General features: G+C 38.1%; 2 protein-coding genes and 2 long non-coding RNA genes across 4 annotated transcripts; 2 read left to right on the forward strand and 2 right to left on the reverse strand.

Moving 5' to 3' along the window:
* Positions 1 to 2,701: 2,701 nt before the first annotated feature.
* Positions 2,702 to 4,423, forward strand: LOC110777152 (uncharacterized). Its single transcript, XM_021981765.2, has one exon. The coding sequence runs from the start codon at positions 2,702 to 2,704 to the stop codon at positions 4,421 to 4,423; it is 1,722 nt and encodes a 573-aa protein (XP_021837457.2).
* An 18,596-nt stretch (positions 4,424 to 23,019) lies between these two features.
* Positions 23,020 to 26,612, forward strand: LOC130463898 (uncharacterized). The gene is made up of 3 exons (XR_008924114.1): positions 23,020 to 23,385; positions 23,488 to 23,608; positions 25,912 to 26,612. It is a non-coding gene; the product is annotated as an uncharacterized lncRNA (long non-coding RNA).
* Positions 26,613 to 26,741: 129 nt separating this feature from the next.
* LOC110777153 (putative cysteine-rich receptor-like protein kinase 9) lies at positions 26,742 to 28,494 on the reverse strand. Its single transcript, XM_056831937.1, has 2 exons — positions 27,705 to 28,494; positions 26,742 to 27,127 (listed from the first exon to the last, which is right to left on the reverse strand). Exons 1-2 carry the CDS (start codon positions 28,492 to 28,494, stop codon positions 26,742 to 26,744), a joined length of 1,176 nt encoding a protein of 391 aa, XP_056687915.1.
* Positions 28,495 to 43,293: 14,799 nt separating this feature from the next.
* On the reverse strand, positions 43,294 to 46,942 carry LOC130463899 (uncharacterized). The gene is made up of 3 exons (XR_008924115.1): positions 46,504 to 46,942; positions 45,377 to 45,803; positions 43,294 to 43,442 (listed from the first exon to the last, which is right to left on the reverse strand). It is a non-coding gene; the product is annotated as an uncharacterized lncRNA (long non-coding RNA).
* Between the last annotated feature and the right edge of the window lie 25,147 nt (positions 46,943 to 72,089).

Here is a 72,089-nt window from a genome sequence, read left to right on the forward strand (position 1 = left end):
GTGGGTATCACAAAGGGATTATTTGTTATTTCTTCAATGAAATTTTTATGTGCAAGGTGGTTTAGTAGCAACCATCTAGATTTACTTGCATCGAATAGTGGGGTGAGAAGGCCCGAAAGTGGCGCCAACTCTTCCCCTAGGTGGCGCCTAAGTGTGTGTTCTTGTTGTGAGTAGGTTCGTTGTAGAACCAGTACCTTAGTAATGTCGTGTCCAACCAATAATGAAGTTAGCCTTTTTATTTATTCAGGAGAAGGGATATGGCTAACCAAGAGATTTCTGAAGTGGTTAGACAACTAGCTGAGGTAGTTCGTGACCTAGCTCAAACCAGAGCAAACCCAACGCATGACCCGGCTGGGGAAATGTTTAAGAAAATAGCTCAAAGCAAGCCTCCACTCTATAGCAGAGAGATTAAACCAAGTGTGTTGGAGAACTGGTTGAGAGAGTTTGATAAACTCATTGTAGCTGTGAATTGCCCCGAAAACCTTAGGGTGAATAGTGTTGTGTACTACCTGAGAGGTGAAGCTGATCTGTGGTGGCAACGATGTGAAAATACCCTTAGAGCCACACCTAACTTTGGATGGGAAGCATTCAAAACTGCACTAAGGAACGAGTTTTACCCACCCTACCTGAAGACGCAAAAGGCGCAAGAGTTCATTGAACTCAAAATGGGAGGTCTGTCTGTGACGGAATACTATTCTAAGTTTATAGAGTTGTCTAGGTTTGCACCTGAAGTGGTGGCAACGGAAGATCTCAGGGCTCAAAGATTTGAGAATGGTTTGACCATGGACTTACAGCTGTTGTTGTCTGGAGAGACCTTTACCTCATTAGACACCCTGTACGGAAAAGCTGCTCACCTATATGGGCTACAGCAAAGGAAGAATGGTAGTGCTGAAAAGAGAAAGGATGGTGGAAGCTCGAATCAAGGAAATAACCATCAGAATCAGGGGAATTTTAAGAAGCACAAAGGAAATGGGAATATCCAGTTTAGGGCTAACAATGGTGGTAATCGCAACAACCAAGGTGGTGGAAATCAGTCTGGAAGGAATGGAGTACGGACCTACGAATGTAGGCGCTGTAACATGAATCACCCTGGAAAGGATTGTGATGGGAACTTAGTGACTTGTAGATTCTGTCAGAAGTTAGGCCATAGGGAGTATGAATGCTATTCTAAGAATGGAAAGCCTAATCAAGGTAACCACCAAGGCAATAACCGGTATAATCAGAACCGGAATGGGGGAAATGGAGGTGGAAATCAAAGGAACTACCAAGGTGGTAACAATGGCAATAGCAATGGCAATCACCAGAACCATGGAAAGCCTGGAGGGAACCAACAGCAGAATGGGAATCGAAACAACAATGGTGTTGGTCCCTGAGTTTTGATGATGACAAGCTTAAATGGTGCTTACGTTTTACATCCTAGAATTGGCAGATCGGAATAAGTTGATTACCTTAAGCTAGTACAAATGCAAGTGAGGAAGCTTCGAAGGAAGGAATTCAAGTCAAACATCTCCTGGACGCAGCATCAAATAAATGTAACAAGACAAGAAGATTCAAGTATGGAAGAAAGGTCTAAGCTTCTATAAAGGCTTAGGGAGAGTTGATTAAATACGCAAAGGTATAAGACTATTATCTCGATCATACTGCTAAGTCTGGGAACAGTGGTTTTAAAGAGTCATCACCTAAGTTCTTAGAGTTAGCATAATTCACTAGGTTTAAGACCAAATGATTATCCGTATTAAAAGAAGTTTTAATATGATTAAATTAATTCGGTAATAATTAAAGATAATCTTTGGAAAGAGTTTGAGGAGGATTAAAATCTTTAGGTATATGGTAAGTAGAATCCGAATAGGTGTAAAACCTGTTTAAAGATTAAATAGTTTCCTAATGGAATTCTATCTTTAAGAGAGTCCTAATTTGATTAGAATTGGGAGTCTAAGATTCTAGGGTAAATCACAGAATCACTATAAATATACCAAAAGATCATCTCGTACTTTTTTATCACACTCATAAGCATCAACCGGAGCTTTCAAGTATCACCTTTAAAGTCTTTATTTTTAAGAGTCTGTTCCTGTTCCCAGTTAGAGCAGTATTGGTTGGTAGGTCTTGTATCTTCGTATTTGCTTTAGTGTTATTTATTCTGTACTTCATTAAAGTTGAATTGATGTATGTTAAGCTTGAGTCAGGCTTACTAGAGCAAGAGTGAAAGATCTCAAGAGAGATCTGTGAGTTGGAACAATTGAGGGATTGTTTCATAGGGAGAAGGAAACAACGTGGGGTTGTTCCTAGTCATCTGTAATCTGAGGTGATTTACAGATTGTGGCCCGAGTAGATTAGGCTTGTAAAGAAACTGAGTTCTTTTGCCTAATTAGTAGAAGTGTTTAAGTCCCCAAAGGGGCCGTGGTTTTTTCCTCTCTATTGGGCTTAGAGAGTTTTCCACGCTAAATTGTGCTTGCTCTATTTTGCTGTTTCTGTTCCTTAGCGCGTATTATTTATAAAACTGCAAAAAATCAATTCACCCCCCCTCTTGTGGAACTCCACGAAACTAACAATTGGTATCAGAGCCAGAACCCTTTACTGCAGGTAACTCTGACGGGAAAAACGATTCTGGAACAATGAATACTACGGAGAAACTGGAAGAGGGGTACTCTACCCAAAGACCACCCATGTTTAGTGAAAGTACTACTCCTACTGGAGGAATAGGATGGAAATTTTCATCAAGGCTGAAAACTACCAAGTTTGGAGAGTCATTGAAATCGGAGACTTCCAAGTCACCAAATTGACCACCTCTGGAGAAACTGTTCCTAAACCGATAACAGAATTTGACAAAGCAGACTACGAGAAACTTGAGCTTAATGCCATGGCTATAAAGATCCTTCACTGTGGGCTCGGTCCAAACGAGCATAATCGAGTTATGGGTTGCAAAAATGCAAAACAAATTTGGGATCTGCTCCAAGTTACCCATGAAGGAACAAACGAAGTCAAAAGATCAAAAATTGATCTCCTGATGCACCAATATGAATTATTCTCAATGAAGACTTATGAATCAATTCAGGACATGATAACTCGATTCACAAATATCATCAATGAACTGAATTCTCTGGGAAAAATCATAACTCCTGAGGAACAAGTAAGAAAGGTACTAAGAAATCTTCCTCAAGACCCTTGGATGGCCAAGGTTACTTCCCTACAGGAAACTAAGGACTTTACAAAGTTCAACCTGGAACAACTGGCTGGATCTCTCTTAACCCATGAGCTACAACTGAATGCTAGAACCTCTAAGAACCCAAGGAACAAAGCACTGGCTCTAAAAACTGAAAATGATGAAAACTCAGAGGAAGATGAGGAAACTGCTTTATTTGCCAGAAGGTTCAGAAGATTGTCTAGGAACTACAAAGAGGGAGATCATCGAGGCAAACCAAATAGAAAATTCTCCAAAACTGATAGTGGATGTCACAAGTGTGGGAACTTGGAACACCGTATTAGGGACTGCCCACTATGGGAACAGGAAAAAGGAAAAGGAAAAGAAACTCCCAAAGAAAGATTCCGAGACAACAGAAACTCCTTTTCAAAGAGTGACGTAAGGAAAGCTATGATTGCTGCATGGGGTGACTCTTCCTCAGATGAAGAAGAGGAACAACCAAATGAGGAAATTGCTCACCTGTGTCTTGTAGCTGATCATGAAGAAGATGGTTCAGATTCTGAGTCAGACAAATTCCAGGCAAGTCTTTTTCAAATTAAAAGCAAACTTGATTCTATGTCTAAATTAGAACTATTTGACTTACTTTCTTGCCTCACTTGCGATTATGAGGATCTCTTAAAAGAAAAACTAGATTCTGAAAAAGAGCATAAGTCTACCATTAAGAAACTCACTGAAGAATTAGAATGGACAAAAATCACCAACATAGATATTGACAACCGTTTCTTCAGCCTGTTTGATCAAAACCTTCAAATAAAAGAAACCTATGAGGCCTTGCAAAACGAGAATTCTTGGCTAAAACAAGAACTGATTGATCTAGAAATTTCTAAGACTAAAACTCTCTATAAAAAGGAGCTAGAAAAAACTCAACTAGATCTAGTCAAGGTCCACCAAGAAAAAACCTACCTAGAGGGGGAATTAGCTAAAAAGACCAGACACAGAATAGAAGGAACACCAAAATGGATAGAGGAAGCCAGAACCAAACGCACCGAAGGGTTGGGTTTCAACCACAAAAAACATCACCATAGAAAAACCAGAGTAGATCTTTACAGTGATATTGTTTGCACCTTTTGTGGTCTAATTGGTCATTATAGAGTCTCATGTCCTAAAAACCAAAGGGGCTTGGAAAAGAATATAAATCTCGTCAAGACTAAATGGGTAAAGAAAAGCGATTTGATTCCAAGCAAGGAACCCAAGCTATGCTGGGTTCCTAAAAACTCTAACTAAACTCATTATGCAGGTCGAAGTGAGGGGGAACAACACATGGTACCTAGACAGTGGTTGTCCCAAGCACATGACAGGAGATAGAAACAGATTTCACTCACTCACGACCTATGAAGGTGGAACTGTGACCTTTGGCGATAATAAGAAAGGTAACATTATTGGCATTGGTAAGGTCGGTAAGTCAAAGTCTCACTCCATCGATAATGTATTTTTGGTTGAAGGTCTAGGACATAGTCTGTTAAGCATTTCTCAATTCTGTGACAAAGGAAATTATGCAAAGTTCTCTTCGAATAAATGTAAAATTAGCAACAGTAACACTGAAGCAGTAATCTTAGAGGGACAAAGAAAAGGGAACACATATGTGGTTAACCTTAACTCTGTTCCTCACTCCAATCTGACCTGTCTCAGTGTTATTGAAGATGATCCATTGTTATGGCACAAAAGATTTGGTCATGCTAGTTTTTCTCTAATGAACAAGCTATGTTCGAAAAATCTAGTCACAGGTCTTCCGAATAAAAAGTTTGCAAAACTGTCAGCTTGTGACGCCTGTATCAAAGGAAAGCAAGTAAGAACATCTTTCAAATCCAAGGGAGTAATCAGCACAACAAGACCACTGGAACTGATCCACATGGATTTATGTGGACAAATGAGAACTCAAAGCAGGAGTGGAAAGAAGTATGTGCTAGTAATCGTGGATGACTTCTCAAAATACACATAGGTAATCTTCCTAGCCAACAAGGAAGAAACATTTGAAGAATTCTTGGCCTTCGCCTCTAGAGTCCAACGACAAAGCAATCATAAGCTGGTCCGCATCAGATCAGATCATGGTACAGAATTCCAAAACAAAATATTTGACGATCTATGTAAAAACTCAGGAATAGATCATAATTTCTCTGCTCCTAGAACACCTCAACAAAACGGAGTGGTAGAAAGAAAGAACCGAACTCTTAAAGATATGACAAGGACGATGCTGATTGCTAGTGGACTCCCCAAAAGTTTATGGGCTGAAGCTCTAAATACCGCATGCTACATACTTAATCGAGTACTAATTAGAGCCATCAAAAATAAAACCCCACATGAACTGTACAAAGGAAGAAAACCCTCAATAACACATATAAGAATCTTTGGATGTAAATGTTTCGTCCACAACAATGGAAAGGATCAATTGGGAAAATTTGATGCACGAAGTGATGAAACCTTATTCCTAGGATATGCCACAAACAGCAAAGCATATCGAGTATTCAACAAGAGGACCATGTGCATGGAAGAATGCATTCATATTATATTTGATGAAACTGACTCCCAAAACTTTGCTACAGGTACAGCCACTGATGGAAACTTTGAACTGGGACTTACAAGAGAAACAGAAGACGAAGAAATAAGAAAAACTTCTCAAATAGAAGAACAAGCTCAGAATGATGAAACACCTGAAGGTGAAACAACTGAAGTGGAACAGATACAAGCTGATGATCATACAGAGCAAAATGGACAAGAGGAGCAGCCTACTGAAGAAGTCACTACACCATTCCAACCAAGACCTTGGAAACATCAAAGCTCACATCCACTTAACCAAATAATTAGTGATCTTGGACGAGGAACAACAACGAGATCACAACTTAAAAACTTTTGTGCTTTCTATGCCTATTTATCCATGATTGACCCTAAAAATTATCAAGAGGCACTAACTGACTCTGATTGGATCATTGCCATGCAGGAGGAACTAAATGAATTCGAAAGGAATAAGGTATGGCACCTTGAGCCCACACCTCTGAACAATCGAGTAATAGGATTAAAGTGGGTATTCCGAAACAAACAAGACAAACATGCAACTATAACCAGGAACAAAGCCAGATTGGTTGTCAAAGGGTACAACCAACAAGAAGGGATAGACTTCGAAGAAAATTTTGCTCCAGTAGCTAGAATGGAAGCAATACGCATACTCATAGCATTTTCCTCATACATGGGTTTCAAACTCTATCAAATGGATGTAAAGTGTGCGTTCCTAAACGGATATCTTAAAGAAGAAGTTTACGTGGAACAACCACCTGGATTTGAAGATCCAAAATATCCCTCACATGTGTATAAGTTAGACAAGGCATTGTATGGACTAAAACAAGCCCCAAGAGCCTGGTATGAACGTCTCTCTCATTTTCTATTAGACAACAAATTCAATCGAGGTAAGGTTGACAGAACCCTGTTTCTTAAATCAAGAGACACAGATATATTAATTGTACAAATATATGTTGATGATATTATATTTGGTGCTACTAATGAGGATCTTTGCAAAGAATTTTCTGACTTAATGCAGCAAGAATTTCAAATGAGCATGATGGGAGAACTAAACTTCTTCCTAGGTCTTCAAATCAAGCAAACGGAACAAGGAATCATGATTCACCAACAGAAATATATCAAGGATCTCATAAAGAAATATGGAATGGAGTCAGCAAAAAGCAATCATACACCCATGGGAACAACCACAAGGCTAGATGAGGATCAAGTAGGTAAAAGCGTAGATCAAACGAGGTACAGAGGTATGATTGGTTCACTACTTTATCTTACAGCAAGCAGGCCAGATATTGCCTTCAGTGTAGGTGTTTGTGCTCGTTTTCAATCTAACCCTAAAGAATCTCATCTTACAGCAGTCAAAAGGATTCTAAGATACTTAAAAGGCACTGACGATTTATGTTTATGGTATCCTAATTATGATCATTTTGACCTCAAAGGGTACACAGATGCTGATTATGCAGGTGATCTAGTTAACAGGAAGAGCACATCAGGAATGGTCCAGTTCCTTGGAGCATGTGCAGTCTCATGGGCATCTAAGAAACAGAACACTGTTGCTCTATCTACAACAAAAGCCGAATATGTTGCAGGTGCATCATGTTGTTCCCAAATGTTATGGATCAAGCAACAACTAAGGGACTTTGGCATGAAACTAAAGTGTGTTCCCATATTATGTGACAACACAAGTGCCATCTGCATATCCAAAGATCCAGTCCATCATTCAAGAGTGAAACACATACACATCAGACATCATTTTCTCAAAGATTATGTTGAAAAGGAGCTGGTAAAACTCGAATTCTGTCCTACTGAGGATCAAGTAGCTGATATCTTGAAACCTTGAATAGGGACAGACACGACAAACTAAGGTTAGAACTTGGTATGATTAAAATTAAGTGATACTCGAGCCAATTTCTTTTCTCTAAACTCACTTGGATGATATTTTTTGTTTACAAAAAAAAAATAAAAAAATATAAAAAAATATAAAAAAATATGTTTTATTCTCTTTACTATTTTAGTTTCTTATCTTTGAATGGACTAACAAATACAATCTTGTTGCAAAACCCAGCTGTGTATTACCACAGTCACGTCTGTGCATCACCAAGGTAATTTGCACTACTTACTAGACTTGTACTTATTTTGCATTTGTGTGGGAAAATAAAAAATGAATGGAAAGCATTTCTAATTCAATGAATCATATGAACCCGGTGCATGCATGACCCTTCACTTTGTTCACTTACACACGCATACCACACTCCAATTCCCAACTCAAAAACCCTTCATATTCCAAATCCTCACCTATAAAATCAATGGGCATCTGATCAAACGTCTCACACTTCCCGGAATTTTGAATTTCAAACCTCTCAGCCTTATCACATCCCTATTTATTTCGTCAACTACCTCCTATTTAATCATGACACTCTATCGTCTCACTTTTCCAAATCCCCAAAACCCTCATTCTCCCTCAATTCCGATTATCACCGCCGTCCCTCTTCAAACTTTACCACCACCACCCACTGACACCATGGCTCCCAAACCTCCAAACAAACAACCAGTTCCGAAATCCGCTACAAAGTTAACAACAAAAAGAAAGTTTCTGGTGAAGAAGGAGCAGCCAGCACTAGTTCAGGGGGAACTCCAATCGCCCATGGAAAAGAAAGTCAAACCTGACGAACCTAGGTATCATTTCTTTCCTAATGATCGCATGCTTCAGGGTTTAAGTGTCGATTTTGCTTGGTGTAAGGAGGTAGGGTTTGTCGAACTTTTGGAATGTCTAGAGTCACAGGGGTGGACTTTCTTGTTTGAGGTTTGTTCAAATACATGCATGTTTTCGGAAGCTATGGGGGAATTTTGTTCGAATTTTACTTATTCAGAGGGTGTCTGTCTTTCTATGGTCAATGGGACAAAAATTAGGTTTACAGCTGAGAAATCGGGTTCTTGGTTTAAAGTTCCGGTTTTAGGGGAAGAAGTCTATTATAAGGGGAAGGGTCAAATTGAACTTGCTAGTACCACAATGAAGGATGTCTATTCGTACTTTGGGGGACCGGGGAAAATACCCAAGGCGCTCAATCATTCCTCTCTCACTCCTTTTCAAAAGGTCTTGTTTAATGTGGTCCGTCGGGGTCTGGTTCCTCGCGCTGACAAAAGGGCCTTAGCTAGCAGACTTGACCTAATCTACATCTACCTCCTTGAAAATCAACATCAAATTAACTTTCCTGCCATTTTTATCGCTCATCTCACCCACTGCATCTCTCAAAACAATTTCATTGGCTATGGGTCTTTATTAACCTTTATAATGCGAAAAGTGGGTGTTGATCTCACCTCTTACACCTCCGAACCACTTAGCCAAGCCCATATTCTGTCTCGAGCCTGTCTCAATGGGATTAGTCTCAAAGTCGTTGATGGTGTTGTGTGTGTGGGAAAGATGGGACCAGGTGACATAGGTCCGCTAGATGATGATGAAGGTGATGAGATAGAGGACGAAGATGGTGTGTCTGAAGAAGAGGGTGAGACTGCATTTCCCTGTATGGTCAAGGGAGCGACCTCTGAGGGTGGGGTTGTTGATTTGGGACCAAGAGAAAAATCCCCCCCTCTGGTTCCTGCAAAATCAAATTCACTTCAGCATTCTCCTGTTTCTCAACCACAAATCAGGTGCAGTCGCCGTATTGCTAGCTCCTCCAAGAATGTGCCTCCATCCGTCTGCATGGTTGATGAGTCGGAATCAGACCACGATGCGGAAACTCAGTCAGCTCCTTCCCAAGATGGTATCCTCACTAAGGTAATGGACAGGTTGGATCATTTGCAGAAGGACAATATCTCCATCCATGCCTCACTCCAGTCCCTGCAGGAGCTTATGGTTCAAGTACAAATGGAAGAACGTCAATTCTTCAATGATCTGACTGAGCGTCTTGCTGACATGATTCAGGAGGTGGAGGTCCATACTGATGCGGATGCTGCAACCGGTCCTGTCTCCCCTCAAGCCTGATCCTGCCCAACCCTTGCTACAAATTATGAACCCCCCTTCCTGTTCCTATAAACAATTTCTCTGTTGGTTTTTGGTGTGTAAACATTGGTAACTTTGTGTTTTGACCTGCTGTGCTGGGTTTATCATGGCTAATCCTATTTAGCGCGCTTTTCCTACGTTCTGATGATTTGTTCCCACTAACTTGCAGGGTTGGTATTTGTCTTGTTTTTATGCTGCTATTGCCTGGTTTTGCTTGCAGGGGTGCGGTCAATCTCGTTGACCGACTTGAGCTGCGATGAGGTTCCCTGTTTGAGAGGACAACATGATTCATACATTCCCTTTTTGCATAATCGTTTTTCGAATTCCCTTTTTGATCATTCCAAAGGGGGAAGAGCTTATAGATTTGGCAACTTGTTTCATTCTGTTTTACTCATACATGGTTCTATCTATGTTTTAATGATCTGACTCTATGATTGGAACTAACCATGTTTTTGCTTTTAAAAAGAATGCTGGATGTCATACAAGTTGAAAGGTTGTCATCATCAAAAAGGGGGAAATTGTTGGTCCCTGAGTTTTGATGATGACAAGCTTAAATGGTGCTTACGTTTTACATCCTAGAATTGGCAGATCAGAATAAGCTGATTACCTTAAGCTAGTACAAATGCAAGTGAGGAAGCTTCGAAGGAAGGAATTCAAGTCAAACATCTCCTGGACGCAGCATCAAATAAATGTAACAAGACAAGAAGATTCAAGTATGGAAGAAAGGTCTAAGCTTCTATGAAGGCTTAGGAAGTAGTTGATTAAATACGCAAAGGTATAAGACTATTATCTCGATCATACTGCTAAGTCTGGGAACAGTGGTTTTAAAGAGTCATCACCTAAGTTCTTAGAGTTAGCATAATTCACTAGGTTTAAGACCAAATGATTATTCGTATTAAAAGAATTTTTAATATGATTAAATTAATTCGGTAATAATTAAAGATAATCTTTGGAAAGAGTTTGAGGAGGATTAAAATCTTTAGGTATATGGTAAGTAGAATCCGAATAGGTGTAAAACCTGTTTAAAGATTAAATAGTTTCCTAATGGAATTCTATCTTTAAGAGAGTCCTAATTTGATTAGAATTGGGAGTCTAGGATTCTAGGGTAAATCACAGAATCACTATAAATATACCAAAAGATCATCTCGTACTTTTTTATCAGACTCATAAGCATCAACCGGAGCTTTCAAGTATCACCTTTAAAGTCTTTATTTTTAAGAGTCTGTTCCTGTTCCCAGTTAGAGCAGTATTGGTTGGTAGGTCTTGTATCTTCGTATTTGGTTTAGTGTTATTTATTCTGTACTTCATTAAAGTTGAATTGATGTATGTTAAGCCTGAGTCAGGCTTACTAGAGCAAAAGTCAAAGATCTCAAGAGAGATCTGTGAGTTGGAACAATTGAGGGATTGTTTCATAGGGAGAAGGGAACAACGTGGGGTTGTTCCTAGTCATCTGTAATATGAGGTGATTTACAGATTGTGGCCCGAGTAGATTAGGCTTGTAAAGAAACTGAGTTGTTTTGCCTAATTAGTAGAAGTGTTTAAGTCCCCAAAGGGGCCGTGGTTTTTTCCTCTCTATTGGGCTTAGAGAGTTTTCCACGCTAAATTGTGCTTGCTCTATTTTGCTGTTTCTGTTCCTTAACGCGTATTATTTATAAAACTGCAAAAAATCAATTCACCCCCCCTCTTGTGGAACTCCACGAAACTAACAAATGGGAACACCAATGGAGGTGGCTATAACAAAGGAGTTGCCCAAGGAAAGTTGAATGTGATATCTAGGCAAGAAGCGGAGACTTCCTCTGACGTCATAACGGGTAATTTTTCTATTAATTTCGTTTCAGTTAAAGTTCTATTTGATTCTGGTGCGACTTATTCTTTTATATCAGTAGATGCTTTGGGGAAATTAGGGTTGAAAGAGCCTGAATCAATTAAAGTACCTATAGTCATACCTACTGGTAGTATAGTGAAGTGTACCAAAATCCATAGAGATGTGCCTATGACCATAGCCAAGACCATATTCTTATCTAACCTAATCGAATTCGAGTTAGGAGAGCTAGATGTAATTCTAGGAATGGATTGGTTGGCGAAGTTCAAAGCCAAAATAGATTGTGAGAAGCAGAAGGTTCACTTTAGGTCTAGCCTAGGCAAAGTAGTGTCATATCGTCGTTTTGGTAAGCCTAAGAACATAGGAATCATCACGGAAATGGAACTCGTGAAGCTAGTCAGTAAAGGGAACCCATCTTTCTTATGTAATGTAAGGAACTTAGAGCATGTGATCAAGGATCAGCCTGAGGATATTACAGTAGTCAATGAATTCCTTGATGTATTTCCAGAAGAGATCCCGGGGATGCCTCCCAATCGACCTATTGATTTTACCATAGATTTAGTGCCTGGAACCGCCCCTATTTCAAAAGCACCTTATAGAATGGCTCCAGCAGAAATGAATGAGTTAAAAGGCCAACTAGAGGATCTATTGGAGAAAGGCTATATTAGGCCAAGTGCATCACCTTGGGGAGCACCAGTGTTGTTTGTGAAGAAAAAAGATGGAAGTATGAGGCTCTGTATAGACTACAGGGAGCTCAATAAGGTCACAATCAAGAACAAATATCCATTACCTAGGATAGAAGACCTATTTGACCAACTAAAAGGAGCAGGAATCTTTTCAAAGATCGATTTGCGTTCGGGTTATCATCAATTGAGAATCACTGACCATGACATACCAAAGATCGCATTCAGAACTAGATACGGACATTATGAGTTCACTATTATGCCTTTTGGGTTAACCAATGCCCCTGCAATATTTATGGACTTAATGAACCGTGTATTCCATGCCTATTTGGACAAGTTCGTAGTGGTTTTCATAGATGACATCCTAGTGTATTCGAAGAGTGAAGAAGATCACGCGGAACACTTGAGATCGGTGTTGAGTACCTTGAGAGATAACCAGTTGTATGCCAAATTCTCAAAGTGTGAGTTTTGGTTGGAAAGAGTTGCATTTTTGGGACACTTTGTATCTAAATAAGGAGTGGAAGTTGACCCTGCTAAGATTAAAGCTGTTAGTGAATGGCCTACACCCAAGAGTGTGACTGACATTCGTAGTTTTCTGGGATTAGCTGGCTACTATAGACGATTAGTTCAAGACTTCTCTAGGATAGCCAAGCCCATGACTACCTTGATGAAGAAGGAACCAAGTTTGAATGGAGTGACCAGTGTGAGGAAGCATTCCAAGCCTTAAAGACGCGATTGACAACCGCGCCAGTGTTAACCTTACCAGATGAGAGTTGTGCATACGATGTGTATAGTGATGCCTCTAAGAATGGTTTGGGGTGTGTATTGATGCAAAACGGGAAAGTTATTGCGTATGCGTCAAGGCAATTGAAGCCATATGAATCCAATTACCCTACCCATGATTTAGAGCTAGCGGCTATAGTATTTGCATTGAAGATATGGAGACACTATCTGTATGGTGTGAAGTGTAGGATATTTACGGACCACAAGAGTTTGAAGTACATCTTCACACAGAAGAATTTGAATATGCGCCAACGAAGGTGGTTGGAGTTAATTAAGGACTATGATTTGGATATCCAGTACCATGAGGGAAAAGCCAATGTAGTTGCGGATGCCTTGAGTAGGAAATCAAATCATAGTGTCAATGCGTTAGTAGTTGCTAACGACCTGTGTAAGGACATGCAGCGTTTGAACCTTGAAATAGTAAGTGGTGAAAGCCTTGTGGGAATAATGAATGCCTTAACCATCCAACCGTCAATATTTGATGAGATTAAAGAGAATCAAGCTGGTGATGTGAAGTTGGAGCGAATCAAGGAAAAGATTTCGCAAGGTAAGGAGGTAGATTTCCGAATCCATGATGGTGGAAGCTTGAGGTACAAAGGCAGGTGGTGCGTGCCTCAAAAGTGTGGAGAACTGAAAGAGAAATTGATGAAAGAAGGGCATAATACGCCATATTCTGTGCACCCAGGGGGTGACAAGTTGTATAAGGATTTGAAAAAGGTCTATTGGTGGACAAGGATGAAGAACGAAGTGGCTGAATTTGTGGCTAGATGTTTGACTTGTCAGAAGGTTAAAATTGAGCATAGGAGACCTCAAGGGAAGGTCCAACCTTTAGAGATTCCAAGCTGGAAATGGGACTGTATTTCAATGGACTTTGTCACTTGTTTACCTAAGTCAAAGACTGGGAATGATACAATTTGGGTTGTGGTATATAGGTTGACCAAGTCAGCAGTGTTTATACCAATGAAGGAAACCTGGAAAATGGAACAACTTGCTAAAGCCTACATTAAGAATGTGGTGAGGTTACATGGAGTTAGTAAGGATATCGTATCAGATAGAGATTCAAGGTTTCTTTCGAATTTCTGGAAAAGTGTGCAGAAGAGCTTTGGTACGACATTGAAAATGAGTACAGCCTTCCACCCAACCACGGATGGCCAAACTGAAAGGACTATCTAAACCCTGGAGGACATGCTTCGGGCATGCGTTATTGATTTCCAAGGAAGTTGGGAAGATAGCCTAGATTTGATTGAGTTTTCCTATAACAATAGCTATCATGCTAGCATTGGAATGGCACCATTTGAGGCTTTGTATGGACGAAAGTGTAGAAGTCCACTTTGTTGGAATGATATTAGTGAAACCGTAGTGTTGGGACCTCAAATGTTAGAGGACACCATGAACCAAATCTGAACCATCCAATCAAAGATTCAAGCGGCGCAGAATCGCCAAAAGAGTTATGCAAACTTGAAACGTAGGGATGAAGAGTTCAACATAGGTGATAAAGTGTTGCTCAAAGTGTCACCAATGAAAGGTGTCATGAGATTTGGGAAGAAAGGGAAGTTAAGCCCTAAGTACATAGGCCCATATGAGATCTTAGAAAGAATCGGAAAGGTAGCTTATAGACTAGCCTTGCCTATGGACTTGCATAGAGTGCATAATGTGTTCCACATATCTCAGTTAAGGAAATATATCCCGAATAAATCGCATGTGTTGCAACTGGTGACCATAGAATTAGACCAAAGTCTAACCTTTGAGGAAAGACCTGTCAAAATCCTTGATAGCAAAGTGCCTAGTACGCGTACTAAAGATGTGAAAATTGTCAAAGTGTTGTGGTCTAATCAAGAATCTGAGGAAGCACTTGGGAAGCGGAGGACGAAATGAGAAAGAAATATCCCGAGCTTTTTCCCGAGGTTAGTTGAGTTACGGGGTCGTAACTCGTGTCTTTTAAGGGGGGTAGAGTGCGGTAGAATTTCGCGCTTTTTTACCTTGTCTTCCCCTATTTTATACTTAATTTAGTGTTTTCTATTGAATTTGCACTTATTATTGTCCTGTTTAATCATGTAAAGAGTACAGCAACTTAAAACTTTTGTAAATGAACGTATTGAAAAGTCTCAGAAAGTCTCAAGTTGAGTTGAATTTTTGGATTTCTGAACCCAAGTTTCGGGACGAAACTCCTTTTAAGGAGGGTAGACTGTAATACCTCGTATTTTTATAATATTTATAAATATATTTTATTATATTTATAAAGCATTTTACGATTTATTAGCATTTAAATAATATTTAAATGTATTTAATGTATTTTAATTAGTTAGAATATTTATTATTTTAATTAATTACGAAACGAATTTAATTCTTGAGTCGGGAAATTAAATGAGTTGCAAATGATTTTTAAAGCTTCGGGTTTTAAATAAAAAGTCCAATTCATTTTATTAATCAAGCCCAATCCAAACGGTTTAATTTAAATCCTAAGCCAGCCCAATTCATTTAATTCCTAAGCCCAACTCAAATATCCTAAGCCTAGCCCATCAAGGGATTAGGGAGCCTATAAATAGGACTCCCCGTCATTATATAAACCCCTAAAAATTCATAAAGCCCCTCTTTGATTTCTTGCCCAACACTCCTCTCTCTCTCCTCTTTGGTTCGGTCCGCTCGCACGCACAGCACGAGCACGGTCGTGCCTCGTGTGCTGCTCGTGTGTTGCTTGCCCCTTGTTGCTCGCCCCTTGTTGCTCGCACACTCCCTCTCTTCCTCTCTCGTCCCGCGCCCAGCAGTGCCGCACGCGGCTGCGTGCCTCGCATCCTCTTGCCCGCTCCCTCGCGCCAAGCGCGCCGTGCCCTCGCCTTCCCTCGCGCACAGCGCCGAGCACCCCCTCTCGCTCACTCGCTCTCTCCCTCGCGCTGCGCCCAGACCGCGCGCGCGACCCTGCTGTGCCCCTCTCCTCGCTCGCGCTCGTCGCCCTTGCTGCGCACACGCACGTTTGTGTGTGTGTGTGTGTGTGTGTGTGTGTTCGTATTCGATTTCTTTTCGCCCAATCACAATTAATTCGTGGTTGTTCCGTGCTATAGGCCGGATTGGTATAATTCTCTTCTTCCTTACCTATTCTATTTAAATTCCGTATTTTAAATTATTATATTAATATTGTTTTGAGTAATTAAAATGCTGGGAACCGGTTATGAATACCGTGGTTTGAGGATTTGTGTGTTGTGATTCATTAGGTTCGTTTTAATTATTACACGATGAATTTTCAGATTTGTTTATTTAATAAAGCATGGATTTTTATGATATTAAACTAGTGTTATTGGGATTTTCATGTTAGGGTTTTAACCTAGACCTAATGAGTCAATTGATTAGCATAATTAGGTGATGATTTTAATTATGATAATCAATTATATTTTTAGATTTGAATAAAGGTTTAAAGTGTTGATTTTTATTGATTTTAAAGGCGGAAAAAGTATGTTTTTGTACTAGGGATTGATTTTGCAAATTGAGACGACTTTATTATTGAAAAACGATTGAATTCTAAAGTCTAAAGGAAGTTTTAAATTTTATAAAGTTCCTGGAACTTTAATGAACATGGAAATAATTTAAGTTTCATTATGTTGATGATAGGAGGTGATTTCTAGTTGAGTGCTCGTTATTGCAAAGTGGCCCCTACGCTTAGGTATTCAAGGTACGTACAAGTCTAGGGCGACCACACCTATTTGTCAATGACATTACATGATTGTTGATGATGTGAATTACATAATGTGGAATCATGTTTGTTTTGGTGAACGAGCATGTGTTTTGTGATGTTGGATTTATTGAATTAATTATTGAACAAGCATGTTGAGATTATTATGAGTATGGATATCATTGTCAATCATGTTGTTCAATATTTATGCATGTATGGTTCAATTCACATGCAAGGGATGGATTAATTATTTGTATGCTATTGTACGGGATGTCTAGCATACTTTGAGCCATTTATTTGTACCTCGTTGTACTATTTATTTTACCACATGTGAAGGGTTAGCTCACGTAAGCCACCGCACATGTAGGGTTCAGTTGGGAGTATTATGTAAGAAATGAATTAGGATTTTTCGTGCAAGGGCACAACCCTCATGTTAATATGCATGATGTGGAGTCTCACTTTGGTGAGGAGGAACATGGTAGTAATATCACAAGTGTCTTGCTTGGTTGATCACAAGTCTTAAAGCATTAAAATAAGATTGTTTTGGTTGTTGTTTATTAATTGTATGTATGCATGTTATCGAGTCTTGAGTTCGCCTTTATTAAAATATTAATAAACGTAAAGTGCAATCGGAACAAGCTTCAAAACTCTTGGAACGTATATACCTTGAGTATGAACAATGGGGGGGAGTCTTTCCGGAAAGCTCGTACTCCTACTAATGATACAAGACGTTGTTTCAATTATATTATGCGCAGGAATTCCGTCGGTATGGCCCGACACTCGGTATGGCCCGATTTTATTATTATTATATTTGGTGTTTGGTTGGCTCCCATCACCTTTTTCCCTTTGTGGATTATTCTTTTGGCCCGTTCGAAGCTTATTCTAATTAAATTGTGAGTCAAGAGTCGAGTCAAGAGTCGAGTCTTGTATCTCATGATTGTTTGATGTGTTATTATATGGCTTTTGCATGTCGATTAGTATTTAGTGAGTGATGCATGCTTTAGTTCCATTACTCTATGCTTGTAAGTACTCAGCTTTTGCTGACTACGTGCTTTGTGTGTTTCCGGTGATGGCCTTTGCCTTAATGACCCTATGATGATCCATCAATTGCACTTGCATTGTTGGGGAGTAGAATAATATAGCAGGTTGGTAGATCAAGTACGATCGAAATCATGTGGCTTGGGATGATTGAGAGAGTTGCATGTTTTCGTCTTTTGAAACTATTTTCTTTAATATTTTAATTATGTTTGAAATGTTTGGATTATTTATATTATGGGTTTTGAGCCATTATGGTTCCAAATTGTAGGAGGCCTCGATATTTTATTAATTATGGTTTTTAAAAGTTAGTTGACATTTAATTCCGCTACGTAATTCTGGTAATAGCCTTAACCGTTATCACGGTGGCGGTAATGCTTTAGTAATTCCTTTATTTTAAGTTGGAAAATGGTTTTATAAAAGCAAGGAATTATTAGGGTGTTACAAAAGTCATTAAGGCTGGCAAAACAGAGAAAAAGGATGAAGAAGACCAAGAGGGTCCAGAAGTTAAAGAAGAAGTGGAGGAGGAGGAGGAACTCGAACACTTAGAGGTGACTTTATCTCGAGTTCCTCAAGGGAAAAAGAAGAGTGTAGGATCCCAAGGGAAAAGAAAGAGCATGAGGGTGGCAATGAAAGAAAACAAGAAAAGAGGGCTTATCTTTATGGAAATAAATGAAGAAGGGGAGGTCAAGGAGATGCCCATATAGGAGGATGTTGTTCCAATCAAACAAGAGGAACTGCCTGAAACTGCGGTGCCAAGGAACAAGACACCCAAATCCTCCAAGAAGTCCAAAGCTCGTCGTGTTCCATCTGCACAGGAACATGTTCATGATCATGGGGGTGCCTGGAATGCAAAAGATGATCAGATATTGGAGCTGAAGGCAACAGTTGCCCGTCTGGTGGAACTGCAGGAGGGAACAGACCACAGGATCAGTTCAATGCAGGCTCACATAGGTGCATTGGTTGCCAATGTCAAGACTCTCCAAACCAATCTTCAACACTACCCAGATCAAGCCAATGCCACTCGTGCCGCCATTCTCACCTAGATCAATAATCTGGAAACTTTTGAGGAGACAGTGATCGAGGAAACTGCTGGTTCTGGTTCCCCATCCCAAGCTTAATCACCCTATCACATGTTTCAATTATCTTTTGACATGGAATAATCTTTTTAATTTTTTTTGGTATGTATAATTTTCAAACTTGGGTATTTGTTCCATCTTATCTTGACTTGCTTGGTTAAATATCTTTGTGTTTTCTAATTTTGATCATTACTGCTTGCTTTCTAATTTATTGTGTAAAGTTGGTTTAACACTTTGAGGCTAGCTTAACTTGCCAAACGTTGATCGTGGGGCACTGTGTTTGGAATGGCTATATTTCGTGTTATGTTTTTTTGTTGATGTCAACAGGGGGAAGTCAAGGTGCAAACTTCCAAGGTACAATCAATCCAGTTCCTGAATCAACTTCTTGTGCACTCCCTCTGTAAGTTTTTAGTTTTTTTTTCTTACCTTTTGTTTTTGTATTTTTTGTTTTGTTCCACAATAGTCTGCATCAGTTCTTGTTTATGTTTACTCTCATTTGTAAAAAGTTTGCAAGTGTTGTCATCACCAAAAAGGGGGAATATTGTTGTTCCTAGGTTTTGGTTGATGACACACACACATATTGCAAACTTCCTGATTGTGATTGCTAATGACTTTAGACAGGTAAGTGCCTAAGTTCCTATTAGGGTAGGAACTTGAATCAGATGTTGAAGTTCCTGATTTTACACTTGAAACAGCCACTAGAGTTCCTGAGCTGGAAGTTGTATCTGTTCCAGTTTGAAGTCACAAGAGGAGCAACACATTTTACATATCAAGAGTTTTACATGCCCACAAGAACAATTACAGACTCATGGCCACGAGTTCCTAGGATAGCCAGAGAGGAACTCACCATTGTTCTAGAGCTGGAACGTCTGAAGCTTCTGAGTTGCAAGTTCCAGACAAAGGAAGACATAAAAGTCTAGGTAGTCTACTGTACTTAGAATTTTATGTAAATATTAATTATGCTTAAGGTATATAGGGTACTCAAGGAACTTGTGATTTAATTAGGCCACTTATTTTACTGGAAGATATTTTTATGGAAAACAAGTAATTAAATAAAAATAAGTTTTTAAAAATAGAATCACGTTTTATTTTATTAAAACTTATTTTCCTAAAAATTCTCCTTAGTTTTTGTAAATAAATAAAATCTGTTTTAAGGGAGATCTTTAGGGTTTGATTGAGTCAAACCACTAACTGCTTTGTAGCTAAAACGTGGGAAGTGGTCTTCCCCTTGTTCCTCAAGTCAAGGGACGTGGAGACCAAAGTGCTGGCAGTTAGCAGTTGAGGTTTTGAAGGGAACTAACCCTAGGGATAAACCTATAAAAGGGCAAATACATTTTCTGGAAAAATACACAAAAATTCTAAGAGTTTTTGCTTTCCTAAAAACGTATTATCAAAGATTTTCTAAAACAGTTTGTGTCCTAGTTAATTCAAAGTTCCTCAGTTCCTTATATTTATACCAAAGCATCATTAATATCTAGAGTTATCTAAATACGAATTGTATTTTGTATTAGGGAGGATAGAGTTATCCTGTAAAGACTTAGAGTTTAAGTCTGAGAGAGAGTGAAAGAGATAGAGTTGTAATCTGAGTAGATTACTGTGAGGAACACAAGTCAGAGAGAAACTTGTGTTGGAGAGTTATTGTAATCGAGGCATTACTATAATAAAAGAAATTCTCTTCTTGATTAGTGTCAAGAAGTTCTCACATTTGTTATTTTAATCTTTCTTGCTCTCAGTTTCCTTATTGTTCCTTGGTTTCGAAAGAAACTCTATCAAAGTTCGAATTACAATTCACCCCCCCCCCCTCTTGTGTGTGTTCCTACTGGAATATCACGATCGTTAATGGTACAATTTTTTATAGTGTTTTTCGTTAATTCGTTGCAACGGTTTCTTTCTCGAAAAGCAATGATCAATTGATGATAAGTGACGTTTGATATATCTGATAATTTAAACAAAAACTACAAGGTTTTAGGTAGAATAAGTATTATACCTAAGCCGTGGTATGATTTGGTAAACAGAACTAGTAGGCATAAGTTCATTTTTGTGCGAATGAGTCGCATAACCAATACAAATTACAAAACACCGGATACGAACACTTGATTTGTCGCTCAGTCTTCCGATACACAAGGAACTTTAAAACAACATGCTGTCAAGAAACTACTCCGTACTAAAATCTATCCAAACCAACCCAGCTTAAGGGCGTGTTCGGCGGTAGCATTTGAGGTATCGGGTAGCGTGAGGGGGTCGAAAAAGCACGAGGCTAATGCGTGACCTCGTCCCTCGTGGGTGTGACGATTCTTTTTATTCAATCAAGTGTAATTGGATTTCCTGTGAGTTTACACCCAATTGACTAGTAATATAGGAGTCGTCATTCAGTTTTTAACAATAATGAGAAAAACTGACAAAACCCGGTTATCGTGACATAAAGGGAGTGCAATTATGTTTGACCACGACGGCCGTAGGTTCCCTTGTGATCCCTGGTGTGGGGATCTCTCAACATACACCCGCAAGGTAGAGATTGAGGGTTCGGGGGACTGTAACTACCGAGAGGAGCACTCGCTCGTCGATAACTCCAGAGGCAGGATATCCTTACTAGCGCAGCATAAATAATTGAAGGGACATGCGTTAACTATTAAACTAATCTGAGTTGATTTTAGCAATATGCAACATATAATACTAGATCGATCGCGATTATCTGATTTAAATAGCATTAAGGGACCTAGCATGATAATCCAATTTCCCAAAAATATTATATTTGTTAGGCGTGGTAGAACAATCAGATTTAGTTAGTTTAACAGTTAATAAAAAGGGCGAGGAAAGCAATTAAATCATCGAAAAGGGACACATTACGACGCACCCTTGAGAGGTGTGTCACGGTTCTCAGAAAACTAACCACTTTGACTTTGCTATTTCTCCTTTTTATTTAACGAATCTCAAATTATGGGACAGGATACGTTCGGTTCGATTTATGGATCGATTGCGACCGAACGCGTGAACAATTTCGCAGCGTGAGGCTTAGGCTAAGGGTTGGAGTCAATACTCAGAATATGAATTGTGTGTTGTTGTGTCCCTTTCACGTCGAATTTAGGGGTGTATTTATAGAGAAGAGTTCGTGGAAAGATAGAATTGCAGAGTTCTAATCCACAGAGAATTAGGAAAAAACACGTACCCAGGTATTTCCAGCGCCCAGGCCTGGGCGCCGAAGATTTCGGCGCCCAGAGCCAGGCGTTGAAAATAGGGTCTGGGCTGTTTTCTTTAGTCAGATTCGGATTCATCCGTAGAGTTTGAGACTTAACCGAGTCTTTTAGCGCGTATCAATTTTATGACGGAATGCGTCTGGGCCCGTTACGAACTCTAGGCTCGTTAGGATTTCAATTAATACGTAACTCTTATTTCCGAATCATATTAGGAATAGGATTCTCGCAGTTTTCTATCTCATTTAGGATTTATGTTGGAATGCAACACCTAATTCTGACAGGTTTCTATCTTTTATGATTTGCCACCTTTAGAAGCTACCTTTTACGGCAGTTACTATTTTTAGCAGGTTTCCATAAATAGCAGGTTTCGGGTGAAATGAAAAAGGGAATCGAGATTCGCTTATTTATAGGAGATGCGTTGTCAAGTGGAGATTTACGTTTTCATCATCGAACCTTTCCCTTGCGGGAATGGGGACAAAAGTAGGTGTCTACAGGTAGCGTTTTGACCTATTCAGAACGCTACTTGTAAAATTTGCAAATGTTTGGTTAGGTAGCGGTTAGCGGTAGAGGTGCCAGTTGTGTACCTTTTGTCAAACGTTAAGAATAATAGCGTAGAAGCACTACAAGAAATTGTATCATTAACGAACGGGAAATCCCGTTGCTAAAGGACAGTAATCGTTGATTAACGACGGAATTTTCTATCGCGAACCCGTCATAAAAGGGGCTGTCTTTAATGGAAAATCTCGTCGTTAACCCGTGGTAAAAGACATTTGTGACGGTTGTTCCCGTCTTTGTTTGAATGTTATCCCCGTCGGAAAAGCTTTTTTCGACGGAATTTTTTACCCGTTGTTATTAGGTTGTCATTAAATATACAAATTCTTGTAGTGAAGGTAACGTTTGATAAAATTATAATAAAGTTTTAGACAGTATATATAGCTTTTATTATACTTTACAATCTCAACCGCTACTTTTACCAAACATTCATACTTTGACAGCTAACCATTACCCACTGTTATTAACCGCTACTAGCTACACCAACAACTACGCGCTATTCAGCCGTTAAACGCTACCGTCACACCACCAAATCTACCGTAAAACATTCAGAATCTCCGTCGGGACCGCCTTAAATAACCAAAATTGATCGAAATTGACACCAAAGTTATCCTACCAATCGGCCATACGGTAACCAATAGAAACCTCCTATCGGCCTATCCTTGTCAATCGATTAGAGCTTTACATTTTCCGATTATGTGAATAAGTTTGGAGTTTAGTGCGTCGCCTTTCCTACACCAACAAACGAACCCCTGCTTTGGAGTCCCCACCGGCCATTGGACTCTCCTATGGCCGCTATTTCAATTTCCATGTGATCGAGGGACCTCCATAAATGGTTACAATATCAGCCATTGGTTCAAACTTCGAAGGTATCCTCTATAATATGATTGTTTGCAACGATTGATTACCAATTTAATCAAACATCTGCAAATTATAAGTCATTCTTGCTGTCATTGAGTTGTGCTCACCAGGTGTTCGACAAAATGTCTAAGTGAATCTGTTCGAGATTGTTTGATCCAATGATGGTACACAACTGATAGCTAACAAGTATGAAGAACCTACTGCCATACACTAAGGAGATGGTGTACACTGGTATGCATTCTCTCTATATGCACAATCATATTCTATCTTATGATAGTTACATTACAAGAAATTGTACCATCAATGACGGAAAATTCCGTCGTTAAAGGCCAATAATCGTTGATGAACGACGGGATTTCCTGTCGCGAACCCGTCATAAAAGAAAGGTCGTCATTAATGGAAAATTCCGTTGTTAACCCGTAGTAAAAGATATTTGCACGGTTGTTCCCGTCTTTGTTTGGTTGTTATCCCCGTCGCAAAAGCAAACTATTGTAGTGTTAAGTATCATCTAATATGCATGATCTAACCGTTAAATCATGTCATACTCTTAATTACAGAAGGTTACGACTAATTTAATTTATGTTCGAGGGATTAAATTGAAATAGCCTTATTGGCCTACTTCAATATACAAGTGGAATTTCCAATCTAAACAGGTCTATCTTATCTTAGTGCAAAATCAATCTTGAATAGGTAACAAAAATTCTGTCAACGTCTATTATGTTTCCGTCAATATAGTCAACAATGGAATAGTTTATACATGCATTATGATCAATTACTTTGGAGTATGATATTTGATCGTCTGCTCAGAGAAAACTAATTAATCTTAGACACTAGATCAACTTACGGCCCGTTTGGTAGCCGGACAAAAATGATATCCATGGGAATATATGAATTTGTACGTGAATTTATAAGAAAAAACAATATCCACTCCCATGGTACTGCTAGTACACTCAAAATTATCTCTTTTTCTTTATAAATTTTCATTACCATCCATTACCATTTGGTGAGTAGCATTAGGTGGAAATGCAATTTTATAAAGGAAAACGCCAAGTTTGAGACAAAATTTCATTAGCATGGACATCATATGTTATTTCCTTGCCAAATAACACTAAAATTTATTCTCATTCCCACCATTTATTACTGGCTACCAAACGGGCCGTTAGGGTTAGAGGACATCTCTTGGCGAAATTTTGTTAATTCTGAATTCAATGGTTATAATTTCATAATAAATCAAATGAGCTTGTGAAGTAAAACAAGTGTTTTTACATATTATGGTTACAATATGTAGTTGGTAATAGAAAAATGAAACAAGAAAGGTAGACTATTAATTAAGCCAACATTCCCATTCAGTCTTCGACTGCTTTTTACTTAGCGGGGAGATAAGGTGGTGAACATATTTTCTGACCAAATTCCGGTGCTTGCACTAGAAACGGCTGCCTTTTCTCGTCTATGAGGAAACGAAGGAGGCGATTCGGGTGGTGGCAAAGTTGTAATAGGTTGGGTGTTTAGCATGAGTATAACTGTTGCGATGTTTGGCCTTTTATCTGGATCTTCCTGAACACACAACAAACCAACATGTATACATCTTTTGACTTCATTTTGTGAGAATTCACTCCCTAGTGTTGAATCTAACAGCTTCATATGCTCCCCGCTGTTCCAAAGGCTCCATGCCTAAAACACAAGTGATCAAGTCTAACAAGTAACAACATTGTCCATAAATTTATATGAAAATATAATCTACTAATACAAGTTTTTATAGTTTTATTCCGGAAAAGGCAAATTTGTCAAAAAAACTACCTTAATAAAAAATGTTGTAAAAAACCACCTTGTAAATAAGTACCTTGTGCCAGATTCCGGCCTTTGACCAATATTTTCCGACATCGACTTGTATGCGCGATTCAAAATTGGGGGAAAGGAACGATCATGTGACTTGCACGTGTAGGTCAATGCTGGAATATTTTGGTCAATGGCCGGAATTCGTAACGAATTTTTTTTAAGGTAGTTTTTTCCGCGTGTTTTTTGTAAGCTAGTTTTTCACAAAAAACATGATTTTATAAGATAATTTTTGACAAATTTGCCTATGTAGAACCTAAACCTCGAAAAGCAAGATATCTGTTTAATAGTAAATGAAGGGGATTATCTGAAAGTTTTAAGCTTACATAATTAACAAGATTCTCAGCATCTTGGGCATATGGCTGGGTGCTGTTCATCATTCCACTGACAATTTCTAAAACTATGACACCATAGCTGAAAACATCTGACTTGTCCGAAAAGTGGCCAGCTATAGCATATTCAGGTGCTATGTATCCACTGCAACAAGTTTTAGTCGTTCCTTTATCAGCTTGTATGGACATACAGAATTCATCACAGTTGAGTTAAGTTTCCAATAAAATTAAGGATGAGAAATCTTACAATGTTCCTGCAATCCTGCTTGTATTTCCTTGAGTTTGGCCTCCTTCAAAAAGCTTCGCCAAGCCAAAATCAGCAATTTTGGGGTTCATCTCTCCATCTAACAAAATGTTACTTGGTTTCAGATCACGATGAATGATTCTTGGCAATGAATCTTCATGGAGATACTGGAGGCCTCGAGCAATTCCCACTATGATCTTGAATCGGGTCTCCCATGTCAAATATGTTGCTCTCATTTCATCTGTTTAAAACATCATTTTTTTTTATTTATAATGTAGCAAAAACATTAAATCATTGGAGTTATTTATCTAGTAAGGCTCTATTCTGTTCACCTTATTTCCACTTATTTAAAATTCAAATAAGTTCAGATAAGATAAGTTTAGAAAAAGTAAGTGAAAATCAGGTGAATAGAATGCACCCTAAGTATCCAAATTAAATCCACAGTAGCTGAGTTTGTTTAGCTAGGAGACTAACCATACAAATACCGATCAAGGCTCTTATTCTGTACAAGTTCGTACACAAGTAACATCTCGCTCCCTTCTAAACAAAAACCATAGAGTTTGACTAGATTCTTGTGTCGAAGCATAGCAGCTAAACAAGCCTCAGTCTTAAACTCCCTGATTCCCTGTCCTGAAGTGTTTGAAAGCCTCTTTACAGCAACCTCTTGTCCATTTGAGAGTTTTCCCTGCACTTAACGTTTTTAAATTAACTAGCTTCTGAGCCTGTTCAATGAATGGACAATTACGTGCATAGTGTTTGTTAAACGGCATTTTAAAGTGCTAATTTTGTTAAGGGTGGATTTATATCGAGTGTTAATTTTGTTGAAGGTTTGTGATTTTAGTGGGAATATTTTATTTATACATAGCTGAAATTTAAAAGTTGAAATATATATATATATATATATATATATATATATATATATATATATATATATATATCAGATCAATCAGGATTGCTAGCCATACCTTATAAACATCACCAAATCCACCTTGCCCAAGTTTGTTTTCTGGGGCAAAGTTATCAGTGGCTTCTTTGATGGTATCAAACTGAAAATGTAGGCTTTCCATGCTATCACTCTCAGACAGCCCTGCAATGACAACAGAAGGTCATTCTGGGTAATTGCTACCAGGATATTGGAACTTATTTTCCATTTTTGTATCTGTTTATGCTTATGCAACTGCTGAAATTTACCATTAGGCTTCTTGTCAGATTTTCGTCTAATCTTCAAACAGAGAAATACATTCATAAGCACAGCTACTGCTGCAACTGCTGAAATGAGACCCGCAGCAATATATATACCCTTGCTATTAGTGGTAGGAACCATACTCTGGTTTGAAGGTGCTACAACAACAACAACAAAGCCTTAGTCCCAAAATGGTTTGAAGGTGCTACAAGAAAAAAAAGAATTTGATTCCTTCAGAGGGTGTTTGTTTAGGAGGATAGGGGAGCGATAAGGATAAGGGGACAATTTGTCAAAAACTACCTTATAAAATTGGGTTATGCGAGAAACTACCTTATTAATTAAAAAATTAAAATAATTAACTACCTTATAAGAATTTATGTTGAAAAATACTACCTTAGGTCGGATTATGAGCATTGATTCGGAATTCCGAGGTTAACTTTACTAGATACATCTCACGGGAAAGAGGTAATTGAATGGTACTTGAGACACATATCCTAAAGTCAATATCAGAAATTTTATTCAACGTTCATAATTCGGAAAAACGTAGTAACTTACAACATAATTTTTTCAAAAGAGAGTTAATTACAACATAAAGTTTTTATAAGCTAACTATTACAACATTGTCCTACAAGATAGTTTTTCGCAAACATTTAATTTTATAATGTAGTTTTGACAAATTTTCCCATAATAGAAAAGCTGAAAGAAAAGGGGTAAATAAGGAAAACTATGACTTACCTTGTGCAGGAGACTTCAAGATTCTAGAACTATTGAAAGCATACATCAATCTACAACTTGGTTGCAGAAGAACTCCTGATGCAACACCATTTTTTGGCAGCCTACCAAGTCCTGTCTGTAAACATTTCCTACAGTCTAAGGGACTTAGATTAGGAGTACATTCGACATAAGAACCCAATGTTACATCACCTGTAACAGCAACATCTACAAAGGCTGACATAAGTGATGTAGAATTATTCCCACTAGTAGTAGTAGTAGTAGTAGCCTTATTGAAGAGGTTCACAAATGTTTCTATCCATTGATTATTGAACTCGCCGTAGTTTTCTCTATCAGCATTAAGCGGATAGTTGAAGAACACGTCAACATTGTTCTTAGAAAATACATCAACATTTGCATACCATAACATGCATTCTAAATACCAGATGATAGATTGTACATTCGATGGACATCTTGTTTGAATTTCTCCTGATGCGATCATGACACAATGCTGACATATCTCAGTGCTCATCGCGCTGTTGCAGAGGAAAAGGCCGTACACTTTTGTTGTTCTGTTTTTCTGATCATCGTGGATTACAGTGGTATTATAGTTGTGGAATTTGTTTGTTTTGGCTTTGAGGGTGAGGTTAGATAGTACGAGTTCAAGACTGTTTTGGTATTCACTTCCTCGAATGTAATGCCCGGTTTCATAGCAGTAGCTCTGTAAGTAGTTAACTTTATTCTCAGCAGAAGCAGATTTGAAAAACAAAAAGCTTAACAGGATACAAGCAAACAGAACCCTATTAGTTTTCATTCTGTATTTTATTTTATTTTTAGTTTTTTTGATGGAGTGAGACTGCAAAATCTATGGTTTGTTCATGGTTGATGAATCTTACTGTTATTGGTCGTTTTGTACCGCACATGTCGTGGTTGGTTCCTACATTCAAGGAGCCATCATCCCCACTTCATGCTAGTGGGACAAGGTCAAGGAGGCTAACAAGAATCAAGCAAACAGTTAGAGAAGATCAAGCGATCAGTTGAGAAAATCGTGGAGGCGGTTGAGAGTATCATGGAACAACTAACAACATGATTCCGTCTTCTATGTTAGACCTAATACTATATAAAGATCACCACTCTACAATGATAAGACACGTCCGAGACCTTCGATAAAATCCACACTTCTCCATTATCTGTACCTCCGTCTAAAGATAAGCCCAACTACTTACTACTATTGTCTTTCCCATAATCCAGTAACAATGAAGCCAACTAATCCCCATTCTTACCATATGATCCTTCCCGGAACTAATACAACAAAGAAAACAAATCCCTTTGTCTTCCACATGGACTCTCCACTACCAATTGCTGATCTTTATTATCCATATGTAGCCAATATACTACAAAAGAGCTTCTTCTAATACTCTTTCCTCCGCCGAACCTTCTTCCATATTACAAAGATATTACCTTAAGTATTGTCTCTAGCTATATTTCTACATACGCAAATATACATTGTACGTGTACACACCTAGGCTATTTATGCCGACAACATAGTAGATTGGTGGACTCATTGCCGCCCGCGGTTTTTATCCCTTTCGGGTTTTCCGCGTCACCATCTCTTGTCTCGTATCTCTTTATTTTCTGTCATTTATTTCTTGTCATTCGCATACTTTATTTTATCTAGTCGTCTATGTCCCAACCAAAGGTCGTCCATACGAAATTTGGCATAAACAGTTTGGCGCCGTCTGTGGGGAGATGGCTAGATTTATCTTCAAACACATATCCACAAATATCCTCTCAAACACAATATCCGACCCACTTGGGTTCACCAATAAAGTTGTCGCCAGGCTATGGATTGTTGTCATACTTTGTCGCCACCATGAGATGGAGCTACGTCAGGGTACATGTCGTCGCCAGATCAGGTGTCGACATCAGCAGGTGTAATCGCTAGAAGTGACGCGTCTGAGTGGTCGAATTCAACCTAGATGATGCATATCGTGACAACAACGACACCAACGCTTGATGACATCGAAAATAGACGTCACGGACCATCATGCAGATGTCACCACAAACAAGATACAATATGAGTTGTCTCGTACCTTGATAAGATCTCGAGACGATTTAACACTTGACGTCGCGAGAAGTATGGTATAAAACTCAACCCCAGTGATTTTAATTTAAACTAATATCGTTTCTAGTCCTTGTTGTCACTAAAACAGATGCGAACACGTGACGTCATCCACCAATGACATGACGTCAACATAGTTTCATCCGACGTGACCTCCACATCAGTCGACGACGTCTCCAAAAACGAAGGCGACAAATGGAGATTCAACAACAAATTGTCGGCAATACTAGATTTTGTGGCTAACTTCAGTCCAAGTATCAAATAGGAGAATTTGTAGTTGTCCTGAAGTCGCCACAGGGGAGCATATAGTATACTCTATCTCATTTAATTTTCATATAGTATACTTGATTTGCTTTTTATATAGTATACTTTGCTTGTTTTAATTTCCAAAAGCACTTTCAAATATATGCTATAAGTTGTTATCCTACTTTTTGTACTAACGTCGTCACCACTTGTCGTTTGATCATGTCGTGTCGCCAAGTATTGTCTTGTTTACAGGTATTGACGTGTCGCTTGGCTAGGTCATGAATACATCAGGCGACCGACGTTAGAATGCAGGTGACAAGGTACTGTCTTGTCTACAGATACTGACGTGTCGCTTGGCAAGGTCGTGAGTAAAGTAGGCGACCAACGTTAGAAGTGTTACACGAGGTCACGACACAACATGAGCTCACGACGACACAACATGACGCCACGACAGCAAGACGCGACCATTCTGGTTACCCCTGTGACGACAAGAAGTTTCTCGGTGTTAAACATGGTACGTAGAAGTGATTATCGAACATCTTTATTTTAACAATATATTTCTTCGTAAGTTCGCCAACAGATCGTTGATTGATACATGAATATCAATGGGGGCTAAAGGTACAAACATACTTTCGAAGTGAGTTATCTTTTATTTATAATATACACGTATTGTCGCTGCCACGTACATCGCAGATCGTGAGGGTCATCAACACAATCGAAAGGTATGAGTGACTCAATTCATTTATTAATGACGTCAAAATTTTATAAACTAACACCTCATATCCTATTGAAATTTTCTCATATATCATCCGTGATAACTATTTTTCATTTACTAACGACATGCCGCGACTATACGCGTTAGTATGTATATTAATGACAACAGATTACCTTGATCATGACGGTACGCCCCGACGCCACGAGATGGTAATGACCGATGACACGACGCCACCAGACTACCGAGAAAGCTAAGGAAATCGGAATGTCGAATAATCATCATCAATGACCATGATGACACATGAGTAACTTCTAAACTATTTTTCACACACTTTCTCATTTCAATTCATTCATTGTTGTTCTCTTGTATTAATATGTCTCGTATCCAACGTTCATCAAGTTAAACTAATAAATTTTTGCATCGCACCATGAATGTCTCAATTTTTCTAATGACTAAACCATTTTATCAAATCGTTTTGAGGTAATTTGACTTGACACATGAGACGTTTAGAGGTTGCATCATGCTGGCACGCATGCACGAAGTCAAATATAAACGAACGTCATCATATCTGTGGCCGACTTCAGTCATGACATCTTCCTAAAGCCGCCACAGGGGGGCAAGATAGTACATACTCCCGTTCAGTTTAATATACTTGTTACAACTTTGAAGTTTAACTGACGATGTGATACAATTTATTTTCATGATGATCTTGTCGTAAGATTTTGGTAACAGGTACGATGCTAAGACAAATGTATGAACACTGGGGGCTCAACCACTATCACATGTCGAAATAGGCGGATAAAGAAAATTCATTGGATTTCCCAAAGACGACAAGTGATAAGACGTCAACCGATTAACAAGAAAGGTAATTTATAAAGAGTTCACATGTATTTGAATTTACGACATATTGTAATGTAAGTTTGTCAAATGATTTTACCAAAGACGTTAAGAAAAAGTCCACTTCTTAAGACAGTATAAGGAATTCACATTAACCATATGTTCTTTCTTGTGCCACATTGCGAGGATCAACCAATAAGTCGACCAACGTTGGAATGGACAATGTCAAGACCAGCGATGCGTCATCATTCAACATGACGGTACGACGCCAGATGTGACGACGATGGTACAAGCGATGGCAATGATCTCAGGAACGAAAACAAGATCGGCGACGAGAGGTGTCACGACATCAGGGCAAGGCTGTTGATTGTAGAATCGTCATCAAGGGACAGTCAACGACTCGACGTAATTTCGTTACATGAGCCCATATTAAGTAATATCTAACACTTACTTCGTGCGTTAATTAATTTATTACATTTTTTACTACACTGCGATTAAAGTTCAATTTCAGTTTTTGTTATTTGTCGCATTGAATATATCTTTCCAAACGCAATTATATTATATTTATGTTTCATCTTATTCATTTGAAAATCAACGCTAACATCGCATCAAGCGAACGTCCACCTCTACCTTTTCTATCCTCAATAGATCACTTGTTGACGATATCACCAACGACAACAGCAACGAACGACATCATCAGAAGACGACATCAACGAACGACGCTATCAACTACAAGCGACGACGTCTCCATGTTTATAACCCTTAAACTTATTGGATCCCAACGACGACGTGTCTCTTCTAAGCGCGACCACTACACACGACGCAGGTACTATTTATGTGCACATAGCTTCGTTCTTTGAGTACCTTACAAGTGACATTTATTCCACAACGAATAATAGATATAGCATAAACAACATTTTAAGCTAACAACGTGTATGCACCCCCGACACTCGTCCAAACGGCTAACCAATCGCCAAATATAAAATAGCAAACTCACGTCTTTCCTCCTCAACACTGACGAAAAACAAAGCAAACCCAGAATGCTCAAAACCTACTTAAATTGTTGTTCTAAAAGTCCCATAGGCTAAAGTCTTATGCCATAGACTACACCATCAAAACATCTTATCCCTTGTCCCCATGTTATAGGAAACCTCACAACCCTTCGAATATTCTTGACATTCGTCATAAGGTTGCTTCAAATCATTCACTCCATTCACCTGTAACTTCAACTTAGTCTCCTGCTACCTACCCTCACACGACATTACATCCGACTAAAATAATTCGACATTATGCCCAATCAACGCAACTTCCTTCTCTAAATTCTTCGCATGACTACGAACAAACGAAAAGGCTTATATCGCCTGCATACGATAGATGTCACACAACAGCGACAATAGAGGCACACCTGTAAACATCAGATGACCGACTGAGATACAACAGTTAGCCATGGCGCCTGTAAACATTAGACGACAGACTAAGATACAATCGTTGGCCATGACGCCTGTAAACATCAGACGACAGACTAAGATACAACAGTTGGCCATGACGCCTGTAAACATCAGAAGACAGACTAAGATACAACAGTTGGCCATGACGCCTGTAAACATCAAACGACGGACTAAGGTACAATAGTTGGCCGTGACGCCCGCAAATATCAAACGACAGACGAAGATACAAAAGTTGGCCATGACGCTAGATACCTAACTAACGTTGTGTCTCAACATATATGTTTTCGCACAGGTTTTTTGAGAATTACATTCTGTTGTCTCACACTCGTTAAGAGGAACGATTCTTTCACAAGATGTCAGGTTTACGTCTAATTAAGCTAACGACACCAACGCCAACATGAAGACGCCAATATACGCATGATGACGTCAAGTGCTGTCAAAAATCATGGATGACACCAAGTTGCGACGCCACTGATCAAGATTAAGTATGGAAGACGACGGACAAGACGAAGACAATGACAGATTAGCATCGACATCAAATGAACGCGGTGACAGACTTTGAAGATTATTTTCCTAACTTTCGACTCCCTACAATTAGGAAAATGGGGGCTATTGTTATTGGTCGTTTTGTACCGCACATGTCGTGGTTGGTTCCTACATTCAAGGAGCCATCATCCCCACTTCATGCTAGTGGGACAAGGTCAAGGAGGCTAACAAGAATCAAGCAAACAGTTAGAGAAGATCAAGCGATCAGTTGAGAAAATCGTGGAGGCGGTTGAGAGTATCATGGAACAACTAACAACATGATTCCGTCTTCTATGTTAGACCTAATACTATATAAAGATCACCACTCTACAATGATAAGACACGTCCGAGACCTTCGATAAAATCCACACTTCTCCATTATCTGTACCTCCGTCTAAAGATAAGCCCAACTACTTACTACTATTGTCTTTCCCATAATCCAGTAACAATGAAGCCAACTAATCCCCATTCTTACCATATGATCCTTCCCGGAACTAATACAACAAAGAAAACAAATCCCTTTGTCTTCCACATGGACTCTCCACTACCAATTGCTGATCTTTATTATCCATATGTAGCCAATATACTACAAAAGAGCTTCTTCTAATACTCTTTCTTCCGCCGAACCTTCTTCCATATTACAAAGATATTACCTTAAGTATTGTCTCTAGCTATATTTCTACATACGCAAATATACATTGTACGTGTACACACCTAGGCTATTTATGCCGACAACATAGTAGATTGGTGGACTCATTGCCGCCCGCGGTTTTTATCCCTTTCGGGTTTTCCGCGTCACCATCTCTTGTCTCGTATCTCTTTATTTTCTGTCATTTATTTCTTGTCATTCGCATACTTTATTTTATCTAGTCGTCTATGTCCCAACCAAAGGTCGTCCATACGAAATTTGGCATAAACACTTACCCATATGTATTCGAGATGTGGTACCAATTAGCAAAAGACCCGGTTTTTTCGAGTATAATTCAAGATTTGGAGACGGTTCTGAAGTTTCTGATAGCAACTTTTTGTTTTTTCAATTGGAGTATATGCTTGAAATCGATTGACTAATTAGTCCTTAATTTTATTAAATTCCGGTTAATGTACATCTCTGTCCCTACGAAAATGATAAAGGTCGCAACATGCGACCTTTAAACCGTGTCACAATGATGACATGGTATGCTTATGTGTCATGATTTAAATTGGAAACTAAAATATTTTATTTATATAACATATTATATATGTTAAAAAAAGGTAGAAAAATCTTAATATTCTAATTTGTTTCCTTCTTTATATCAACTACCTTATTTATAAATTTTCATAGTAAAAATATTGCATTGATAGTAAAAATATTCCGCTGACGCATAGCCTACGTGACACTTATATGTACCCATTAAACTACGACACGTAAGATTGCGACAACTAAATGTTGTCGCAACTTACGACCTTTATCATCACCCCTGTCTCTAATTGAGTAGGTCTTCTGTTAGAGACAGTAGATGAAATGCAATGGTGGTTTTATTTTTATTTTTTTTGTCTTCGCTAACTCAACTCTTTATTTAACAAATACCTTGATGTATAGCTCAGTTGGTTAGAGATTCCATCCCGATTCCAGGTGATCCTGGGATCGATTCTCATCCCCGCCCTTTGTGGCTCATTCGCACCAAAAAAAAAAAACAAATACCTTGATGTGGCGAATAAGAACCCGCTAAATCGTCTTTTTTATTATTGTTGCAATATTAATGAGAATGAAACCAAATAATTAATAAGGCGTGGTTTAGAAATTTAGATCATACTAAAAGTTTATAAGTATAATTCAATTTGAAATGGATGCCAATTAACTTAGTTGGTAAAGTTTTGAGAGGATAGTATCCAAGATCTGAGGTAGAATACAAACAATATAACTTTTGCAATTTTGCCTTACCCTTTGTTGCTCTCTCTACCCAAAACAAAAAAATACTCCCTCTGTTCTCAATATTAGTCCCTTTTGGAATTTTGACCCTATTCATAATTGAAGAGAATCTTCTAATTTCTTTCCAATACGTACTTCAAAACATATTCATGTGAGATCTTCTTTTGTTCATCTGAATTTGTAGTTTAACAATATCAAATTTTTATATTTTTCTAACATACGTATTAGGAGATATTTACGTTTAAATATTGAGTTAAAACGAGTAATTCAATTTGAAGAAATTAATATGGAACATTTGAGTGTTACTAACTAATATTATCTTAAAACATAAGCATGTCATTATGTTGTCGAGGTTAAGAGAATAATGGGAAATGATAAATCCAAGGAATAATTCACTTCTTCCAAGAAAATCATCTTTCAAAAAATATGGATTTCCTTGGAAGAAGTAAAAATTTCCTTGGATTTATCACCTCCCGAGAATAATGATAGTATTCAACTATTCATGGTATGCACATTTTTGTTTTGACGAAGTATAACCATAGTAGACCTAGTATTGCATACGTTGTTAATGAAAACCTTAAAAATAATTGGTGCAATGATTAGCTTTCACGTTATTAATCAAAGAAAACTTCAAGTCCTAGGATTTGTGATACCTCATACTACCTCCGTTTCACAAAATTCTTTACAGTTACTATTTGTACGAACTCCAATGCAATATTTAACTACTAATATATTTAATTTCGTAGGTAAAAAAATTATAAAAAGTTGATATTCTGAAAATACATACCGGGACCAATCTAACAAGATCTTACATGTAACGTTTTGATGTATATAATGGTGAGAATTTACGGTCAAAATTTCCATAATTTGGACACATATTCCAAAACGTAAAGAACTTTTAGAAACGGAGGTAATACTTGGCTAGACGGGACTCGTGGGAGGCTATTGTTTTGATTATGATTTATGTGTCTATTGATAATGTGAGGGGTTATCGACGTGCCTTAATTAGCTTATTTTTAAAAATTTGGAGTAGTTCACTTCACATACAAATATGTCACTATTGTAAAACATACTACTTCCATTTTATAAGGATACTCATAGTTACTATTTGTACAAATTTTAAGTTAAAAGATAGGGATTATGGGAAAAAATGTGGGTGCTTATAATAAACATGGATAAAGTAAAGAGAAAGGCAGGAATCAAAATCTGGAGTTCCAGGAATTTATCCTACACAGCTAGAATGCAGTTGATCAATTCAGTCTTACTCAGTTTGCATATGTACTGGGCTCAAATTTATGTGCTCCCTAAGAAAGTGTTACAGGATGTTAACAAGATTTGCAGATCTTTCCTATGGAGTGGTAAGGCTTATAGTTCTAAGCCTAGCAATATATCTTGGGAGAACTCCTGTTGTGACAAGAAGGAAGGTGGTCTAGGGTTTAGGGACATCATTAAATGGATTACTGCATTGATGGGGAAATATGTGTGGGCTGTTGCTTCCAAACAAGATAATGTCTGGATTAAATGGGTGAATTCTGTTTATATAAAAGATGGGGTATGGTGGGATTACCAGCCAAATGCTTCTGCCGGCCAGCTGGTATTGGAGGAAGGTTTGTGAAACTAAAGAAAGCCTGAAACAAGTCTATTCACATATTGAGTTCAGTTCCATGGCTCAGTATTCAGTTAAAGCAGTTTATGAGAAGCTTGTTGGTTCTAGACCTCTGGTCAACTAGGATAGATTAGTTTGGAACAGGCTGAGTATTCCTAGGCATAGGTTTATATGTTGGATGGTTGTTCAAGATAGGCTTAAACAACAGCAAAGCTTACCAGGATTGGAGTCAGTGTGTTTTCTCTATGTTTAATGTGTGGTCAGCAGGATGAGGATCATAAACATCTTTTCTTCTCATGTCCTTATAGTCATCAGTGCATTGAAGGTATTAAAACTTGGTTGGGTCCTGCTTCTACTTTGATCTGCAGCAGCTTACTAGAGGGATTGGCCATAGCAGACAGTCTAAATTCAAGAAACAGGTCTGGTATGCAGAAGTGACAGCAGCAGTGTATGGTGTTTGGCAATGCAGGAATGGTAGTTTTTGGGATAGGTTGATTCCTACATTTCAGAATACTGTTAATAGCATTAAGCAGATTGTAAGAGATAGAATCTAGGTAGTTATGCCTAAGAAGGTTAGTAGGAAGGATTGTATTTGGTTTATGGCTCTTTGAGTTTTTTTCATTGTGTTTTGCTTGCTCTTTGGTGATAGGGTCCAACCTAGTTGGTTCGTGTCCCTTTGAGTTAAGCTTAGGTTGTATTTTGGTTCGAGCTTTAATATTATCCTTACATGCCTAGAAAAAAAAAAAGTAAAGAGAAATGTTTAAATAGGTCGGTGAATTTTTAAAAAAAATAATAAAGTAAACAAAAAATGGAAAGTTGTAAATATTGTGGGTAAGAAGGTAAGATAATAACTTTTTATGTCCAAAAATATATAAACCTCAATGTAAATAATATTATGAAACAAACTAAAACAGAAAGCGTAAGTACATTATGAAACAGAGATAGTATTGTTAAACGTTACGTCTACTTAATAGAGGGCATAGACCTTTTATAAGGTAAAATATTTAGTATTTGCCACAAAACACAGTACAGTAAAGGTGCACACGTCCACATAGTCACATAGTCATTGTTGAGGAGTTCATTTCCATTGACATCATTTATGTACAGTTCCAAAATATATCATTCTATGGCTTTAACGAGGAGATAACTCGGAGATAATATCCTCTGTTTGTAACCCAGAGCTTCCATGTGAAACAGATGGAGTTTCTTGCTTGTAAGGTATAGTTGGAGGGGAAAGAAGGAAAAACAAGGTTAATGTTTAATGAGTATTAAGCATGATTAACAATGATGCCATGTTAGGCCTCTTGTCCGGATCTTCTTGAGTGCATAGCATACCAACTTGTACGGGGTGTCCTACCGGCACTACTTGATACCGGCAGAACTCTCCGTAAGTAAACATTAACCTGCAGGTAATCTGGTCGTCTTAGGTAAATAAGACCTACCGGCGTATTTGAAGTCCCTTAACGGCTTTATCAAGAAGACGGCCAACCAACGATCAACCACGAGTCACTATCAAACAAGTCGCTATCCCACCACAAGGGACCCATTTGACCGTACCCTTGGATCGGTCTATATAAGAAGCACCTCATTTATTGCTATGAGGTACACAAACACTTAAACACACTTCTTTCCTACTCTTTTATTATCTCTTAATCACTTCTTAATCCCTCAGTAATTTTACTTAGGCATCGGAGGGGGATCCTCGAACCACCCCCAAGGCTAGTTAATCCATTTTGTTGTGCAGATACCAACCGGCACTCTCAACAGGAATCTAGTATCCCACAGTCAGCTGTTCTCATTCCACACCCGGAACAATTGGCGCTAGAAGGAGGGGACCTCATCCCTAGCAACGGTAAAACAGTTAGCATGGATCTCTCACTCAAAGACAGTAAAAAATCAAAGAAAAATAAGGAAAAAGCGACAACTTCTCATTCAGCGGGAATCGCCAAATCTCAGCTCTCACCCGTAAGGCTAGTGAACCCTTTACAAGCACAACCAATCATAAACCCAGTGATAAGAAACATACCTATACCGGCACAAAAGGATTTCACAGTAGAAGATGATGACGAATTAGAAATGGAAAGAACTATCAGGGAGCAACCAGCAACACCCCTAGAGCAGACGATGCAGGAGCGCCTGTCTCCTTTGTCGGAAATATTCACGGGAGAACAGTTAAAAACACTGTCGGCAGTCATGACCGCTTTATCAGAATTACCCGCCACCCAGCAACCAGGTTCAGTCGGCAGTCTTAGAAAGACCAAGTCGGCAAATCCCCACCTGCCTGTTAGAGATCTCTTATCCTCCCTCAACCAAGAAAACACAACAGAAAAAAGAAAACGCCCGGACCCAAAAGAAAATGAACGGCCTGAAATAGAACAACACAACATCTCAGAGTATGAGCGTAGAGCGCCGGTACTACAGATACCTAGGCGGCAGACAATCCATCCAAAAGACTCTCCCCTGTGCCGAGAAATCCTAGAAGAAAGGATGGAAAAGATAAAAATCCCGACAGGGAAATACGATGGCACGACGGAGCCGGAGGATCACTTCACCACCTTTGAACAACACATGATGCTGTACACAAATTCTGACGCCATGTGGTGCAAAGTGTTCCCATCCACACTCTTAGGAGTCGCAGCGAGCTGGTATAAGGGCATAGAGGCTCAGTCCATTTACAGCTTTAGACAACTGCAGGCGGCATTTTTGTCACGCTTTGTGAGCAAGCAGAAGAGAAAGAAATCGTCAGGAGAGTTAATGTCGTTTGCTCAAAGAGATAGAGAGCCATTAAGAGACTATCTCACCCGCTTCAATAACGAGTCAATCACTATCCCCAACCTACAGCAGGAAGTTGCGGTTCTGGCTTTGATGAGGGGAATGCAAGAGTGTGAATTCAAGAAGTACCTCAGCCGGAAATCATACACTAATGTGGGCGATGTCCTACACAAGGCAAATGAGTACATCAGGGGGCATGAAATGATGAAGATCTCCAGTGTAGCAATGGCAACCGGCGGAAGTGCCGGGTACAATCCAAACTATAGCAACCCTCAGGCGGGAAGAGGAGGAAACAATTTTCACCAGAATAATAATCAGTAAGGGGCAAGCCAGAAAAATCAGAACAATAGAAATGCCAATCCCCAGGGGCAGAGACCCCGACAAGATAGAAGGGAGTCAAGAAGAGGACTCTTTGATAATTACACTCCGTTGAACACACCGCGGACGACAATTTACAACATAAACAACAAGATGGACGGTTGGAGAAGGCCGCGACCAATGCAGAGTAGGGAAAGAAATGTCAAAAACTTCTGCGACTTCCATAATGAGCACGGCCATCTCATAGAGGACTGTAGAGACCTCAAAGACAACATTGAGGACATGGTCAGAAAGGGGTATTTTTCGCAATATAGGGCAAGAAAAGGAAACGGTAACAACAACTCGGCAGGAGGAAACCCTACCAATTCATACCGGCCACAACAACAGCAAAGTCAACAACAATATCCCAGAATCGAACAACCATACCAGCCACCCAGAATTGAGTAAAGACCACCTGAAACCAGTGCCAGAGCAGAACAAAGGGATAACGGGAAAAAACCACCCGTATATGTGATCTCTGGCGGCCCAGTCCACGGAGGGACGATAAGCGGCGCCAGCAGGAGTTTGGAGGAACACAGGCACATGGTAAACTATCACAACACAAGGGCGTGGCCGAACCCACCCAGCATACCAGTGATGACCTTCTCGGAATCGGATTGTAGAGGCATCATTTTCCCACATGATGACCCATTAGTTCTAACAATTGATATAGCAAATGCCAATGTGAACCGAGTACTGGTAGACGGAGGTAGCTCAGCAAACATCATATTCTGGGAGGCATTCAAGCAATTGCACATACCGGAGGAAGAGCTGCAAAGGGTGAACTACCCAGTAATCGGTTTCTCATGATCTACACTGTATCCAGAAGGTAGCATACGGCTGCCAGTGAAAATCGGAGAAGGATCTGAGATGCGAGACCTCATGGTGGATTTTCTAATCATCAAAGTGCCAGCGGCCTACAATGTGATCATCGGCCGCCCATTCATACACGACGCGCAGGCATTAGTCTCCACCTATCACTTGACAATGATATATATGTCGAACCTGGAAAGGCCGGCAAAGATAAGGGGAAGTCAGGAGGCGGCAAGATCCTGTTACTTGACTGCTTTGAGAACACCGGGAAGAATGGTCCCAGAAGTAAACTTGACTACTGATCGGGCAAGGCAAGAAAACAGGCCGGAAAGAAAGAACACGACGAAAAGAGGTCGAACTGACCTAGACATGGAACACTTTGATGAAAGACCAGTAACAACACCAAGACCAATGCCAGACGGTCTGACGGAGAATATTGAGCTGGAGGTCGGACGGCAGGATAGAACGGTCGTAATTGGTACAGAAATGGGGAGTGACATGAAGGTCAACCTCATAAGCTTGCTAAGAGAACATGCTGACATCTTTGCATTTTCAGCAGACGAGATGCCCGGTATCGATCCAGACATAATGGTCCATCGGCTAAACGCCGACAGAAACGTTAGACCAGTGCGACAGAAAAAACGCAACTTCTCCACGGAGAAAATGGCAGCAATACAAGAGGAGGTGGAGAAACTCTTGGCGGCAGGATTCATTGAGCCGTGTGATTACCCTGAATGGTTGGAAAATGTAGTAATGGTGAAAAAGCCGAGCGGATCATGGAGGATGTGTGTAAACTTCACCAACCTTAACAGAGCATGTCCGAAAGATTTCTACCCGCTGCAAAGGATTGATAGGCTAGTAGACTCTACTAGCGGACATGCACTGCTCAGTTTCCTAGATGCTTTCTCATGGTATCACCAGGTCAGCCTGCATCAATCAGACAGAAAGAAGGCGGCTTTTATCACGGATACAGGGGTTTTCTGTTAGGTTATGATACATATGAATAAACATAAATCATGCGGAAAAACCATAATGCCAGGAAACATATTATTTACACATAATCATTTAGCATAATTCAGATGCATACACTTTGTAGCGTGCCCTCTCTAGCTGCGCCCGAACCGAACAAGAACAAATCTTTAGGACTCTAAGTGTCGTCCCTCCGTTGATAGTCCACAGCACGTCCGGATCCGCCTTAAGCTTGACCAACTAGAATCGCCCTTAAGGTACTTAGAATTTTCGGCTAATAGGGCAAGTGTTTGTGGCTGATTTTTACTTGAAAATCTTACCTTTGAATACTTCAATTCTCGATGTAAATATGTGACCCTAGGAACCTATTTATAGAGTTATGGAAAAGGACTTGGAATCCTATTAGGATACTAATTTATTTAATTAGAATCTTATTAAAACTCTATTTAAATAAATTCTATCTTTATTAGGATTAGGATTTAATCATTGAACAAATTCCATTAGCTTTAGGATTTGTATAGAAACACAAGCGTTGCACGAGCACGAGCATCGCACAAACCCACGCAGGCCTTGCGGCCCACACGAGTTGACGCTGCTCGCAGCCCACGAGCATCAGCCCGCGCGCGCCTTGGCCTTTGCTGGGCCTGGCCTTTGCGCTGGGCCTGGCGTGGATGGCGTGTGTTTGTTGCGCTTCGGCTTGCTGGGCGATGGCCCGGCTTCGTGCTGAGCCTTTGTCTGGCAGGCCTCGTCCGATGCTAATTCGTACGATACGCTTCCGATTAAATTCTCGATTCCGGAATTCATTTCCGATACGAACAATATTTAATATTTCCGATTCCGGAATTACGTTAGAGGAAAAAGCTTGATAAGTTGCTCTTAAAAGTGGCTTATAAGTTGCCCTTCGTAAGTGCCACCAATGGGGGGTCACTTTTGTAAAATTATCAAAAGTTGCCCTTAACAAGGGCAACTTATAATCTTATAAGGTACCCTTGTTGCAAACAAGGGCACCTTATGTGAAACTTATAAGTTGCCCTTGTTGCAAACAAGGACACCTTATAAGCTGCACATAAGTTGCTCTTGTTGCAAAACTTTTGAGTTTTTTTTTTTTTTTTTTTAAAAAAAAAAAAACCCTGCAATATAATTCCTAATATTCTGCAATATAATTTCTGATTTTGCAATATAATTTCTGTTTCATCAAACATCACCTTGACTTCTCAAAAATGATATAAATTTCAAATTTCCAATAATATTACCGAATTAATTCAAATGTAGTTAATTAAATCGATAAATAACAAAATAATGTAGGAGTCACGAATAACTACAAGCCTTCTCTATTTATTACACTGAGGGTAGTTCACAATCGTTGAAGTAAGTAGCTCACTTTTCTCGAACTTCATCCAACTCCTTTTTGGTAAAGGGCCCCTCCCTTGGAGTTTTGAAAACCTTTAAAAGAACACCGTACATGCAAACCAATAAATTAAATTAAGTTTCATATGCGAAAACAAAAATTATATTGGTTAGGAAAACAATTATATTGGCCAAAAATGACATTTTTGAACCCAACTACCAACAAACGAACCTCTTTCCACATTCTCCTTTTTCATGATTTATAAGATTAGTCAGATGATTATAAGACTCATTTCAAGTTCGTTATGCACGCCTATTGGTCATTTGGATCGATATAGGTCATTTATGGCCAAAAATGGCATTTTCGATCCCAACTACGAACAAACGAACGTATATACACATTCTAAACGTTTTTCATGATTCATATGATTAGTTATATGATTATAAGACTCATTTCAAGTTCGTTATACACGCCTATGGGTCATTTAGGTCGATATAGGTCATTTATGGACAAAAATGGCATTTTCGATCCCAACTACCAACAAACGAACCTATATCCACATTCTAAACATTTTTCATGATTCCTATGATTAGTTATATGGTTATAAGACTCATTTCAAGTTCGTTATGCACGCCTATGGGTCATTTGGGTCGATATAGCTCATTCATGGCCAAAAATGGCATTTTCGATCCCAACTACCAACAAACGAACCTATATCCACATTCTAAACCTTTTTCATGATTTATATGATTAGTTATATGATTATAAGACTCATTTCAAGTTCGTTATGCACGCCTATTGGTCATTTGGGTCGATATAGGTCATTTATGGACAAAAATGACATTTTCGATCCCAAATATCAACAAATGAACCTAAGGACACTTTCTAAATCTTTTTATGTTTGATATGGTTAGTTAGATGTTACTAAGATTCATTTCAAGTTCGTTATGCACGTCTAAGGCTCATTTGGCTCGATATAGGTCATATTTGGCGAAAAATGGCATTTTCGATCCCAAATATCAACAAATGAACCTAAGGACACTTTCTAAATCTGTTTTATGTTTGATATGCTTAGTTAGAGGTTACTAAGATTCATTTCAAGTTCTTTATGCACACATAAGTCTCATTTGGGAGCGAAAACTGCTATTTTTGTCAAAATATGACATGTAAGGATCGAACGACCCTAAAATGTGCATAAATTGACCAAAGTAGATGAGAATGAGGATTGACAACCTAATACTAAGTATTTTGAACATGTAAAGGTTAAGAATTCCTATTTTGGTTCATGAGTTGAGAGTTGGGAGCGAAAAGGCTATTTTTGTCAAAATATGACATGTAAGGATCAAACGAGCCTTAAATTGACCAAAGTAGATGACTACCTAATACTAAGTGTATTAAACATGCAAACAGAGGAAATTTGTATGTCTAGATTTCTTGCACTAGTTTTGCAGGTAGTAAGTTTGTGATATTGCATATTTTTATTACTTATTAGAAGCCTTTTGACTTGATTGCAGGTAGTAAGTTTGTGATATTGCATATTTTTATTATATTCAAACTTTTCCTTGAAAGTAGTAAGTTTGTGATATTGCATATTTTTATTATATTCAAACTTTTCCTTGCAAGGTGCACGTGTTTTCAAAAGCTTCTGCTTCCTGCTGGGATTTCTTGGTCAATGCTTGGTTTTCTTGTCCTCTAAGCCATTATAGATCAAAGTTCATACATGTTGCACTGCTACCTTTTCTTGTCCTCTATGTTTTATATACAACACCGGTCCTAATAGGTGCCTTCTATGATGAAACACGAAACATTTTCACTCAAATTTTATCATGTGACAGAATTAAAAACTTTTGTCTGTTATTTCATTGCCATTATATCTGCATATGCAGGGAAGAGGTTCAAGAAAGGGTTGGCATTTCATCTACTTTTCAGAATCTATATGGGATGCTAAGCTGGGCACACAGAAGGTGTCATGGCACTACATTTAGAGGATCATTTTGACTTGCTTACAAATGTAAACGTAAGACCATACCTCGTTGAGTATAAAGTTCAGTAGCGTCTCCTCTAAAAATATGAAATTTCAAATAACAATCTTTCATTTTTCCGCCTGTAATGTAATGCAATATATATAAATTCCAGCATACATAATTTATATATACAGACCAAGACAACCAGTTAGAAATAAGATAATATTGTAGCATAATCCCACAGTACATTTCCCATATTCAAAATGAAAAACAAAAAGAGGAGTAGACTTAGCTGGTTCTATGAATGCTCCTGTGAGGACATGCTGGCCATGTTGCCTACTCCTTAAATGTTCTATTCTCTTGTCAAACTGTTAGTACATCAAGCTGATCGACTATACAACTTTTGCAATCTAGTAGCTTCTAAAGAAACAGATCAAATGACTTCTTGGCTGCGTACTTTTTGTCTTCTTCTTGTAGCTAATAAGCACGGATCTGAAAAGCACTAGCAACAACATTAGGGTGCATAGTTTCATTACAGTAAAGTGAGCTTAATAACACACAAAAAAATCCATTTAAAACTCTAACGAATACCCAATCAGGTGGTTATTGATTCCTCAATCAACCATGACGAAGATAATGATGAGTATTAGGGAATTGTAATTACGGAAACTTGAGCAGAGAACTTGTTTTTAAATATTTTAAGCCCCTAAAGTAGGATACCTTGCTTTGATTTATCAGAATATACAGCTGAAATTCATATGTATGTATATAAAAAATTGATCTCAAGCAATTGACAAAAACCCAAAAAATACTAAGTAGGTATACCACTATGATAACGCTGGACAAAGAATAAGAAAAACAATTCAGAATTGTACTTTTGTATACTACTAATTTTAACTAAATTAGAACCTAAAGCATAAACTAATAAAATACATGGAGTAGAACAATCGGCATAACCTACATTAACTACATGTCGCCAAATTAGTTAGGTAAGCGTGCAATCGCAGAACATCAATCGAAATCTGATTGCTCAATCTTGTAAAACAAAACCCTAAAAATTGACAATTTTGCTTAACAAACAACTTGGAATGCTAAAATTCGTCAGAGATCACTCCAAAATCTCTCAGAATCAATAAATAAGCAAATAACAATTAATTAAATTGAAAGAATAAGAAAGTGAGGATGATTTTACCTCAAGGATAACAGGAGAGAAGGTAATTGATCGGGAAGAATGTTAGAAACTAAGCTACAAATTGAACACGAAACCAATTATCTGTAGCCATTGAAGAAATGTAATCCTTGCTCATGGATTTGATGGAAGAAAAATGTCCCTCTAATCGATCAATCGAGCGGTGGTCGACTGGTCGTAGTTTGGTCGAGTTTTTGAGTAGTTTGTGAGTAACAAAAGGGGAGCAGCGAGAAGAAAATGGGAGATTTTTTTTTTTTTTTTTTACTTTTTGTCAATTAAAAGATGCTCTTATTAGATAGGGGCAACTTTTAAATTATATTTTTTTTACTATTTTAAGTTGCTCTTGTTGTATAAGGGCAACAACTTATAAGGTTTTTTCCTCTAGTGTTAATTTCCGTTTCGAACAAATATTTAATATTTCCGTTTCCGGAATTATTTTCCGATTTCGATAATATTTCCGATTCTGACAATATTTCCGTTTCCGGCAATATTTCCGATTCCGGCAATATTTCCATTTCCAATAATATTTTTCGATACGTACCATGTTTCCGTTTCCGGCAACATCTACGACTTGGATAATATTTATATTTCCGATACGATCCATATTTCCGTTTCCGGCAATATCATCGTTTCCGGAGTATTCACTTGCTTGCATTTTACGATCTCAGCTCCCACTGAAACCAAGATCCGTCGATTCCGAATATCCATAGATGGAGTATTTAATGCCATTAAATACTTGATCCGTTTACGTACTATTTGTGTGACCTTATGGGTTCAGTCAAGAGTAAGTTGTGGATTAATATCATTAATTCCACTTGAACTGGAGCGGCCTCTAGCTAGGCATTCAGCTCACTTGATCTCACTGAATTATTAACTTGTTAATTAATACGGAACCGCATTTATTAGACTTAACATTAAATGCATACTTGGACCAAGGGCATTATTTCCTTCAGTCTCCCACTTGTCCTTAGGGACAAGTGTGCATTTCCTAATTCCTTTGTCACTCGATGCTTGCTCTTGAACATCAGGTAAGAGTTGTCATCCTTATTATGTCCAGAGGTGTTTCTCGGTTTCAGAGTTCAACTGATCAAATAAACAGATAATAATAACCTATGATTCATCCGAGCACGGCCATACATTTCACAGTTTCTAGCTCTCCGAGTGGCCTTGTACAACTTTCAGCATCTCATCCCGATTTATGGGAGGACAATCCCAATCTTGCGATCTTGAGATTAGACTTCGTTTGATAGGTGATTACTTGAGCGTTGCCTTTATAGCCTCCTTTTACGGTGCGACGGTTGGTCAACGTCAAAATAACCAGTTCTCAAACAAGTAATCTCAAATCACTCAGGTATTGAGGATTTTAGTGTCTAATAATTTTAATGAAATTTACTTATGACAGATTTTCATCTCTTACAGTAAAGTTTCATAGGTCTGTCCGATACTAGTCTTCCCAAAGTAAGTATCTATGCAAATGATTACGACATTGCCATGTCCACATAGTTCAAGAAACAGAACTACTAGTCATCTTGCATTCTAGTCGTCTAACGTTTTCTATGCGTCCATCTTTATAGAAAACTCCGACCAGGGACCATTTTCAACTTTTGACATTCAAGTTCACTTGATAGACATTTCTTAGTCACAGGACTGGTCCTGACAGTCTATCTTGAATATATTGTCAAATTGAAGGGACTCATCATTTAATACTAAACCAAGATTAAATGGAATATGAAAATACATTTCATATATGATCAATGTTCAACCCCAATGTTTTACAACCATGGGCCTCAAACCTATCTTTAAAACAGTTCATGGAATTCAAAGCTATGCTTGATTTCTAGTGCTACATTGTGAGTGTTGCTTCTCACTTGTTGCATAGGTCTAGTTATCATGCTTTGCCAATCTTTAATATCCTCTTCATCGAATGTTTTTCGAGATAGGATGATAAGATCTTTTGAGTTTGTTTATTATGTGATCTAGTCTTACTTCAATAGTGGTTCTACGCATTTTGCAATGAAGAACCATCAAGTTAGTAGACATGTGATCCACCCAAGTTCAGTGAAGAACTCTTTACCTTAAACAACCCTGTTTCATTGCTTCTTAGGCAATAATTACTTTTACTTCAACTGTTTAGGTTGCTAGTGATGCTTTGTTTGGATTTACTTATCCAAGCAGTTCACAGATATGTGGAAGACTTTCCAGCTGTATCTTAGAACATAGAAATTTTAATTTCCCACGCAACAACTCATGGTCTCCGATCCATGTTGCCATTTCAAAACACGATGCTCTATAGCTCGTCCTTGCCAATGGTTAACTCCAAAGGGATCTTGCTTGATCCTTTACCAGTGTTTGTGCGTGTAGCATCAATATTTAGCATATCTTTATTTCCTTGAATCAAGAACTATTCCTATGTACCTTTTCAAGTACCATAAGTATTCTTGATCTCAATCTAGTTGATATTCACTTAGATCAATAGAGATTGGTATATGTTCGTCATGCCTAAAGTCATACGATACGTTTTTGGCGATCCTCATATTATATCATACATGATAAATTCTTTTGCAGAATAATTCCCAATTGAATTCTATTCATGTAATTTTAGCTCATCTAGTTTCAGTAGATACTAAATCCAGCTAAATTCTTTGACATATAACATAGGTTAAGAATCTTACTTAGATCCTTTGATGTTTAACTTAGTAAATGCTTATACATAGTTCAAACATTCTTTACTTAGATTTATTCACATGGGTCGAATATGTCCAATGGAGTATTTTGTGTTTGATTTAGTAAATGCCATTACTTAATCCAAAACAATATTATAAGATCTTTGTAAATAGATCTTAATACCCAGTATGTACTAAGTTTCGCCATGGTCCATCATTGATGAAGAATTTCAAATCTAAGTCATTAGCATTTGAATGTTATTTCACAATAGAGAGATATGTGTGTGATACACATAGGTGAAGGAAATAATGCCCTTGGTCCAAGTATGCATTCAATGTTAAGTCTAATAAATGCGGTTCAGTATTAATTAACAAGTTAATAATTCAGTGAGATCAAGTGAGCTGAATGCCTAGCTAGAGGCCGCTTCAGTTCAAGTGGAATTAATGATATTAATCCACAGCTTACTCTTGACTGAACCCGTAGGGTCACACAAATAGTACGTAAACGGATCAAGTATTTAATGGCATTAAATACTCCATCTATGGATATTCGGAATCGACGGATCTTGGTTTCAGTGGGAGCTGAGATCGTCACAGGCAAGAAATGAATACTCCGGAAACGATGATATTGCCGGAAACGGAAATATGGATCGTATCGGAAATATAAATATTATCCAAGTCGTAGATGTTTCCGGAAACGGAAACATGGTACGTATCGGAAAATATTATCGGAAATGGAAATATTGCCGGAATCGGAAATATTGCCGGAAACGGAAATATTGTCAGAAACGGAAATATTATCGGAATCGGAAAATAATTCCGGAAACGGAAATATTAAATATTTGTTCGAAACGGAAATTAATTCCGGAATCGGAAATATTAAATATTGTTCGTATCGGAAATAAATTCCGGAATCGGGAATTTAATCGAAAGCGTATCGTACGAATTAGCATCGGACGAGGCTCGCTAGACGAAGGCCCAGCACGAAGCCAGGCCATCGCCCAGCAAGCCACACGCATCACCAACACACGCCAAAGCCTCGACCAGGCCCAGCGCAAGCCAGGCCCAGCCGAAGCCATGGGCGCGCGCGGACAGTAGCATGGGCCGAGCGCTGTGCGCTCAGCGTGGGCCGCAAGGCCTGCGCGGGTGTACGGTGCTCGTGCGATGCTCGTGTGCGAATCCTAAAGCTATCGGGATTCGATAAAAGATTAAATCCTAAACCTATTAGATAAAGTTTATTTAAATAGAGTCCTAGCAGGATTCTAATTAAATAAATTAGTATCCTAATAGGATTCCTATTCCTTTTCCATACCTCTATAAATAAGGACCTAGGGTCATTATTTATAAACAAGTTTTCAAGTATTCAAAGCTAGGATTTTTAAGCAGAAAAATCAGCCATAACTCTTGCCCATTTAGCCGAAAATAAGTAGTACCTTAAGGGCGATTCTAGTTGGTCAATCTTAAGGCGGATCCGGACGTGCTGTGGACTATCTACGGAGGGACGACACTTAGAGTCCTAAAGACTTGTTCTTGTTCGGTTCGGGCGCAGCTAGGGAAGGCACGCAACAAAGAGTATGCATCTAAACCATGCTAAATGATTATGTGTAAATAATATGTATTCCTGGCTTAATGGTTTTTCCGCATGATTTATGAATTGTCATATTTATCATAACCTAACAGTGGTATCACGAGCCTCTTATTATTTTCATAATCTAAATTGCATGAACATGGTTAAATATTACAAATTTGCAAGAATTAAAAGGGGTGATTAATTTTCGTAATTGTTAATTAATTGCAAATTGCGTTTATTTAATTATACGTACGCAGTTTTTCGGCAGTTTCTTCTTTACTCATCCAAATCGAGTGATTTTTGTGTCAATTCCGCATGTAAAATGCATTCTAAAATTTTGACAAAAAAAAAAAAAATTCTGCCGAACCTAGAATTCTCAAATTCGAAGCCTAACTATGACTTTTCGGAGGTTTTAGTTTTTCGAATGCAAAATTTTGTAAATTTAAGATGTTAAATTAAATATTTGCGGTTCTTGTTGATAAATCTTGAATTTTTGATTGACCTACTGTATATGTTTAACAAGTTTGAATGTCTAGCCTTGTTAATTATGCAATCTAATTTGTAATTATGATTAATTTGTTGAAAATTAGAATAATTTAGAATTAATTTGATTTTCATAATTAATTATAATTTAATTAGATACCAAGTATGGGATTTGGTCGATTTTCCAGATGGCTACCAAGCCATTGGAAGCATATGGGTTTTCAAACTGAAAAAGGACAAGGATGGGAAACTTGAAGTTTTCAAAGCTAGATTGGTTGCAAAAGGTTACAGGCAAGTCCACGGTGTGGATTACGATGAAACCTTTTCACCAGTTGCAATGCTAAAGTCTATTCGGATAATGTTAGCAATCGCTGCATATTACGATTACGAAATATGGCAGATGGATGTCAAAACTGCTTTCTTAAACGGTGTTTTAACAGAAACTGTGTTTATGACACAGCCTGAAGGTTTTGAGGATCCAAAGAATGCTAAAAAGGTATGCAAGCTAAAGAAGTCAATCTACGGATTGAAGCAGGCATCCAGGAGCTGGAATATACGTTTTGATGAAGCAGTCAGTGACTTTGGTTTCATCAAGAACGCAGACGAATCTTGTGTATACAAGAAGGTCAGTGGGAGCAAAATTTCTTTCCTAGTATTATATGTCGACGACATATTACTTATCGGAAATGACATTCCTATGTTGAACTCTGTCAAGATTTGGCTTGGGAAATGTTTTTCGATGAAAGATCTAGGAGAAGCACAGTACATATTGGGCATCAAGATTTACAGAGATAGATCTAAAAGGATGATTGGACTTAGTCAAAGCACTTATATCAATAAGGTGCTTGATAGGTTCAAGATGGCGGACTCCAAGCGAGGCTACCTACCCATGTCTCATGGAATGACTCTAAGCAAGAATCAGGGCCCAAAAACACTTGATGAGCGTAGACGAATGAATGGGATTCCATATGCATCATTGATTGGTTCAATAATGTATGATATGATATGTACACGCCCTGATGTTGCGTACGCACTCAGTGCTACGAGCAGATACCAGTCACACCCAGGAGAGGCGCATTGGACTGCTGCCAAGAATATTCTGAAGTACTTGAAAAGGCACAAAGATGACTTCCTGGTCTATGGTGGAGATGATGAATTAATTGTTAAAGGCTATACGGACGCAAGTTTCCAAACCGACAAAGATGATTTCAGATCACAGTCTGGGTTTGTCTTCTGCCTCAACGGAGGTGCAGTAAGCTGGAAAAGTGCTAAGCAAAGCACCATTGCGGATTCTACAACTGAAGCGGAGTACATTGCTGCACATGAAGCAGCAAAGGAAGCTATATGGCTAAGGAAGTTCATAGGTGAACTTGGTGTAGTCCCCTCCATTAAAGGACCAATAGCCCTGTATTGTGATAATAACGGAGCTATTGCACAGGCAAAGGAGCCTAGACACCACCAGAGAGTCAAGCATGTACTTCGTAGATTTCACCTTCTACGAGAGTTCGTTGAAAGAAAAGAAGTCGAGATAAACAAAATTGGAACTGATGACAACATATCAGATCCATTGACTAAACCTCTGCCGCAGGCGAAGCACAACTCGCACACTGCAGCTATGGGAATCAAGCATATTGGAGAATGGCTTTGATGACCCTGTTTAATGTTTTAAAGTTTTAGAGTTTAAATCTTTGTAAAACATTATTGGTTAATCATTCACAATAAATGAAAAGAATTCATTTTTCCATTTAATTTGTGGTTTATTAAATGATGAGTCCCTTCAATTTGACGATATATTCAAGATAGACTGTCAGGACCAGTCCTGTGACTAAGAAATGTCTATCAAGTGAACTTGAATGTCAAAGGTTGAAAATGGTCCCTAGTCGGAGTTTTCTATAAAATTGGACGCATAGAAAACGTTAGACGATTAGAATGCAAGATGACTAGTAGTTCTGTTTCTTGAACTATGTGGACATGGCAATGTCATAATCATTTGCATAGATACTTACTTTGGGAAGACTAGTATCGGACAAGACCTATGAAACTTTACTGTAAGAGATGAAAATCTGTCATAAGTAAATTTCATTAAAATTATTAGACACTAAAATCCTCAATACCTGAGTGATTTGAGATTACTTGTTTGAGAACTGGTTACTTTGACGTTGACCAACCGTCGCACCGTAAAAGGAGGCTATAAAGGCAACGCTCAGGTAATCACCTATCAAACGAAGTCTAATCTCAAGATCGCAAGATTGGGATTGTCCTCCCATAAATCGGGATGAGATGCTTAAAAGTTGTACAAGGCCACTCGAAGAGCTAGAAACTGTGAAATGCATGGCCGTGCTCGGATGAATCATAGGCTATGATTATCTGTTTATTTGATCAGTTGAACTCTGAAACCGAGAAACACCTCTGGACATAATAAGGATGATAACTCTTACCTTATGTTCAAGAGCAAGCATCGAGCGACAAAGGAATTAGGAAATGCACACTTGTCCCTAAGGACAAGTGGGAGACTGAAGGAAATAATGCCCTTGGTCCAAGTATGCATTCAATGTTAAGTCTAATAAATGCGGTTCAGTATTAATTAACAAGTTAATAATTCAGTGAGATCAAGTGAGCTGAATGCCTAGCTAGAGGCCGCTTCAGTTCAAGTGGAATTAATGATATTAATCCACAGCTTACTCTTGACTGAACCCGTAGGGTCACACAAATAGTACGTAAACGGATCAAGTATTTAATGGCATTAAATACTCCATCTATGGATATTCGGAATCGACGGATCTTGGTTTCAGTGGGAGCTGAGATCGTCACAAGCAAGAAATGAATACTCCGGAAACGATGATATTGCCGGAAACGGAAATATGGATCGTATCGGAAATATAAATATTATCCAAGTCGTAGATGTTGCCGGAAACGGAAACATGGTACGTATCGGAAAATATTATCGGAAATGGAAATATTGCCGGAATCGGAAATATTGCCGGAAACGGAAATATTGTCAGAAACGGAAATATTATCGGAATCGGAAAATAATTCCGGAAACGGAAATATTAAATATTTGTTCGAAACGGAAATTAATTCCGGAATCGGAAATATTAAATATTGTTCGTATCGGAAATAAATTCCGGAATCGGGAATTTAATCGAAAGCGTATCGTACGAATTAGCATCGGACGAGGCTCGCTAGACGAAGGCCCAGCACGAAGCCAGGCCATCGCCCAGCAAGCCACACGCATCACCAACACACGCCAAAGCCTCGACCAGGCCCAGCGCAAGCCAGGCCCAGCCGAAGCCATGGGCGCGCGCGGACAGTAGCATGGGCCGAGCGCTGTGCTCTCAGCGTGGGCCGCAAGGCCTGCGCGGGTGTACGGTGCTCGTGCAATGCTCGTGTGCGAATCCTAAAGCTATCGGGATTCGATAAAAGATTAAATCCTAAACCTATTAGATAAAGTTTATTTAAATAGAGTCCTAGCAGGATTCTAATTAAATAAATTAGTATCCTAATAGGATTCCAATTCCTTTTCCATACCTCTATAAATAAGGGCCTAGGGTCATTATTTATAAACAAGTTTTCAAGTATTCAAAGCTAGGATTTTTAAGCAGAAAAATCAGCCATAACTCTTTCCCATTTAGCCGAAAATAAGTAGTACCTTAAGGGCGATTCTAGTTGGTCAATCTTAAGGCGGATCCGGACGTGCTGTGGACTATCTACGGAGGGACGACACTTGGAGTCCTTAAGACTTGTTCTTGTTCGGTTCGGGCGCAGCTAGGGAAGGCACGCAACAAAGAGTATGCATCTAAACTATGCTAAATGATTATGTGTAAATAATATGTATTCCTGGCTTAATGGTTTTTCCGCATGATTTATGAATTGTCATATGTATCATAACCTGACAATAGGACCAATTAAGTTTTACGTACTCCCACTAAACTTCTTATATATCTATAAGAATCATGTACATTTTATGAAACTAAAATACTTATTAGCTTCACTAAAATGCAGTTCCAATTCCCAATTGCTTGCTTAAATCTGTACTTAGATTTCATAAGCTAGCTTTCATTTTCAAGCATTTATTTGGATCCACAAATCCTATGACGTACCATGTACATAGTTTCTTCCAACATTTGATTGAGGAATACGTTTTGTCATCCAATTGTCATATGTATCAATATGCAATCATTGCTTGAATTATAGACTTGAGCATTACGATTATGCATGAGGTTTCAACACAATCCACGTCGTGAATTTGCTTGTAACCTTTAGCTTTGTGTGTGAACACAATTCCATGTTTGATGGTTTTTATCCTTAAAACCAATTCGCAACCAATAGGTGTTTAATCTTTTCTTGCAAATCAACAAAAAATCAATTTTGTCATCAAAACACTAAGTATGTTTTATGGCCTTTAGCCAATTAAACATTAAGTCTATATATGGCCTCTAACCATTTTAGGGAATCTTGGTTTTCGTCATAGCTTTCTTACGAGTCACATACTCATTAATCTACATGATAATAGTTTGACTGTAAGTTGTAGGTTTCTTCACTATCTAATAGAAGAATCACATAGGTTCAGTGACATGAACTCCATGTTTCTTTACTATCTAATAGAAGAATCTCATAGTTTCAGTGACTTGAATTCTCTGCCTACTTGGGTATAGAACATCGATCAAACAATATAATATCAACAGCCACTTGAAAGTCCTTTGAATATTATGTTCTCCTTGAAGCACTTGTAAAGTCTTCTAAGAGATGTCTATTCTTTAAAAGCCACTTCTAAAGTCCTTAAAGAATACGTGTTCGAATTTTCTAAAGAACTTCGAAAAGCCTCCGGAATGTCCATTTATGTTTGTTGTTCGCCTCGAAGACTTTCGAGGTCTATTTTCTCCCACTTGTCATTTTGGAAACGAATCTCCAAAAGGACATCATTTCGAGCAAACAAACATTATGTTCTCAAAAATTCGTGGTAGAAACAATACCCTTGTGTCTCATTTGAATACATCACAATGAAACATATATCTATACTTGGGCCTTAGTTTGTTGAATAACAAACACTAAGCTCCCACTGAGTTTAGCAACTCTTTAGATATATAATTATGAAAAGATATTCTGAAATTACTTTTCAATAGCTTTGACGAATTTGGTTTAGTTTGGTGGTAGTTGAGCATTTTGTTTTAGAAATTATAGGAAAAGTCTTTATGATTCATCATTGATCGAATCAAGTACTAATTGACTTCGATCATTCCAACTTAGATATGCCATATCTTATGGAGCTAGATCGTGAAATTACAACACACAATCATTGATGATCATTCTTAGTATAAGTAATCATCAACATGATCTAACCTAGATCTTTATGATTTCTTGCCAAGTGGATTTTATACTTTTGAATCTTTGAACTAGCCAAACAGATTCAAACTTATATCACATTGAGTAAATAAACCTATATTCACTCAAATCTGTTTGAAATAATAAAGTCATAAAATCTTTCTTTAGCTTTGAACTCTATTGTCTAGGCGTTCTAACAATAGTTCATATCTTTTGTTACTTTCAACAAGTAAGACTAGCTTGTCTTGTATTGATCTAGAAATCAATCAACTTTCAAAAAGTCCATCGACATTGAGCTTATGAATGTTAACTTGTTGATATGGTCTAAGAAACAATGCCAAAGATTAGTGGAACTTAAATCAAGAGATTGATTTGAACCTAGTAAAGTTCTTATTGTTTAAAGAGTTGTTTGTTTTAATCAAGCATATTGACTCAACCCGTAATTGACCATTCCATTCAAATAAACAAACAAAAATTGTTTTTGTTCTTCTGAATGTGAGTCTTTCTGTGTTCGAAACAGAAATTTAGGTATGCTGATTATGGAACAAAATAGCCATTAAGTTCCAGCCTTTGAAAGGACTTAAAACAAACTAGATGACCCTACAACTAATGTAGCATTGCCATGCTTCATTTCCCACTTGTAGGACATTAGTGTATCCTAGCTTCCATTGTTTGAGTTATTACCGAAGTAAGAACCTTAAGCGGTATATGATACCAAGGAAGTTTGATTGCTAGGACACTTTTCTTTAAACATAAACTTATAGGTAGAAACGGAATCGTAAATTCCTTTCATTTGTTCCTTGTTTTCCTATTTCTTGTACCCTTTCTTATAGTCTTAAGAATTGAATTCTTTAGTGTTGACTTTTATACTTTGTTAGACATGTCCAATGTCACTCCAACAAAGTTCTTACCATTTAATTTATGTTGAATATTTTGTTTCAACTAGATGCTTCATTTATGTCTAGGGATAGACTCATTCCAGGATTAAATGGACAAAGATGTTAGGTTGTTAACCATTGGTAAAGCTGAGCGTTTAAACTCAATGCTTTATGATCTCAAAACTACATTGTATTTTGAATCCACAGGCACCAATTGGGTTGCCATTCGATTTTGATATTCGAAAACAACCATAAAAGTCGCTAAAAGAAACGTACATTTTAAATTGCTCACTTTCTCTCATTTCCATGAATCGTTCTTGGATTCACTACCAATCGAGGATATTTACTGTTACCTTTCTAAAAGGATTTACTGCAGTGTAAGATATTTAATTATAAACAATAATTAAAACATACATTGAAGCATGCAAAGTCTAAACATTTATCATGAGTAATAACTTGAAAATTAAAGCAGTCATGCAATTTAAACAAGTCATTGGCATTTTATTCAAATTTATTGTTCCGGCAGGTGTGAATAAAATGATTCCAAGACCCTAAAACCATTGAACAATTATGTATTTGACTCAATTCTAAAACATTTTAGGTAAGCAAAAGCCTTATGCTAATAGTCTAGAAACTACTCTTGGTTGATAGGTACGTCTAAGAACTTATTAGGTAAACCTATCGATTTTGCCACCACATAAAAGGACTCCTTACTTATATCGCTGAGTTTCACCAAAACTAACATGTACTCACAATTATTTGTGTACCTTACCCCTTTAGTATCGATAAGTAACACCTCGCTATGGCGGAAACCTATTACTAGATTGATGTAAAGGATATCCAAGCAAGTGTATATTTTGGCATGGCACCTTTTAACTCAATTTTTTAAGTTTGGAACTTAAGGCTCTTACTATGTTGGTTAGATTTTAAGTGAACTAAAATCCTTAATCATGCAACATAATCAAGCCTCAATCTCATGCATATTTAAAACATATTTAAAAGCAATAAATAACTTAAAGCATTCATATGATAATTGTGATCTAGTATGGCCCGACTTCATCTTGAAGCTTCAACTTCAAAGTCCGTCTTGAAAATGGATTGGGAACTCCGTCTTGAATTTCACCGTGGGAGGCGCCATTTTCTTCAAATAGGATAAGCTATAATTAAACTAATTACAACTATTTGATGGTACGCAGACCATATTTGAATTGAAAAATAAATTTGGTGCTTTAGACCAATTACATTCAAATTAATGGTACGCAGACCATATTTTCTATCCTATTTGGGCCATACTAGTCACTTCATAACCTTCAAAACAGTACATATACAATATATACCATTCACCGATTCATTATCATGAATGGCCCACATAGCTGGTTAGTAAAAACACGTTGTTTGAATCACATAAATATTTGCATCAATTAATTAAGGGCACCAATAATCTACCAATTATTCAGTCCTTATTAATTCTAATCAAGTTGTTTAACCTTAAGGATTTGTAGACCTAATCAAGAGTTTATGACTAAAAATACTCCCACTTAAACCAATAACTTTATATGCTTTACTAATTTTAAACAGAAAAATGTATTTCTAGTCTAACCGGAAACATACAAATTTAATTAAAATTTAAAGCTCATATAAAATTATAATTGAATCCATTGATGTAATTTATTTTTCAGTTGAATTAAATGAATTTAAATTAATTCAAGGTTTAATTTTAGTAAAATAATTAGTATAAATAAAATTTATAATAATTAGAATATTCAAAATTAAATCCGAGAAAACAATTTAAATAATTAATTTTTAAATTTAATTAAAATTATTTCCGAACTGAAAATTTAAAATTAAAACAAAACGCATCAATACTTTGCAAGACGAGGCACTTGGGCTTGCGCCCAAGCCCCATCGAGCTACGAGGCCCATGCCCCGTGCCTATTGATCGTCGCACATACCACGCACAGCCGTACGCACCCACGTCCAAGCCACGCACACACGCAGCCCTTGCGGGCTACGCTGCGCGCAGCATTGCGGCGTCGTGGCTGCTGCTCCTTGGCGCGCATGGTGCGTTGTGGCGCAGCGTGCTGCTGCCCACACGCATCGTGCTATGCCTTGTGCCCTGCCCTCGCCCATTTCCCTGCACGCACGCCTAGGCGCAGGGCCTTGCGTGCTGCATAGCTCATCGCTCGCTGCATTCGTACCGCACGGGCGACGAGCTCCCTTGCTCGTCGTCGCGTGCCCGAACTATACAACACCCCTTAAGGGTAACACGTAGCTTCCATTGCTTTGTGCGTGCAACATTTATGGGCGTTTTCATAAAAATTTAAAATTTTTAATTTAAAATTAATGACAAATTAATAAATCATAATAATTTCATAATTTTAGGGCTAAAATCGAAAATTTATTAATCAATTAATTTCCGATTAACATGGATTCAAATCTGTAAAGAGGAAGGTCAGTCAACCCACTTCTGAATCCGAATGCTTCTACTGCAAGAAGAAGGGGCATTGGAAGAGAGATTGCTTGAAGCTAAAGGAAGATCAGAAGAACGGAACAGTCGTTCCATCTTCAGGTATTTTCGTTATAGACTGTATACTTGCTAATTCAACTTCTTGGGTATTAGATACAGGTTGTGGCTCACACTTATGTTCCAATCCACAGGGACTAAGAAGAAGTAGAAAGTTAAGCAAGGGTGAAGTCGACCTACGAGTGGGAAATGGAGCACGGATTGCTGCATTAGCTGTAGGAACTTACTATTTGTCGTTGCCCTCCGGGCTAGTTTTGGAACTGGAAGAGTGTTTCCATGTTCCAAGTCTTACTAAAAACATCATTTCAGTTTCTTGCTTAGATGCTAAGGGATTTTCCTTTTTAATAAAAGACAATAGTTGTTCGTTTTATTTTAAAGAGATGTTTTATGGATCTGCTAGATTAGTCAATGGACTTTATTTATTAGATCACGACAAACAAGTATATAACATAAATACCAAAAAGGCCAAAAAGGATGATTCAGATCTCACCTATCTGTGGCATTGTCGATTAGGCCATATAAACTTGAAACGCTTAGAAAGACTTCAAAAGGAAGGAATTCTAGAACCATTTGACTTAGAGGATTATGGTAAATGCGAATCATGTTTACTTGGCAAAATGACAAAGCAACCTTTCTCTAAAGTTGGAGAAAGAGCAAATGAACTATTGGGTTTAATCCATACAGATGTATGTGGACCAATGAGTACAAATGCTAGAGGTGGTTTCAGCTACTTTATCACTTTCACTGATGACTTCAGTAGATATGGTTATGTCTACTTAATGAAGCATAAGTCTGAATCCTTTGACAAATTCAAGGAATTTCAGAGTGAAGTAGAGAAAAAATTAGGCAAGAAGATTAAGGCACTGCGGTCTGATAGAGGCGGTGAATATCTGAGCTATGAATTTGATGACCATCTGAAAGAATGTGGAATTCTATCAGAATTGACTCCTCCTGGAACACCACAATGGAACGGTGTGTCGGAACGGAGGAACAGAACCTTGCTAGACATGGTCAGGTCAATGATGGGTCAGGCCAAACTTCCATTAGAATTTTGGGGACATGCACTAAATACAGTTGCACTCACTATAAATAGAGCTCCGTCTAAAGCTGTCGAAAAGACTCCATACGAATTATGGTTTGGAAAGCCTCCAAATGTGTCTTTTCTTAAGATTTGGGGATGTGAAGTATACGTCAAACGATTAATTTCAGACAAACTTCATCCAAAATCTGACAAATGTATCCTTGTGGGCTATCCAAAGGAAACAAAGGGGTATTACTTCTACGATACATCTGAGAACAAGGTGTTTGTTGCTCGAGATGGTGTCTTTTTGGAGAAAGATCACATTTCCAAAATGACAAGTGGGAGAAAAGTAGACCTCGAAGAAATTCGAGTCGAACAACAAACTCTAGAGAATGCTCAAGATGACATTTAGGATGAAACTCAGAGATCTTTAGAAGAATCTGGTGAGAATCATGGTCAATCTAGAAATATTACCCTGCGTAGATCGCAAAGATATAGATCTCAACCGGAAAGGTACTTAGGTATTTTGACGAACGAGAGCTATGAAGTTCTATTACTTGAAAGTGATGAACCTGCGACTTACAAACAAGCTATGACGAGCCCTAGCTCCAAGAAATGGCAAGAAGCCATGCAATCTGAATTAGACTCCATGTCTGAAAACCAAGTATGGGATTTGGTCGATTTTCCAGATGGCTACCAAGCCATTGGAAGCATATGGGTTTTCAAACTGAAAAAGGACAAGGATGGGAAACTTGAAGTTTTCAAAGCTAGATTGGTTGCAAAAGGTTACAGGCAAGTCCACGGTGTGGATTACGATGAAACCTTTTCACCAGTTGCAATGCTAAAGTCTATTCGGATAATGTTAGCAATCGCTGCATATTACGATTACGAAATATGGCAGATGGATGTCAAAACTGCTTTCTTAAACGGTGTTTTAACAGAAACTGTGTTTATGACACAGCCTGAAGGTTTTGAGGATCCAAAGAATGCTAAAAAGGTATGCAAGCTAAAGAAGTCAATCTACGGATTGAAGCAGGCATCCAGGAGCTGGAATATACGTTTTGATGAAGCAGTCAGTGACTTTGGTTTCATCAAGAACGCAGACGAATCTTGTGTATACAAGAAGGTCAGTGGGAGCAAAATTTCTTTCCTAGTATTATATGTCGACGACATATTACTTATCGGAAATGACATTCCTATGTTGAACTCTGTCAAGATTTGGCTTGGGAAATGTTTTTCGATGAAAGATCTAGGAGAAGCACAGTACATATTGGGCATCAAGATTTACAGAGATAGATCTAAAAGGATGATTGGACTTAGTCAAAGCACTTATATCAATAAGGTGCTTGATAGGTTCAAGATGGCGGACTCCAAGCGAGGCTACCTACCCATGTCTCATGGAATGACTCTAAGCAAGAATCAGGGCCCAAAAACACTTGATGAGCGTAGACGAATGAATGGGATTCCATATGCATCATTGATTGGTTCAATAATGTATGATATGATATGTACACGCCCTGATGTTGCGTACGCACTCAGTGCTACGAGCAGATACCAGTCACACCCAGGAGAGGCGCATTGGACTGCTGCCAAGAATATTCTGAAGTACTTGAAAAGGCACAAAGATGACTTCCTGGTCTATGGTGGAGATGATGAATTAATTGTTAAAGGCTATACGGACGCAAGTTTCCAAACCGACAAAGATGATTTCAGATCACAGTCTGGGTTTGTCTTCTGCCTCAACGGAGGTGCAGTAAGCTGGAAAAGTGCTAAGCAAAGCACCATTGCGGATTCTACAACTGAAGCGGAGTACATTGCTGCACATGAAGCAGCAAAGGAAGCTATATGGCTAAGGAAGTTCATAGGTGAACTTGGTGTAGTCCCCTCCATTAAAGGACCAATAGCCCTGTATTGTGATAATAACGGAGCTATTGCACAGGCAAAGGAGCCTAGACACCACCAGAGAGTCAAGCATGTACTTCGTAGATTTCACCTTCTACGAGAGTTCGTTGAAAGAAAAGAAGTCGAGATAAACAAAATTGGAACTGATGACAACATATCAGATCCATTGACTAAACCTCTGCCGCAGGCGAAGCACAACTCGCACACTGCAGCTATGGGAATCAAGCATATTGGAGAATGGCTTTGATGACCCTGTTTAATGTTTTAAAGTTTTAGAGTTTAAATCTTTGTAAAACATTATTGGTTAATCATTCACAATAAATGAAAAGAATTCATTTTTCCATTTAATTTGTGGTTTATTAAATGATGAGTCCCTTCAATTTGACGATATATTCAAGATAGACTGTCAGGACCAGTCCTGTGACTAAGAAATGTCTATCAAGTGAACTTGAATGTCAAAGGTTGAAAATGGTCCCTAGTCGGAGTTTTCTATAAAATTGGACGCATAGAAAACGTTAGACGATTAGAATGCAAGATGACTAGTAGTTCTGTTTCTTGAACTATGTGGACATGGCAATGTCATAATCATTTGCATAGATACTTACTTTGGGAAGACTAGTATCGGACAAGACCTATGAAACTTTACTGTAAGAGATGAAAATCTGTCATAAGTAAATTTCATTAAAATTATTAGACACTAAATCCTCAATACCTGAGTGATTTGAGATTACTTGTTTGAGAACTGGTTACTTTGACGTTGACCAACCGTCGCACCGTAAAAGGAGGCTATAAAGGCAACGCTCAGGTAATCACCTATCAAACGAAGTCTAATCTCAAGATCGCAAGATTGGGATTGTCCTCCCATAAATCGGGATGAGATGCTTAAAAGTTGTACAAGGCCACTCGAAGAGCTAGAAACTGTGAAATGCATGGCCGTGCTCGGATGAATCATAGGCTATGATTATCTGTTTATTTGATCAGTTGAACTCTGAAACCGAGAAACACCTCTGGACATAATAAGGATGACAACTCTTACCTTATGTTCAAGAGCAAGCATCGAGCGACAAAGGAATTAGGAAATGCACACTTGTCCCTAAGGACAAGTGGGAGACTGAAGGAAATAATGCCCTTGGTCCAAGTATGCATTCAATGTTAAGTCTAATAAATGCGGTTCAGTATTAATTAACAAGTTAATAATTCAGTGAGATCAAGTGAGCTGAATGCCTAGCTAGAGGCCGCTTCAGTTCAAGTGGAATTAATGATATTAATCCACAGCTTACTCTTGACTGAACCCGTAGGGTCACACAAATAGTACGTAAACGGATCAAGTATTTAATGGCATTAAATACTCCATCTATGGATATTCGGAATCGACGGATCTTGGTTTCAGTGGGAGCTGAGATCGTCACAAGCAAGAAATGAATACTCCGGAAACGATGATATTGCCGGAAACGGAAATATGGATCGTATCGGAAATATAAATATTATCCAAGTCGTAGATGTTGCCGGAAACGGAAACATGGTACGTATCGGAAAATATTATCGGAAATGGAAATATTGCCGGAATCGGAAATATTGCCGGAAACGGAAATATTGTCAGAAACGGAAATATTATCGGAATCGGAAAATAATTCCGGAAACGGAAATATTAAATATTTGTTCGAAACGGAAATTAATTCCGGAATCGGAAATATTAAATATTGTTCGTATCGGAAATAAATTCCGGAATCGGGAATTTAATCGAAAGCGTATCGTACGAATTAGCATCGGACGAGGCTCGCTAGACGAAGGCCCAGCACGAAGCCAGGCCATCGCCCAGCAAGCCACACGCATCACCAACACACGCCAAAGCCTCGACCAGGCCCAGCGCAAGCCAGGCCCAGCCGAAGCCATGGGCGCGCGCGGACAGTAGCATGGGCCGAGCGCTGTGCTCTCAGCGTGGGCCGCAAGGCCTGCGCGGGTGTACGGTGCTCGTGCAATGCTCGTGTGCGAATCCTAAAGCTATCGGGATTCGATAAAAGATTAAATCCTAAACCTATTAGATAAAGTTTATTTAAATAGAGTCCTAGCAGGATTCTAATTAAATAAATTAGTATCCTAATAGGATTCCAATTCCTTTTCCATACCTCTATAAATAAGGGCCTAGGGTCATTATTTATAAACAAGTTTTCAAGTATTCAAAGCTAGGATTTTTAAGCAGAAAAATCAGCCATAACTCTTTCCCATTTAGCCGAAAATAAGTAGTACCTTAAGGGCGATTCTAGTTGGTCAATCTTAAGGCGGATCCGGACGTGCTGTGGACTATCTACGGAGGGACGACACTTGGAGTCCTTAAGACTTGTTCTTGTTCGGTTCGGGCGCAGCTAGGGAAGGCACGCAACAAAGAGTATGCATCTAAACTATGCTAAATGATTATGTGTAAATAATATGTATTCCTGGCTTAATGGTTTTTCCGCATGATTTATGAATTGTCATATGTATCATAACCTGACAATAGGACCAATTAAGTTTTACGTACTCCCACTAAACTTCTTATATATCTATAAGAATCATGTACATTTTATGAAACTAAAATACTTATTAGCTTCACTAAAATGCAGTTCCAATTCCCAATTGCTTGCTTAAATCTGTACTTAGATTTCATAAGCTAGCTTTCATTTTCAAGCATTTATTTGGATCCACAAATCCTATGACGTACCATGTACATAGTTTCTTCCAACATTTGATTGAGGAATACGTTTTGTCATCCAATTGTCATATGTATCAATATGCAATCATTGCTTGAATTATAGACTTGAGCATTACGATTATGCATGAGGTTTCAACACAATCCACGTCGTGAATTTGCTTGTAACCTTTAGCTTTGTGTGTGAACACAATTCCATGTTTGATGGTTTTTATCCTTAAAACCAATTCGCAACCAATAGGTGTTTAATCTTTTCTTGCAAATCAACAAAAAATCAATTTTGTCATCAAAACACTAAGTATGTTTTATGGCCTTTAGCCAATTAAACATTAAGTCTATATATGGCCTCTAACCATTTTAGGGAATCTTGGTTTTCGTCATAGCTTTCTTACGAGTCACATACTCATTAATCTACATGATAATAGTTTGACTGTAAGTTGTAGGTTTCTTCACTATCTAATAGAAGAATCACATAGGTTCAGTGACATGAACTCCATGTTTCTTTACTATCTAATAGAAGAATCTCATAGTTTCAGTGACTTGAATTCTCTGCCTACTTGGGTATAGAACATCGATCAAACAATATAATATCAACAGCCACTTGAAAGTCCTTTGAATATTATGTTCTCCTTGAAGCACTTGTAAAGTCTTCTAAGAGATGTCTATTCTTTAAAAGCCACTTCTAAAGTCCTTAAAGAATACGTGTTCGAATTTTCTAAAGAACTTCGAAAAGCCTCCGGAATGTCCATTTATGTTTGTTGTTCGCCTCGAAGACTTTCGAGGTCTATTTTCTCCCACTTGTCATTTTGGAAACGAATCTCCAAAAGGACATCATTTCGAGCAAACAAACATTATGTTCTCAAAAATTCGTGGTAGAAACAATACCCTTGTGTCTCATTTGAATACATCACAATGAAACATATATCTATACTTGGGCCTTAGTTTGTTGAATAACAAACACTAAGCTCCCACTGAGTTTAGCAACTCTTTAGATATATAATTATGAAAAGATATTCTGAAATTACTTTTCAATAGCTTTGACGAATTTGGTTTAGTTTGGTGGTAGTTGAGCATTTTGTTTTAGAAATTATAGGAAAAGTCTTTATGATTCATCATTGATCGAATCAAGTACTAATTGACTTCGATCATTCCAACTTAGATATGCCATATCTTATGGAGCTAGATCGTGAAATTACAACACACAATCATTGATGATCATTCTTAGTATAAGTAATCATCAACATGATCTAACCTAGATCTTTATGATTTCTTGCCAAGTGGATTTTATACTTTTGAATCTTTGAACTAGCCAAACAGATTCAAACTTATATCACATTGAGTAAATAAACCTATATTCACTCAAATCTGTTTGAAATAATAAAGTCATAAAATCTTTCTTTAGCTTTGAACTCTATTGTCTAGGCGTTCTAACAATAGTTCATATCTTTTGTTACTTTCAACAAGTAAGACTAGCTTGTCTTGTATTGATCTAGAAATCAATCAACTTTCAAAAAGTCCATCGACATTGAGCTTATGAATGTTAACTTGTTGATATGGTCTAAGAAACAATGCCAAAGATTAGTGGAACTTAAATCAAGAGATTGATTTGAACCTAGTAAAGTTCTTATTGTTTAAAGAGTTGTTTGTTTTAATCAAGCATATTGACTCAACCCGTAATTGACCATTCCATTCAAATAAACAAACAAAAATTGTTTTTGTTCTTCTGAATGTGAGTCTTTCTGTGTTCGAAACAGAAATTTAGGTATGCTGATTATGGAACAAAATAGCCATTAAGTTCCAGCCTTTGAAAGGACTTAAAACAAACTAGATGACCCTACAACTAATGTAGCATTGCCATGCTTCATTTCCCACTTGTAGGACATTAGTGTATCCTAGCTTCCATTGTTTGAGTTATTACCGAAGTAAGAACCTTAAGCGGTATATGATACCAAGGAAGTTTGATTGCTAGGACACTTTTCTTTAAACATAAACTTATAGGTAGAAACGGAATCGTAAATTCCTTTCATTTGTTCCTTGTTTTCCTATTTCTTGTACCCTTTCTTATAGTCTTAAGAATTGAATTCTTTAGTGTTGACTTTTATACTTTGTTAGACATGTCCAATGTCACTCCAACAAAGTTCTTACCATTTAATTTATGTTGAATATTTTGTTTCAACTAGATGCTTCATTTATGTCTAGGGATAGACTCATTCCAGGATTAAATGGACAAAGATGTTAGGTTGTTAACCATTGGTAAAGCTGAGCGTTTAAACTCAATGCTTTATGATCTCAAAACTACATTGTATTTTGAATCCACAGGCACCAATTGGGTTGCCATTCGATTTTGATATTCGAAAACAACCATAAAAGTCGCTAAAAGAAACGTACATTTTAAATTGCTCACTTTCTCTCATTTCCATGAATCGTTCTTGGATTCACTACCAATCGAGGATATTTACTGTTACCTTTCTAAAAGGATTTACTGCAGTGTAAGATATTTAATTATAAACAATAATTAAAACATACATTGAAGCATGCAAAGTCTAAACATTTATCATGAGTAATAACTTGAAAATTAAAGCAGTCATGCAATTTAAACAAGTCATTGGCATTTTATTCAAATTTATTGTTCCGGCAGGTGTGAATAAAATGATTCCAAGACCCTAAAACCATTGAACAATTATGTATTTGACTCAATTCTAAAACATTTTAGGTAAGCAAAAGCCTTATGCTAATAGTCTAGAAACTACTCTTGGTTGATAGGTACGTCTAAGAACTTATTAGGTAAACCTATCGATTTTGCCACCACATAAAAGGACTCCTTACTTATATCGCTGAGTTTCACCAAAACTAACATGTACTCACAATTATTTGTGTACCTTACCCCTTTAGTATCGATAAGTAACACCTCGCTATGGCGGAAACCTATTACTAGATTGATGTAAAGGATATCCAAGCAAGTGTATATTTTGGCATGGCACCTTTTAACTCAATTTTTTAAGTTTGGAACTTAAGGCTCTTACTATGTTGGTTAGATTTTAAGTGAACTAAAATCCTTAATCATGCAACATAATCAAGCCTCAATCTCATGCATATTTAAAACATATTTAAAAGCAATAAATAACTTAAAGCATTCATATGATAATTGTGATCTAGTATGGCCCGACTTCATCTTGAAGCTTCAACTTCAAAGTCCGTCTTGAAAATGGATTGGGAACTCCGTCTTGAATTTCACCGTGGGAGGCGCCATTTTCTTCAAATAGGATAAGCTATAATTAAACTAATTACAACTATTTGATGGTACGCAGACCATATTTGAATTGAAAAATAAATTTGGTGCTTTAGACCAATTACATTCAAATTAATGGTACGCAGACCATATTTTCTATCCTATTTGGGCCATACTAGTCACTTCATAACCTTCAAAACAGTACATATACAATATATACCATTCACCGATTCATTATCATGAATGGCCCACATAGCTGGTTAGTAAAAACACGTTGTTTGCATCACATAAATATTTGCATCAATTAATTAAGGGCACCAATAATCTACCAATTATTCAGTCCTTATTAATTCTAATCAAGTTGTTTAACCTTAAGGATTTGTAGACCTAATCAAGAGTTTATGACTAAAAATACTCCCACTTAAACCAATAACTTTATATGCTTTACTAATTTTAAACAGAAAAATGTATTTCTAGTCTAACCGGAAACATACAAATTTAATTAAAATTTAAAGCTCATATAAAATTATAATTGAATCCATTGATGTAATTTATTTTTCAGTTGAATTAAATGAATTTAAATTAATTCAAGGTTTAATTTTAGTAAAATAATTAGTATAAATAAAATTTATAATAATTAGAATATTCAAAATTAAATCCGAGAAAACAATTTAAATAATTAATTTTTAAATTTAATTAAAATTATTTCCGAACTGAAAATTTAAAATTAAAACAAAACGCATCAATACTTTGCAAGACGAGGCACTTGGGCTTGCGCCCAAGCCCCATCGAGCTACGAGGCCCATGCCCCGTGCCTATTGATCGTCGCACATACCACGCACAGCCGTACGCACCCACGTCCAAGCCACGCACACACGCAGCCCTTGCGGGCTACGCTGCGCGCAGCATTGCGGCGTCGTGGCTGCTGCTCCTTGGCGCGCATGGTGCGTTGTGGCGCAGCGTGCTGCTGCCCACACGCATCGTGCTATGCCTTGTGCCCTGCCCTCGCCCATTTCCCTGCACGCACGCCTAGGCGCAGGGCCTTGCGTGCTGCATAGCTCATCGCTCGCTGCATTCGTACCGCACGGGCGACGAGCTCCCTTGCTCGTCGTCGCGTGCCCGAACTATACAACACCCCTTAAGGGTAACACGTAGCTTCCATTGCTTTGTGCGTGCAACATTTATGGGCGTTTTCATAAAAATTTAAAATTTTTAATTTAAAATTAATGACAAATTAATAAATCATAATAATTTCATAATTTTAGGGCTAAAATCGAAAATTTATTAATCAATTAATTTCCGATTAACATGGATTCAAATATAGGTCATAAAAATTTAAAATTTAACACAAATTAACAATTTTTATGGTGGATTTTAATCATGGATACCTAATTAAATTATTAATTAATTATGAAATCAAATCAATTCTAAATTATTCGAATTTCAACAAATTAATCATAATTACAAATTAGGTTGTATAAGTAACAAGTCTAGGCATTCATTATTGTTAAACATATACTGTAGGTCAATCAAAAACTCAAGATTTATCAACAAGAATCGCAAATATTCAATTTAACATCTTAAATTTACAAACTTTTGCGTTCGAAAAACTAAAACCTCCGAAAAGTCATAGTTAGGCTTCGAATTTGGGAATTCTGGGTTTCGGCGAAAAACACTATTTTTGTCAAAATTTTAGAATGCCTTTTACATGCGGAATTGACACAAAAATCACTCGATTTGGATGAGTAACGAAGAAACTGCCGAAAAACTGCGTACATATAATTAAATAAACGCAATTTGCAATTAATTACGAAAATTAATCACCCCTTTAATTCTTTGCAAATTTGTAAAATTTAACCATGTTCATGCAATTTTAGATTATGAAAATAATAAGAGGCTCTGATACCACTGTTAGGTTATGATACATATGAATAACCATAAATCATGCGGAAAAACCATAAAGCCATGAAACATATTATTTACACATAATCATTTAGCATAATTCAGATGCATACACTTTGTAGCGTGCCCTCCCTAGCTGCGCCCGAACCGAACAAGAACAAGTCTTTAGGACTCCAAGTGTCGTCCCTCCGTAGATAGTCCACAGCACGTCCGGATCCGCCTTAAGCTTGACCAACTAGAATCGCCCTTAAGGTACTTAGAATTTTCGGCTAATAGGGCAAGTGTTTGTGGCTGATTTTTACTTGAAAATCTTACCTTTGAATACTTCAATTCTCGATGTAAATATGTGACCCTAGGCACCTATTTATAGAGTTATGGAAAAAGACTTGGAATCCTATTAGGATACTAATTTATTTAATTAGAATCTTATTAAAACTCTATTTAAACAAATTCTATCTTTATTAGGATTAGGATTAGGATTTAATCATAGAACAAATTCCATTAGCTTTAGGATTTATATTGAAACACAAGCGTTGCACGAGCACGAGAATCGCACAAACCCGCGCAGGCCTTGCGGCCCACACGAGCTGGTGCTGCTCGCAGCCCACGAGCATCAGCCCGCGCGCGCCTTGGCCTTTGCTGGGCCTGGCCTTTGCGTTGGGCCTGGCGTGGCTCTCGTGTGTTTGTTGCGCTTCGGCTTGCTGGGCGATGGCCCGGCTTCGTGCTGGGCCTTTGTCTGGCAGGCCTCGTCCAATGCTAATTCGTACGATACGCTTCCGATTAAATTCTCGATTCCGGAATTCATTTCCGATACGAACAATATTTAATATTTCCGATTCCGGAATTAATTTCCGTTTCGAACAAATACTTAATATTTCCGTTTCCGGAATTATTTTCCGATTTCGATAATATTTCCGATTCTGACAATATTTCCGTTTCCGGCAATATTTCCGATTCCGACAATATTTCCATTTCCAATAATATTTTCCGATACGTACCATGTTTCCGTTTCCGGCAACATCTACGACTTGGATAATATTTATATTTCCGATACGATCCATATTTCCGTTTCCGGCAATATCATCGTTTCCGGAGTATTCACTTGCTTGCCTTTAACGATCTCAGCTCCCACTGAAACCAAGATCTGTCGATTCCGAATATCCATAGATGGAGTATTTAATGCCATTAAATACTTGATCCGTTTACGTACTATTTGTGTGACCCTACGGGTTCAGTCAAGAGTAAGTTGTGGATTAATATCATTAATTCCACTTGAACTGAAGCGGCCTCTACACTACTACAAATCCCGTCTTTTACCGTCGCTTCTTAAGCCATTTTACGGCGCCTTAAGGCGTCGAGAAATTATCCCTCGACGTTTTCACCAAGCGTCGAGATATTTAAAGTCGAGA

Source organism: Spinacia oleracea, chromosome 6 (assembly GCF_020520425.1).
Source record: "Spinacia oleracea cultivar Varoflay chromosome 6, BTI_SOV_V1, whole genome shotgun sequence".
Lineage (NCBI taxonomy): Eukaryota > Viridiplantae > Streptophyta > Magnoliopsida > Caryophyllales > Amaranthaceae > Spinacia > Spinacia oleracea.

Coding starts and splice junctions, on each gene's coding strand:
- LOC110777153 (XM_056831937.1), bottom strand. CDS start 28,494: ATGAAAACTAATAGGGTTCTGTTTGCTTGTATCCTGTTAAGCTTTTTG. Junction 27,128..27,704: donor CTTGAAGTCTCCTGCACAAG/GTAAGTCATAGT, acceptor TTGTTGTTGTAG/CACCTTCAAACCAGAGTATG.
- LOC110777152 (XM_021981765.2), top strand. CDS start 2,702: ATGGAAATTTTCATCAAGGCTGAAAACTACCAAGTTTGGAGAGTCATT.